Source organism: Antennarius striatus, chromosome 3 (genome assembly GCF_040054535.1).
Source record: "Antennarius striatus isolate MH-2024 chromosome 3, ASM4005453v1, whole genome shotgun sequence".
Taxonomy (NCBI): Eukaryota; Metazoa; Chordata; class Actinopteri; order Lophiiformes; family Antennariidae; genus Antennarius; species Antennarius striatus.
Window position 1 is genome coordinate 13,049,664 of NC_090778.1, and position 72,089 is coordinate 13,121,752.

The 72,089-nt window shown below is 39.4% G+C and overlaps 4 protein-coding genes across 5 annotated transcripts; 3 read left to right on the forward strand and 1 right to left on the reverse strand.

The window, feature by feature from the left end:
* Window positions 1-25,088: 25,088 nt before the first annotated feature.
* On the reverse strand, window positions 25,089-36,343 carry prodhb (proline dehydrogenase (oxidase) 1b). 2 transcript variants are annotated; one of them, XM_068310699.1, is made up of 15 exons: window positions 36,282-36,343; window positions 35,886-36,150; window positions 34,920-35,122; window positions 32,856-32,890; window positions 32,631-32,780; window positions 32,367-32,431; window positions 32,146-32,262; window positions 31,947-32,020; window positions 31,093-31,174; window positions 30,611-30,703; window positions 30,140-30,286; window positions 29,754-29,929; window positions 28,783-28,881; window positions 28,608-28,696; window positions 25,089-26,268 (listed from the first exon to the last, which is right to left on the reverse strand). In XM_068310699.1, exons 2-15 carry the CDS (start codon window positions 36,147-36,149, stop codon window positions 26,078-26,080), a joined length of 1,785 nt encoding a protein of 594 aa, XP_068166800.1. In that variant the 5' UTR covers window position 36,150; window positions 36,282-36,343; the 3' UTR covers window positions 25,089-26,077. The 2 variants fall into 2 exon arrangements, with proteins under 2 accessions (XP_068166800.1, XP_068166801.1); XM_068310700.1 differs by lacking the exon at window positions 36,282-36,343 and having other exon boundaries at window positions 25,089-25,719; window positions 26,043-26,268; window positions 35,886-36,211.
* Window positions 36,344-39,875: 3,532 nt separating this feature from the next.
* On the forward strand, window positions 39,876-55,231 carry scarf2 (scavenger receptor class F, member 2). Its single transcript, XM_068310245.1, has 11 exons — window positions 39,876-40,531; window positions 43,725-43,783; window positions 43,869-43,970; window positions 44,305-44,821; window positions 45,207-45,425; window positions 45,641-45,769; window positions 46,103-46,206; window positions 47,394-47,508; window positions 47,830-47,927; window positions 52,829-52,978; window positions 54,003-55,231. Exons 1-11 carry the CDS (start codon window positions 40,422-40,424, stop codon window positions 55,229-55,231), a joined length of 2,832 nt encoding a protein of 943 aa, XP_068166346.1. The 5' UTR covers window positions 39,876-40,421.
* A 9,217-nt stretch (window positions 55,232-64,448) lies between these two features.
* selenoe (selenoprotein e) lies at window positions 64,449-67,372 on the forward strand. Its single transcript, XM_068310248.1, has 4 exons — window positions 64,449-65,562; window positions 65,894-65,970; window positions 66,269-66,347; window positions 67,048-67,372. Exons 1-4 carry the CDS (start codon window positions 65,455-65,457, stop codon window positions 67,189-67,191), a joined length of 408 nt encoding a protein of 135 aa, XP_068166349.1. The 5' UTR covers window positions 64,449-65,454; the 3' UTR covers window positions 67,192-67,372.
* A 130-nt stretch (window positions 67,373-67,502) lies between these two features.
* Window positions 67,503-71,054, forward strand: zgc:112294 (transmembrane protein 17A). Its single transcript, XM_068310247.1, has 4 exons — window positions 67,503-67,987; window positions 68,575-68,681; window positions 69,083-69,196; window positions 69,517-71,054. Exons 1-4 carry the CDS (start codon window positions 67,861-67,863, stop codon window positions 69,829-69,831), a joined length of 663 nt encoding a protein of 220 aa, XP_068166348.1. The 5' UTR covers window positions 67,503-67,860; the 3' UTR covers window positions 69,832-71,054.
* Window positions 71,055-72,089: the final 1,035 nt, after the last annotated feature.

A 72,089-nucleotide genomic window follows, 5' to 3' on the forward strand; every position in this document is an offset into this window, starting at 1 on the left:
GACACTGGACCTAGCTTCAATCACAAATTCTCAATTAAATTTATGTTGCGAAAACCCCTTGCTTGAAATCTTGTTACACTGAGGCAAAAAATTAATGATCACAAACATCTATCCATCCATACATACATACATACATACATCCATACATCCATACATCCATCCATCCATCCATCCATCCATACATACATACATACATACATACATACATACATACATACATACATACATACATACATACATACATACATACATACATACATACATACATACATACATACATACATACATACATACATACATACAGTACCTACATCAATTATAACTACTCATCCAGATTATGATCTGATCTGATTACTTCCTAAACAGGGATGATAACTCCAGAATCAGTGGTCTGATGTTATTGGTCTGATTTGTCTTGAACATATGTGAGGCAGATTAAAATATAAAACCACAAGATTAAAAGGCTGCTACCCTGACAGTAGCCAAGGTCTAATGAAGAAGATGTGACCGCTTGATTTTTTTTAAAGGTAGGTAGGTTTTTTCTAGTCCTTTGACTTATTTAGGGGAAAAATTAACAGAAATCATGGCAATAGGAGGGTTTACAGTTATATAAATAATTTTGAGACATGCAACAATGGTCTACAGAACAAGGATTAGCAAATGTGGCTTCTTTGATGGGTGACATGGGGAAGGCTGCAGTGTGTTGCCTTTGCTAACCTCATAAAATGCTCACAAGAGTTGTCAAAGTTAAATACTTGGAGGATTTTTGAAAAAAAACAACTCAGTTGTACTTAAATGCAGTGACACATGTTGAATATGATTCACAAATTTAATTGAATTAAGGTTGTGAGTGTACTGATTTCTCAAGGGTGCAACTGTCATTTGTGCCTATGGATAAGCATTGAACATGTGCCAAGTAGTGAAAATCACCTCTGAAATGCGCCTAAAATATGACTGGACAAACCGAGATCACTTGGATCCAATTCATTCAATTCAGTCAATTAACTCTAAAAAAAAAGTGAGAAAATTCATCCAGGATGCTCACTGGCAGTATGTCCCACATTTGGGAAATAGCTGAAGAATGAAGAGTGAAAAACCAAAAGTCGTCCAAGTTGTGTGTGAGTGAAAGAACTGTTTTACAGTCAAAATGCTGTGGATCTGTATTTATGCTGTTACAAAATAATCTCTTAGGATACTTTGATGTCAGTGTTTGTGCACTGATTCTAATCGAAGCATCTCATTGTTCAAGGACAATATCTACGATCTATCTAAGCAGCTTTGAAGCCCACCACCTGCCTTGTTTCTTCATGAAGACTGTCAGACTGCTGCTGCTGCTTTCATACCAACTGTCATGTTCCCCTCAGCTTCATTCACTGTGAGTTCTGAATCATCATAGGGAGAGAATAAACATGATTTACACCAGGTCACTGGAAGTGCAACATAGGAAACACATCATGTCGACTGTGCAACCTGGCAGAAGGAATTTAAGATGGCCACACACGGTAGAATATTTTGTGTTTCACTATATTGTATATCTCCCATACGAGACTGAAAGAAAATACTTTTTTAAGTGGACATCTTCCTTCCATCTTTTCTTGGAGAACAAACGTAAAAGGTTGTATCTTGAGGACAAATCTGACAATAGCATAGGAACCGCAAAAGACTTACTGAGTAAACTGCTAGTGTTTTATGAAAGAAAAAAAAGTATTGCATTCTAACGTTTTAGGAAATTCAAAAATAATGACACTGGTTGCCTGGATTTCTTCTTCTGTGACAGTGAAGCATCAGATTATGACACTAAAAGAAGACTGTGAGTTGAAGCTGTGGCACCTAATTCTGACGTACAAAAATGATGTTAAAGGCAACAGAAGTTTACCAAAAGAGAAATGTTATAAATAAACACAGTTTTCTCATGTTATAATTTTATGACGAGGAAAAAGGTCCACTTCAATCATAAAAATAGACCTGGAAATTGAGGTTACATTGCCAAAGGCTGTGTATTTCACCAGTGTTAAAATGTTTTGCTGAAAATTCTGTCTATTTGAGCAACCTGAGGGTTGAGGCAGATGAAGTGTGTTTGTGTAAAATATCTTGGCTTGGCTGGCAGGAGTAGTTGCATAACATCCTCACAAGTGGATGGTGATGTCCAGCTGAAAGCACATAAGGTTTAGGAGAAATTCACCCTTCAAGGATCTAGGTTAATTAATATCTGCTTGATGACCCATCCTGATAGATATGGAGTCTAACCATCTGTTTCAGCAACGATAAAGTCTAGAGTCAATGATTCAGCTCAATTTATTGACATACAATAAATACAGCCTGGGATGTACTGCTTTAGTAAGACTTATAGCATGCAGCCCTTTCTTTGACCCTGTGTAGTTTCATCACCATGGCTTTGTGTGTTTTTGTCTTCTTGTGTTGGGGAAGTAAACAGGAACAAAACGTTTTCAGAATGTTGTGATTTGGGAACATATAAATAAAACTGACTTGACTTAAAGTTTAAGTATTGGTAGGATACACAGGTATCTTACATGTGGGATGTGGGTTGAATTAGGAATTACTTTCAAAGAATGGGCTTATTGAATTAATTGATGTGTGGAATAATTATATACTATAATAAACTAAAACTAATATAATATACTAATAATATACTTTTTTTTTTTTTTTAGTATAAGTTCGTAAACCAAACCAAAGTTGGTTGTTTGGTAGTTAATCCAACTACAAAAATTGTAAAGGGTGACTTGACTTTGTCCCTCCATGCACACTTAACTGTTACTGACTATAATGTTTAAATTATATCGAAAAAATGTCCATTATATGGAATGAGATGTGAAATATTAAAGGGATTTGTAAGGTGTCTTATGAAGTAATGTTGATTCAATCAGATCGAGTGATAGTTACTCTACTATTACTGTTAAAGGTTTAACACCATTGTGTGCTTGAAGAAGAGTGCATACTGGTTTATAGTCCAGCAGTGTGGCTAAGTATTTATGCATTTTTTTCTTATATCAGTGAAATATCAGGATTACAAAGGATGACGTGGCATAAAACAGCAATACTCACTAAGGTACCGAAGTAGAATGTTGCTGAATTTCAAGCAACACTGATAGAAAATTAGGTTTGTTTGTTTTTTATTTTGTATACTTGTCTGATCCTCGAATGGAAATTAAGAGAGCATACTTTAGTTAGTAGTTCTTCAATCAAACAGATGCATACATATTAGTGTGTACAGGCCCCTGTTGCACACGCACACAAACACACACGCACAAGGGGGCTTATAAGCATGCAATGGGAGGTAGAGAGGAGGAGGAGCTCCTTCCTGGTGCGCCCCATATGAGCAACTTGTAAAAGGGGATGGCGCCTTGCTCAAGGGCGCCTCAGCAGTACTCTGGAGATGAGCTGACACCTCTCACTGTCAGCTCACACTCTGGCGGGAATCGAACCACCGATCTTGGATCATAGGACGACCCGCTCTACCACTGAGCCACTGCCGACTCTCCTTAGTGCAGATATGTACTAGGGAGGAAAGTTCCAGTATGCAGAGATCATGAATATTGATTCAATCAAAAACAAAATGTAGTTGGACATTTTTATTGCAAAGATTATGTACATGTATCTAAATCTGTCAATATCCGCAACCATCTAACATAGATGGTTGCAGATTTTATTTTCAGCCTGAGATGATTTCAGTTTTAGAAAAAGGCACAGGCGTAGTCTGGATCTGTCTCTCACACATTCCCACCTTGCAGCATTTTCTCTATGTCCTTCAGGTTCTCTCGCTTCCCTTTGCTGCTTTGCTGCATCTTCTTATACAGCCTTTCCTGTCTGTCAGCTTCCCTCCTGCTCCCTTCCACAGCACTCAGTGTTCTCTCACACACATTCTCTCTGTCTGTTTCTGATTCTCACTCTGATCTCCATCCTCTTGAGCATGTCTTGGAGGCGGATTGGCTGCATCCAGCCAGGCAGCTGTGTGTTGTTGATCTTGTGCCACCACAGAGGTGCTTTTGTGAACCCGCTATCTATTTGAATAGAGGAATTAAAGGATGCAGTCTCTCCAGGGACCTCTGGCCTCTGAGTCGCCAGAAGGGGTCCATATTTGAAATTGCACAGAGTAAACATATAAACACACACACACACACACACAAAGTAGATGGACAGTGCTGAACTCAGACAGAGGAAAAACTGAACCTTGGAATGATCATCATATCTGATTCCCACTGCTGACCATTGATTTGTATCACATGGGCTTTTGAATTAGCTCTCACCGATGTCTTTATACTTGTTTCCTCACTGTCTTCATTTTCTCCTTCCTGCACTCATGGGGGACCACAGGAACTATTCATTATCCATTCTGCTACACGGTGTGCAGTGTACACTGATGCAATCCATTTTCCATCTTCTCCTGACACCTTTATATTAGGTGCAGTGTGGTAATTGGTTCCCTTTTTAGAATCATTGATGGTACATGCATATGTGCACAGCATGACATAAATATGATTTGCACAAATAGTGAAAAAAATATGCTGTAACTGGAGCTAAATGAAACCGGTATTCACCTGCTTAATATATGTTGACAGAGCTGTTGGCTTCACTGCCTTCCTGTGATTTAACTTTGATGCCTCTTTTTGTAGCTAAACATAGTTTGTCATATTCAGTGTATGGTTTTAAGGTTTGTGCATTCATAATGGCGGTTTATAATTAGCTCAATGGGAGGGGAGAACTCACTTTTCTACTGTCTATTCACCTTGAAAATCATAGTCCATGGCTCAGCATACGAGCATGTTATTTATTGCTCCCATGCTATGGTGTATTCCATGTATTCACTGCCTGCGTAGCTTCTGGTGGGCAATGACCTGAGAGCACACAGGCTGTCAGTGATTCTAAAGGGAATTGCTTCACTTGGAAACTAACATAGGTGAGACTTTAATTCTAGCAAAAGCTGAGCAGAAACAACCATTGCACTCGCTGAAGGTATGCATAAATTTAGCAAGCTAGCGTGACTAAAACCTCTGAGAAATGTAACAGCTGAGAATTAAAGGTGCATTTTACTTACAGGTCAGAGGGTAGTAGAAAACATAGCTACAGCTAATTAGCCCCTGTCCTGCTAACTCCAGAAATGACTTAATCCAGGGCACTCCTGTCTGTGGGATAACATTCGACTGACGGAGACTAATGCTTAATGTTCTTTCTCTTCACTAGGCATTTTCACTACAAATAATTACCTTATATATTGGTGGAAAAGAAACAACATCCATATCCATACACAAGGGAGAAAGGGTGAGGTAGAGGTATCTGCACTGACTAATCATTAAAGATGGGGATTCGTTGCCACTTTCCAGCTGGATGTCTTGCTGACTGCTGATTATTTGAAGAGGAAAACTGCCAGTGAACCTGCCATTGGCTGCTTTTCAAAGCCCATTGAGCCAATCAAAGTGACTGAGGTGCTCACTTTTAGGTGCCACAGATGTACCTTTCTGAAGTCTTGAAATTTTGTACAGTACCTCAGCACTCTCACCCCAATCCACTTCAATGCAATTGGACTGAGTAAAATGGTGAGATTTAACTCTGACACATTAGCATTATAACACTTCAGGCTGGACATGGATTATTTTGCCTAATTCTAAGGCATTGTTATTGCACAGGAAAGCGTTTACCTTTGAACTTCCCAGCATTTTTAGTTTTTATTTTTATTCCAAGCTGTAAATGTTAGCCTGTCATCTTTATTCCTCAAGGAAAAGACAATTTCCACTGAGGCAGTATGTGCATTCATCATGTGGATGTATTTACAGTGAATTTTTCTTGTGCCTGTGTTTTGTTCACGCTTCATGAGATTCCGGCATGCTCCATACTCATGAATATGTATGAATCATTCTATATTTGATCTTTACTAAACCTGTTACAGTGCTCTTATTTTCAACTTTTTGATACTCCTCATGCGGAACTGTGAATGAATAAATGTTTTCTAACTGTGTTTTGTTTTGTTTTTTTTGCCTCTGATTTGTATAAATTTATATATCAACACTGGGTGGTTTTCTTGACAGTTCGACCATTTGTGGTCCACACAAAAACACAAGTTGGTCCACACAACTTTTGTTTTGTGTGGACCAAGTTGCGTGCTTCGTCACCATCAGTAACTTGTGTATGTTCAGTGTTCACCAGAGCATAAAAGCGTGTACCAGCTCTTGTCATGCTTCATCCACAGGAACATCCCCGCTGTGAGATATCCATACGGGTGAGAGGTCCACTCTGACAGGTGCAGATGACTGTAAGCTTTATGGGCTCCGCACGCAAACAACAATGTGACAACCTGCATTTTGCATGCAATTGGAATCCACCAACATTAAGTTGACTCAACAAAACCCAGCATAGTAAATGTGTGTTGTAGCGCGAAAGACGCCTCCATTTTGGCATTTCATCAAAATTCTACAGGTGGATAATAAGAAAAGACGATGGCTATGTTAGGAATTAACTTTTTCTTTCCGTAGTTTATCAAGAGTTACAATGACAAAGGTCAGCACGACATGGCATTCTGTCTTAAAATTGAAATTGCAAAAATGAAGAAAAGAGAATTAATCAATATGAGAGGAACATCAAATTTCATACCACCACTCTGTGCCCCTTAAAATCTGGAAGTAACTTCCTCTTAATCTTAACATGGCAATTTTTTTGGCAATTTTTTTGGCCTTCAATTTGATATGTTGGGTTTTAATTAATTTAATGTTAATTCTTATTTAGTCAGTGTTGGCTCTTGTTTTCTTTAGTGATTCATGGTTTCCTATATTTTAACTGTATTTCTCTGCTCAGTATGTGTGTGTGTGTGTGTGTGTGTGTGTGTGTGTGTGTGTGTGTGTGTGTGTGTGTGTGTGTGTGTGTGTGTGTGTGTGTGTGTGTGTGTGTGTGTGTGTGTGTGTGTGAATAAGATGATATATTATTTTACTGAATATCTAAGTGTCACAGCTGCACTACCTATGGTGTAAATGCGTAAATTCATAATTTCATAAATGATGTATTGAGCACAGCCCACAAAGCTATGTTGGTTCATCCAAACAACCTAAGCACACTGCTGCAAATAAATATACTCACATGAAACCTCATTTCCATTCAGTGTCATCAACACTCTGTCCAATTGGCAGCTAATTTAAGGTACAACAATTTCCCATCCATCTGTCATTTACTACGTTCATTTTGCTGCGGTGCCATCAGCGCAACCACCGCCCCAGCAGCCACCTGTGGACGAGGTCAAAGCCGAGACGGCAATCTCCTAAACACATCCTGCTGCTTCAATGTTTAAAATTGTGAGCTGTCCAGCTAAAAGAGATTTACAAGATGTTTCATTTTGGAAAAACAATTATAAAGTTTTTTTTACTTGAAAAGAAAACTGTTGGGCCCTAAAAACCCATCAAACAGAGCTGAACAGAATGACGAGAGAAATATCTTGCATATGTGTGCGAACCTCCACAGTGGTCATTATGATATATGATCTATAATGTACGGTGGTATCCAACTTTGGAAAGGACTCAAACATACACAAAAACTTCGCCAATTACTTCTGCAATAATCCACTTCTCTGCCGACTCAGGCTGTGGCAAAAAGTGAAAAGGCAACTGGATGAGCAGCCTAGTAGAAAGTCAAGAAACAGTGCAAAACCTTTTCCCTTTGCTTCAAGCAGGGAACCATTTATGACACTGAATCACATTCTCTACTCTTTTTTTTTTTGAAGGGCACCCTAGGTGGCACTATAAAACATTTTCTTTCACACTAGGTCCCAATAGAGGATACTTTATCAGGTTTTATCTACCATAGCAACATTCAAGAGTATACTTATACCTGATTTTATCAAACATGGGAGCATATTTTTGTTTCCACATTTTACTCCAGTGAATCAGTAAATGGTGGTGATGTATTTCTATCATAGCCAAATAAAATAATAACTGGAACATACATGTGTGTTTGGCCATTGCAGTGGTTATCCACTATGTTTGTGCATTAAGGTCACATTACAGCGAGGAAAACTCCCATGTTTTTGTTTTTGTAGTGTCTTTAATTAGTAATGACCGGTCAATGAGCATATCCCAACTCTTCAACCCCCCACAACCATCATCATGCCTTGCTGCTGCTTTGAGTGAGTCACAGGTAATATTGCTATTATACTCATGGCGGGCGAACTGTTTTCAGTGCATTGCCTAATTAAAGACTAGGGAATTCCTCTACGGTGCAGAATGATGATGAGGTGTCCTCATCAAAACATGGATGTGTGTTTATAATGAGATCATAAGCATATGTTCATGCCAGCACAGCACTTACCCATCAGCTTAATTGGCTCGATATGGAATCTCAACTCTTGTTGGTTCCCGTCAGAGTGGGGAGAGGAGGGGTGAGCGGTGTGTTGTGACATTTACATCTGGAAATGCCGATTTACAAGCATGTAGATGTCCATACAAAAATAATCTTGTATGACTCACACATGTAATTGTGGTGTTTTGTGGGTACACATACCTTAACTCATCTAAGCATTAGGACACACGGAGATGGTAATTACCTACATGAAGTGCACCGAAGGGAAACCAACCCACTGTGTATTGCACTTTACTTTGTGAATCAATATAAATGCTTTTCCATGTGGGGTGCAAAACATAATGGTTTGGCTCAACAATTGACAAAGTGAGATTTATGCATGTTTCTTAATATAATCAGTCTCTCTAATGCTGTATTTCATCTACAGGGACAAGGAATGAGCAAAGGTTAAATTACACTAACCTCTGTCTGCTTAGAGCCAACCAGGAGGAATCTGGCAGACTGGAATATGTAATCACCATAAATCATCACTCTAGTGTGATGACACACAGGTACGCTCGTGCACACCACTCTGTCTCCCTGGAAAGATCCTTAAATACATACATATTATACCAGATAGCAAAGAAAAAAAATACATTTTCATATTAGCTAACTAAATTAATCTGGTCAAACTGGTTTTCAGCTGTCCAGTACCCAATGGTGCTATGTTGAGTCTGAGATGATGTGAATAGTATTGGCACATCAAGAATAAGATGCAGTGATCAAAATATGATACTTTCTGAGTCGTATGTCTGGTGAGCTTCTGTCTGTGTAGTTAATGAGGCTCATGGTGCCAAACACCAAGAGTAAAATTTGAATCTACTTTCAGTGTGACAAATTAAGTATTCCAACTTATGCTCTCAACAGATTGGGTCCTTTGCATCTTCATTGCCCTACTCTGGCAAGCTGTTCAGTCTCCTGGTGTGCTTGGTGCTCTCGCACTGTTCACACATTTCCTGTTCTTCACTGCACCCGTACTACCCGGACAATCACACCTGGTGTTACATGTTCAGCACAGATTATGCATGTTAGCGTGTCATAGCTCCCTTGTGGCACTAAAAAGAGACTTGCTCCGCTGCACAGGACTGATATGTAGCTTCCAGCCAACCGTACAATGAAAACTCATTACAAGCTGAGATACCAGTACATACTAATATTGGGGGAGATGTGATGAGCCTGTGAGCTCTATCTAAATTGCTAAATGCTTGCTAATGTGCCATGACAATTTATTGCACTTAAACATGGATTTTGTTAATCTGATATTACATTCTTTTAATGAATTAGGCTTGAAAACATAATCAATCGGGCAGCTGCATTCCATCAGTTGCAATTAGTACATAATAATACATCAGAACATTGCTACCCAAATTACTTTTTTGTTTATTGTTTGAGCTTCTCTAAATTAATATCAAAATGCAACAAACACAACAAAAATCCCTGAAATCATTTCAATATTTTAACATGAAATTGCTAAATCAACCCCAGTGTAGTTGATAGGTTTAGTACGTGAGCAGTAAATAAAATTAAAAAACAAATAAAAAAAGGAACATGGCATTTTGGTGTGTTGTCTGTAAAAACAAACAGGTTGTTCCACATTCTCAACTTTATGTTTGATCATCTTCACGGGTTTGTATGATTAATTTTTCTTTCAATCAAAAGTCCAATAAAAAATTATACATGATTGCATGTTATTCTATAACCTGTTTAAATACTAAATAAGACATTAAATGGCATTTGTTGTGACTACCAGGGAAATACCAAATACATTGAGATAGCAATGAGAGACACTCATGGTGTTTATGATCAACAATAAAAAGGTGATTGAATGGCTATGTAATGAAGGGGTTGATGAGTAAAGTCGCCACAGGGCACACTTGATGAAAGAGGGAGTGGAAAGAAGAAATTATTAGTGTTTTTTTGTTTTTTTTTAAGTTTCATCATTAAGCATATATCTCAATTTTAACATAAACACAGTCTGCTTGCTTTTTAAGCATTCCCAAACACAAATAACCCATAATCCCTTCATGAGTACCCATTCTAAAAGTAGCTGGTAGTAGTTAAAAACTTGAAAACGCAAAAGTTGATTTGATGCATCAGAAGGGAAATGTACAAGTCAAGAAAGATAAGTAACAAAGTGGATACTAAATTCAGATGCAAGAGAGAGAAATTTATATTTTTAGCAACATGACCAGCTGTTCACAGCTGCTGTTTCCCAGGAGCTATGCACCTTTTCAATGGCTCCTAAAAAGTGTCACTTTATCGGATTGTTTCTATTTGTCTCTCACAGATTTTTTGTTTGTTTGTTGTTGAAAACTGAGGAAGAGTCTTGTATGCTTCTAACAAAATAGAGAAACATTTTTGCTTGACAGCAAAGAACACAAAGTCCAACTCTGTGTTTTCAACCAGCTGTGGACAAACAAATAAGTAGAGCTCTCATAAGACACAGAAAATATAAAGACAAGCATCATTTATTTTGTTTTCAGAGACAGAAACACATTATCTTGATCATTAGATTAAAGCTGCAACTATCATGAGACTCTCATTCTGTTTTTTCAGTACTGCCTGTAGTGGTCGAGTGTCACAAAGAAATGAAGTGGATCAGAAAGCAGAAGAAATAGAGACAGGAGCATAAGACATGTATTTTGCACTATAATAAGACTGGTCAAATAAACAGATGGCATCAGATTTGATCTAATTTTAACCTGATTACACAAATCTTAATAGGACATGAAATGATTTGTCTTTTACTAATTATGTATCTAATATGCATCTGAAAGCAGGGAGAAACACTGACAAGCTTCTATTCTGTCTACAAAAGATAAAAAAAACTGTCCAACTTCATAGATAGTTAAGCCAATGTACTGTACAGTATCTATCATGTTAGCCCAGCTGCTCATTTATGCTATCCAGCATTAATAAAGAAAAACACACATTAATCTCGCTAATCATATTTTTAGGTATCTGATTAGTATGAGTCTGCTAGTCACACTCCTTTAGCTGCGGTTTGGTTTCCACCAACTCCCAAGGTGATCATCAGCTAGTGGTTAATATTATTTATTGTATGATGGGTTTTGAACAAGGGTTAGAGCTGGTATATCTTTCATTCATTTTCTTGAAGACGAGTTGATCAGAGTGAAAAATGATTGGAATTGTTATGTCATTTTGAAAACAGTGATATGTGGTAAGTTTTGGAAATGATGGATTTGTTTGAATACAGGGAAAATTTGATGCCCAGGTGAAACATGTCTATGCACCTGCATGCTCCTCCCAGTGACCCACCAGACAGGAGACCTCATTAATTTATTTGGCAAAGCAAATCTGAGGCAATATTATTACAGGATATACAGTATAAGGATATGGGGGTGTTTTCAGCATATACTAGTATTTAGGGAATTTTAAAGCAGATGTATCAAGGGTAAACATGTATAAAAAATAAGAAAAAAAAGAAGGTCAAAGAGGATTTGTGCTAAACCTTTTTGAAATGTCAAACATGTCTGCTAAACACCGTTGCCTCTGGCCTTTCCTGTAGCTCGATTGACATTGTATGTGCACTTTTTTTCGATTACCATTTAATTTGTCACTGGAGGTTGCCAGGAGGTGGGACTTTGTGTGAATCAATACACAATGAACAAATCTTTGCTCTTCAGCTCCTGCCACCGTCTCTTGGACCACAGGAGCCCCTCTGCCTGGATGGACCTACAGTATTCTAATTAGACAAAGAGAAAGGGATTGTGGGAGCTTGAGGAAGGGGTGGAGGGAATAGAAAGCACAGGAGAGGGGAGTTATGCAGAGGGTTTAAAGGGGTAGGAGGGTAGGAGGAGGATAATTATGAGACCAAAATGATGAAATGAAAGAGGAAAGACTGCAGGGTAAGGTTTCACAGAGCAGGAAAATACTGTAGCAGTGGTCACATGTAATCTGGCACACTCTAATTGGCAATGTGTTGTACAGCTGTAATAGAGATTTCTTTACTGTTTAATTACTAGTTAAAGACTTTTGCCTGACTCATCAAAAGGAAATGAACCATTTAGCTAAATGGCTGATCAGGGTAGCTAATTCATTTACTTAATGAAACATAAATTACAGTTATAGCATTCTAAAATTGGGACTTAAAATATTTTAGCCTCTACTTTAGTTTGAAAGAGAAACAGCAATCTGATAAATAACATAACTACATTTCTCCCAAGCAAAAACACTTAAAGAGCTTGGCACATGTCTCTTCATGTTAGTGTTGTAGCTTTGTCTTAATTCAGCGGAGTCTTACGCAGCTAAGGCAGAATTTTATTTCTCAGATGTTAAACTATGACTTACTTGTGCATGTCCATTACAGTAATTTCAATTCTCTTAGTTCCTGCAGTGCAGATAAAACAACAAAAAACTGGAGAGTATGAGTGGTGTCAAAATAATAATAATAATGTTCTTATTCAAAGTATGATTGTAAATGATATCCTCAAAATGCCACCAATGTGATGAGAACAGGTCATTGTAGAACCCTTTCAGGACATGAGGGTATCAGAAAAACTGGCCCCAAGCTTTCAATGAGAGGCAACTTCTACAGCCTATTTGTTCTGAGAAAGAAGAGCAGCAAGAGGGTAGCAGGGGAAAAGAGATGGAGACCTCTGAGTGATCGAAACTGATTGACTGAGGCATATATAGTTGTATGTATGAATGATTAATTCATAAGAAAACCAAAAATTTGATTTGTGATGTAATTGCTTCGAACATGCATTTATGATGTGATGTATTTTACTCCAAGCACAGAAAACCAGTGATATGAAACAAAACTAAACGAAGCATTAGTGATGTTCATGAAGATGCAGAGCGATGGTGTTAATATAATCTGACTGTATGTACTGTATGTGTGGCTAATAAGACGGTATAAAAGCGAGGTTTATGCTGTCAGCAGCATCACACCTCGGCACTTGACACTTCAGTTAGAAATAGCTACAATCTGACGGATCTTTTTTTTCCTTTCATCCTACACCTAACCCCTCTCCTCCACTATGTGATGAGCAATGCGAGATGATGATACATCACTCTGACAACTCAGAGAATTTCAAGCCTGTGATTTCTCAGAGCTAAAGTTTGCAACAATATGTGCGCAGGTTTTGTGCCAGTTGTGCTGTGTATGTTAAGAAAAAGGTTCGCAGGTTTTCCTGAGGCTGGTAATTAACTTGTACGTCATGGAATCCTCAATGGAGTGAGAGACGGAGATGAATCCCTGGACTGCTGCTGCTGGATAAACCTGGCCTTGCTGAGACGGAGAACACCCACTCACATCTGCACCATCTGCTTTTGTGGCTCAATGGAAATCCCTCCCTTCCATCCTCACTGCCAGCCCACACACAAACACACAACACAAACACACGCACGCAGACACACACACACACACACACACACACACACACACACCCTCATCCTCATGCCCACACTTGCAAGCCCACACACTGCTGACACTTGTTAGTGATAGTGTCAAACTCTTAAATGCCAGACCACCTTCCACCTATCTGCTGTATCTGACACACTGGGGAAGTGAATGGGATACAGATGTGCCATCCCTTAGCACACACACGCACGCACGCACACACACACACACACACACACACACACACACACACACACACACACACACACACACAGCCATATGCAGAGAGGAACATCTTGTTGTCCTGGAGGACAGGGTTAATCCTTTTCTCTCTGCCTCACACTGTCCTCCGGCTCCGCTGAGTCTAATTCGCTCAAGTCCAGGCAATAGATGACCTTTAATTTTGTAAGTTTTTGTCAGGTTATTCCTGCATGCCACAACTTGGTTTCAAATGCTAACATTTCATCACAGTGTGAATGGTTAACTTTATTCCTAATGTGCCAGAATTCTGGATTCTAATTAATGAGCTACAGCACATCAATGAAAAGTTCAAGTTTCTCTTTGGGGTTGTGAGAATCACAACATACTCAGAAGGGTATTCTTAATAATGGATATACATTTGTGGGGGGCTCTTACAGTACAATGAATGAAATCTACCTTGTTTCAGTACACTCTCAGCTGTGGTAGGTCTCTGAAAGGCAGATTTATAGAAGCATTTGAAAATATTAGCTAACTGACAACCAAGGGAGAAAACTGTAACTGTTTTCTGATAATTCAAGACCCTAATGTCTTGAGAAAGGCACTGAGAATAACAGAGCTGAAAATACAAAAGCTGCCAGGAGCTGGGTGGAACTGACAATAGCAAAAAAATAAAAGAAATGTTCCTTTAGATCTGTTACAGATTCTGATGCGTGCAGTATCTGGATGTGGCATGGAGGGACTCATCTGTCCTAGGTGCTGATGAGATTACTGTGTCTGTTTAAGTGTGTTTGTGTGTGTGTGTGTGTGTGTGTGTGTGTGTGTGTGTGTGTGTGTGTGTGTGTGTGTGTGTGTGTGTGTGTGTGTGTGTGTGTGTGTGTGTGTGTTTGTGTGTGTGTGTGTGTGTGTGTGTGTGTGTGTGTGTGTGTGTGTGTGTGTGTGCGCGCTTGACAGAGGGAGGAAGCGGAAAAGACAGCATTAGAGATAGATGAATTGCGGAACACGCGTTATAGTTTTATGTGACGCTGAGCTAAGAGATTGAAATTGAAAAACAAGAGACAGAAAGGGTTCCTCTTCTGAGCTAGACACACAGACAGCTTCTATATTTATAACATCACCACATGGTGAGGTTGGGCCCGCTGGGACTTGAATCCACTGGCCAGACAATATCTGCTCTTTTGTTGTTGTTGTTTTATTTATTTTTTTATTCTGTCAAGTTTGTGTCCCGCAATCCATATCAATGATTAAACAACTAAAAGGAAGCACAAATCGGGAAGATATAATAGAGAAGGCATTGAATCCATGTGTGAATGTGCATATCGGTGAATATTTTTGGATTCGGTGTGTGGAAAAAAGATGGTTCTTCCGACGGAAACAGATGTGACTCAGTGGTCTAAAATACCTTTGTTTACATTTAGAAATAGTCTTGCAGCGCTCAGTCACACCTTATTGCTGCTTCCCACTGGAGCTGCACATCCTTTGCAACACATTTTCAACACAGGCTCTTTGTCAAAAAAAAAAGGCAGGCAGGTGAGGGGAAACAACCCGAGAGGTTCTAAAACGTATTTATTTTATGTCTCCATATGTCATTGTCAGATGAACTGCTGCGGCGTCATTTGTGCCATTTGAGATCTTTCTTTTCCTTTCCTATGCCACCTAAGACAAGAAAACATTTTTCGCTTTGCTTTTCTGCATTTTAAAGTAGAGCAGGAGCTGGTCCAAAAAAGTATCCCCTGCAGCATGTGTCTCCATACTGATGCTATTGAATAAGTTATTGAAGTGCATCCATCAGATTTGGAGCACTACAGCGTAAGGGGGTCTGAAAGATCCATTGGCTATGTACTTGGCTGTAAAAACTGTATGTTTAACATCTGAAGATCTCATTTAACAATGTTCAAAGCACAAAAAAAACTTGTAGTATTCCTCTGTGTTGTATCTGGATCTTATTATTCTCTTGGCTTGCTGCAAGATAGTCAGAACTTCAACATTTTAAGCTGGTATTATTCACAACCCATCATTTTTCTTCAGTGCCGGAATATGTGTTGAAATGTGATTTGATGACATTCATGAATAATAATGACTGTGCTTTAAAAGATCATATTTCAACTGGCAATAAGAACTAGATGACAGCTTTTCACACTCTGAGAAATAATGAAAAAACAGGGGAAACGATTCACTTTGTAGGCGTGACAAAAGCATTGTTTTGCTTCTGTTTGGCATATGTCTTTATTTTCCTTGTATCTTTCTCTTCCATCTTTCAGATCTGTAAATTTGTGGAATCGAACTGGAATTTTATTTTATTTTCACAAAATTGAAGTGTTGGTATGTTCCATAAAAACAAACCAGATCATGAAAGTTGTATTAGTTATTGTTTAAAAAAAAAAAAGGATGATGGCTGGATTGGAAAGCATGGGGGCCAGGCCTCTGTGATGTTCAATTTAAATTAATTTGCAATTTAATTTTAATTTAATTGTCCAATTTGAAAATGTAAAGGGATCTCGTAGCCCACTATTTTCATAAAATATTGACCTAATTTACCCACATGCAACACAGGCTTAGCAACACTATGCTGACAGAACTTATTTTAGCTATAGTTAATGTTATGACATTTGGCTGATGCAGCATCTGCCTTGGGGATATTCACCAGCTAGTAAAACACTGTCACATAGCAGCATACTGCAGAAGGTTGGCATTAATTGAAATTAATAATCATCATCATTATGACATTGTGCATGTATGCACACACACACACACACACACACACACACACACACATACACACACACACACACACACACACACACACACACACACACACACTACTGCCCTACTCCTCACTGACCCCACCCTCCCCCTGCTCCTCCTCCCTTCTTCCCTCCATCGGTCCTGTCAAGGTCACTCTGTCCCTCCCTGGTATCTTCCCTGTCACACTCCTGTTTCGTTCTATGGCCACCTCCCCTCCAATGTGCCTGTTGCTGCACAATGTTGTTACTGCTGACGAAGCTTAAACAGCCTCTGCAGCAAGCTTTTGAGTTATTTTGGCACATTTGGCACCATGCTCCTGTAGGCTTTTCATATTTTTCACCGATAACCTCGATACATCCTGCCTTGCTCTGTGGCGTGTCCAGTAAGCACTGGATAACCTGCTCATTAACAGACTTGTGGCCCTGAGCGATCATAGTGCGGGGCATTTAGCCCCCGGTGCTGCATGCGATGGGACCAGCCCTGTGTCATAATAGAGAATGAATAAATGGGGTCCTGTCCCTGTTTTATGAATTCAGCTCAAAGTTAAACTGGGGCCCACTAGGAATATGCTTGATATGCCAGATTACCAACCCATCCTTAATGACACATGTATTGAAAACCAAATTCCTATTTCAATGCACATCTGCTGCGGCAGAATGACGTTCTATAACAAAAAAAAAAACTTATTCCAGCACTTTGCTTTTAAATCTTTGAATGTCTTGCAGAACTTGAATGATATCTTTACCAGAGGTATCGGAGAGAACAAACATTTAATGTAGACATGCAGTGCAGCATTTTTGACACATAGTGTTAAATATAGTGTCGCAGCTTCCATCTTGGAACAATGAATTTGATCCAGGTTATGAGGTGTGTTGGCTTGCAGCTTACATGGAACACAGAAGACTGACAACACACAATGGAGGTCTTGAAAATGAAATTATTTTCGATGGATAGTTTGTGGATTGCTGGAACAGCTTGTAAGCAGCTTTCACTTATGCATAACAATATGAAAAGAAGCATATATCTCCCTGCTTTTGAGATGTATTTTACGGACATTATTGCTCCACTTCTTGTTTGTGTGTTTTATTTCCTCTTACCCCGAAGCATTTCTGTGAGCTGGCATCATTTTATGTTATACAGTAGTTGCCTCTGCTGCTCCCTTTAGCCTTGAGTCTCAGAGCAGTGTGGTTATTAGCACTAACTTACTGTAGGGAGGTGGAAGAGCCATGCGGGGTAAGTAAAGCTGTAGTGATGATCTTTGCCACGAGTGATAATGAGTGCCAAGGTAATCCTTGCCTGTGACCACGCAAAAACAAACCAACAAACAAACAAGTGTTTTATCTGCACCCACAGTCTGTAACAAAATGCCACCAGATAATTCACAATCACATATCTAGAACCATCACCCAACCGTCACTCTCCACACTTTACTGAGTCTTATCAGTTTGTATACAGAGCACATGGGGAAATCAGAGATAAACAATCATACCTTGAGGACCTAAACTTGCTCCCTCCCCTAAAACCGCTGTAATAATGATACCCCCCCCCCTACCCTAACAGCTTTATTCGTTTATCTCACAAAGCAATCAGACAGATAACAGTGCTCTGAAACCCTTTCTTCGGCTCAGTGATGGGGACCGTGTACCGAGGACCTCACTAATGTAACCCTGGAGCCCTGGGCTTGTTAGCTGGAGCAACCTCTGAAAGAAAAGAAAGTGAGTTAGAGGAAGAGAACTGGAGAGAACGATGAGCACAGTAGGGGAGTTCTGTGAGTGTATAGAGCACTGAGAGTGGACAATGGCATAAGAGGATGTTTTTACAAATGTGTGTGTGTATGTGTGTGTGTGTGTGTGTGTGTGTGTGTGTGTGTGTGTGTGTGTGTGTGTGTGTGTGTGTGTGTGTGTGTGTGTGTGTGTAAGAAGCACTGTACTACTTCTCTAGATAAAAGGAAGGAAAAGCGAATCTCTTTCCCATGTGTCAGGAGTCTGTCCCTTTGAATGAGAGTTAAATCCATCAAGTCAAAGTGGAAGAGCTCTCTTTCCCTCTCCCTTCCTGTTGCTTATTCTCTTCTACTTCCTCTTCCCCCTTTGATCTGATTGTTTCTCGCTCGCCCGCTGGACCAAATCAATCTGCGATCCACAGATCATGTCATCACGGAAAGAAGACCGGGACACGTGTGCTTGAGCCGGCTTGCATGAATCCCACATGTGTGTACGCAGCCTGAGTGTCCCCTCACAAGCATGACAGCAGTCTTCCTGCTTTGCTTATGAATAAAGATGATATTAATCCCTAAAACATGGAGGAGGGGATTACAGTGTTTGATGTGGTGCATGTCTGTGGCAATGGAGTGCTTTCACCCAGTGGTGGTGGCATGTTTGGACTTCCAAGAAACACTATGAAAGGAGGGAAATATAAGAAAGAGGAAGAAAAAGCCACATTTCTCTGCTTATGCACATTGAAGATGTGTGTAGGTGTGAAAATGCTGTTTAGGTAATTTCTGAAAGATTTTCATTTTGAGCAATATAGCTGAATTTTTAGGTCTAGCTGTCTCTCATACTTCCATATGCCAATATTCCTTCAATTTTCTCCAAGTTCTCATCACACAAAAAAGAATGGTGGGAGGAAAAATTAAACAAACAAAAAAAAGCTAAGCAACCAATCTCCCAAAATAGGTCAGTTTGAAAGCTCCGTGAATTTTTATACAACCTCTTAAGGAGCTTTTTAGGAGTGACGATGGTGAGGGAGAAGACGAAAGGATGTCTTTCTCGCTCAGATATAAAACTGCTGGGTCGAGGTTCATGGAAGGGCCATGAAGACTGCTACTGCCCCCTGGTGTGTGCCCACTGAGATAACCTTTTTTTTTTTTATCTGAAGGATGTCTGTGGCTGAGCGTTTGGCAAGGCACAAGCATGTGGGTTCACCTCCACATATAGTTATTGTGCTCACAGCTTCAATGAAGATGTAGGTGGCCAAAACATCAAAGGAGGATGAATAAAATGCCACTTTTTTCACCTTCACAATTCCTCCATCAGTAGCTCTCAGAACCCACACAAGCACAGGGGAGAGAGAAAAATCAATGAAGATTTGCTAGACTTGGCCTGTTTATTCAGAAAATCAGTGATTTTGTGGGCCTCACGTTCAGGATTAGGTTGTATAAGAATAAGGAGGTACTATCTGACTCATCATCCTGAAATAACACAAGCTATTATTCATATCCTGGGTGGAGGATGAACAACATTATTAATACTGTTGATAAGGCTCTCACTTCAGCGCCAACCGCTCATACTTTTCTCTCTGAATCTGTTGTATATTATCTGTGCATGTTCATTTGTGTCCACTTCTGTTCAAAATGGGAAACCAGACCTCATAAAAGTGTTTCATTTATTTGTGATCAGCATTTGAGAATTAATGTAATACTCGATTTTTAGTCATTTATAAGATAAGTTCATTGAACAAAATTGTTCTGTTCAATGATAGTTTTTCATCACAGAGGGCGAAAATGAATAAAATATGAGGGGGGGGAAACAGATCACACCTGTTTTAAAGAGTTTCATAACATTTGGTGTAATTGCATGAGGCACAAAGGTGCACAACTGACCTGTTGTCATAAAATTTGTGTTTGAAAATGTAATGATTCCAGGTGGACTGGCTGCAAAATCACTCAAAAGACACTCTCCAGCACCAGTGTTTGTCCAGTCTAACCTCCCGTGGAAGAATTATGACTCATAATGACGTGCAACCTCTGTAGATGAAAAACTGTCATTTTATGATCAAAATAAGAAACAAGTCATAATTTTAAGACCTCTTATATTACATTAAATTAAATATTATTGTCGATATGAAGTTCTATAATTAAAAACTACCCTGCCAATTACTGTCGTTGTTACCAAGGAAATGGTTTCAGTTCTGACTTGGGGTCTTTCTGTGTGGTGCTTGGTTCCCTGCAGGGGTTCTGCTTTCTACAACAGACAAAAAAAAACATGCAATGTAGGTGTGAATATGAGTGTGAATGCTTGTTTTTTCAGACCTGTGATGAATCGGTGACCTGGGCAGTGTGAAGCCCGCCTCACAGGCAGTGTCTGCTGGGATGTGCTCCGGTCTCCCCATGACCCTGCAAAGGATAAGCAGCTATAAAATGGATAAATCCATTTCTGGTAAAGCACACTGGATCTTAAAGTGGTCACAGTAATGTCAGTGTGGTGTTCACAGCTTGTTTTCCAGTAGGAAAACTAAAACAAATGTCTTATCCAATGATAGAATGCAAAGTTTGAGTTTTGGATTTTCAGATAAAGAGACAGTTCAACTGTTCACATAGAATTTTATGACATTATCATATTACATGTGGAGGACAGTGGAAAAAAATCATATATTAATTTTAATCATGAATTGCATTAAAGGCTAAAATTGTCTTACTTTTCTTTCATCATGCCCAGACTTCCTTTTCACCTCAGTGATATCAAACAAATCCTAACATAAATGTGGTCGATCACTGTTGGTCTGTTCACTGCAGAGCAGCGAGAAAACCAGCTTGGCATCTCTCCTCTCTTTGCTTTCATCTCAGCATCACTGGTTGAGTAAATTTGCCTCTACTGTTCAAGCATGACAACTGGATGTCCAAACCAAAGAGAGCTCTGCCTCTTTTCTCTGGAACCAGGTGTCTTTCTAATGGCATGTATGCATATCTATCAAAGAAAGTCATTTAAACACTATGATACAAGCAAATCTTCACAAATTGATGGCAAATGTGATAAAATCAGCATTTTCTGATCAAGATTTGATTTCATTTAAAACAATTAGCAATAATACAGTATAATAATTAACAATACTAATATTAAACCAATTCCCCAAAACACTTCCTTGTGATGAGTGTAAGATCGTGTTTGTGATTTATTAAGGACAAATATTTGCAAGGCTGTAACAAGACACTGACTGAACATTAAGGCTCTGATTTGTCCAGAAGAAAACATTGTGTTTAATTCTGAAGTAGGAACTTCTTCGATCTTTGCGATGTTTCCAATCCTTGGTTGATGTCTTTGTTTGATATTTTCAAACATGTAAGCTTGATTTTTTGCACTATAATCCAGTTTATGTGTTGTGTTACTTTCATCTCAAATTGATCATGTTTATATTTGTGTTTATGTACTGTATTTGCAGGCGTATATGAACAAAATTGATTTATAGTTCTATACATGCAGACCTGCAAAACCATTCACACACACGCACACACACACACACACACACACACACACACACACACACACACACACACACACACACACAAAACAACATTGTTTTCTTCCCCCGCCATCAGGTAGCCAATTCATCCTGTCATGGAGATTTGTTCTTTTCCTTATTAAGAACAGGTGGCCATGAGATATGAGATAGGACTCTCATTTTTCATCACTGCTGCACTCCATGAGTCCAAACCAATGATCAAAACATTGAGCTGCTTCAAATCATCTCTTATCCAAGACTGATAGATAGGAGGAGTGATGGCAGAAACAACTAGTTTGTGCGTGATTGCGTGCATACTTGCGTTTGTGTGTCTGTATGTGTGCGCGTGCGTGTGTGTGTAAAATAATGTGTGTTTTTGTGAGACCACAGGTTCAGTGCATTAGTGTGACTTAGCACATGTGCATTCTTCCACATCTCCATGTTTTCTGTATGTTTTCTTGTGCACATTTGGTCTTGTAAGGCTGCTTTCAAAACGGTCTATGTGGGAGCAAATGTTGAGCTTTTAGGGTAAGTTTGAGAACAAGGTTTCCTGGCCCACAGCTGTGACGGATTGCTCGATATGCTCATTTTCCACACTGGTGGCATTTTGTAAGCAGTTTCTTTGTCAACACCCACCCCTCCGCCGACACACAAACTTCCCATCTCCTTTTCTTTATCCAATCGTAGCTCATCTGTGTTGCACAATGCTTATCGCTTTGAAAGGGAAAACAACGTGCATCTCAAAGAGAAGAGATGAAAGCGGTTTAATGATCTATAATACATGGCCGACATTCATTGGCACAGAATGAAAGCTTTAGGTGTTGGAGTAAGAACGTCAGACTGTGAGGAATCGAGACAACTTTTTCTTTGTGTCACCTACGTTTACTGATTACTTTTAGCGAGAAGCCCGCCGTCATGGCCATTGTGTCTCTAATTCTTCCTGGACAGCTTTACTCTCCTCTAAATGAGATTATAAAAAGACAAACCAGACAATGATGACAGACTGACTGAAAAAAACAAAAACATATTACAGGTAATTTTAGGAATGTGTGAGGCATGTGTTCATTGAATTTTGTCCATTCCATCTCATCACAAAATCTGTAATAAGTGACAAATGTTCTGCTACACATATCCTCACAGACTTGGCAGATGATTTCAGTGATTTTTTTTTTATCGCACAGCGATGACACCAATGGAGGCAGCACTGTGCGACAGATTTGGTTTTCCGTCCTGCACACAATAATTTATGTGTATTAAATTATGTGATGAAGACACCCAAACCTTCCACGTCTGTTTCTTTCATGAATTTCCCTCAGCTTTTTTTATTAGTTGTGCTACATGCCACTCAATTCAGGCTGATGAGATTAGTCATTGCCTGTCCCATCTGTTGTGTTCATGACTCATTTGTTTACCCGTTGGTCCACATCAGCGCTTACTGCAACCAGGGGGATCCCTTTGGTGCACGAGTGGCTGCAGGATTTTGAGGTCAACTTAGCTCAATGATTCACTACATTTTTCACGAACAAGCTATTAATAAAAGAGAATATCACCATTTCTAATCACAATGAAAAGGATTAAATTAGAAAATCCCAAATCATAGAGCCAAAGGGGAATTTGGTGATGAAATGTGCTGTTGCTCTGGGCAACCAATGTCTTCACAACCTGATGATCTACTGCGTGTTGTTCTCATTTATGAGGATGTCAAGCAGTTTGTCCTTTGGTTGTTGTCAACAACAGTTGCAGATATAAATATGATAATATGATGCATGGCAAGTTTAGGAAATAATACATTAAATAGATGTGTGTGGCAGCACAGATGCAGACAGATGACAGGTGAATTCCAAATTTGTCCTGCATCTATCTTTTATAACCCACAAATGTTTAGAATTACAGTTAAACTGATATGCATTTTTTTTACGTCAGATAATCTGTTTTTATGTTTGATATAATGAAAAATCATCAGCTCAATGATCAGATTTTTTTTAACCTGCAAAGAAGTTCTGCTTCAAGGGGACAACAGTGAGCATCCATTCTATAATTAAGAGTAAGCAAATTAAATTAAGTAAATAATGTTAATTATAAATACTAATGCTGTAAATAAATGTTCCAAAACCTATTGACAAAGTGACTGAATTTCTCTTACTTGATAGAGATGAATTAAATGCCATCTGCTGTATATCACACAATCATTTCTGGTGAATTTATTGTCTGTGGTCTCAATTATCAGTTTTGCAATCTGTGAGCTAGTAATCTGTGTTTGATGTCTAATGATAAAAATGCACAACATTCAGTCAGTTCAGCTATTGATATCCAAAATGCTGATAAGAGATGCTGGAATGCATCTATCCATTGTTCTACAAAAAAAAAAAAAAGCAATTAAGAGCTATGTTTCCAAATCAAGGTCTCTCACATGGTGCAGCGTGAGAAGGCCTTGACTGAGTGCTCTCACAAGTCAAGGGCACAGCCTGGCAAACAAACCAAGACATCAGACTGCATAGAACCAAAGCGTAGCTGAGGAGCCTGAAGCGATCAGTTACCTATGCGGTTCTTCACTCCTTTCACAATACAAAGCCAACACTCATTACATAAAGTAAATTAGACTTGGCTGACTCAATTACATGCCTGTGTGCTTTAATAGAGGGAGAAGTGATGATAAGTCGCTAAGAATATGCCGTGCCCTGCTGGTTCTGACTGACTGCGCAATTTTTCACACAATAATGTGTCCTCTAAATATCTTTGTAACTAAGCTTTCCAGGAAAACTCTGGCATTGTGTGAGAGGGGATTTGTTGGCAAATGTATACCCAAAGGCACATCTCACATCAGAAGCTGACTTGATTCTTAATTAAATGGACAGAATACAGCAGCAGTGACAGCTCTGCTGTGCTTCTGCCTCAGTAAAATTTAACAGTCACTAAAATTTCTTCAAAGTAATGATTAATGCATCTGATTTTTATGATCTGTATTCAGTGTAGCATCATGGGTAATTAAATAATGGTCCACATAGCACTGAATGCCCTCATAAAATGGCAAGGCCATAATTATGAAGCTTGGTTACCTTCTGACTCAAATTCTAATTGTGTATCAATAGAAAAAGTAGAATATGTTGCAGGATTAATACCAAAAACCACCCAAGCTGCTCAAAACCTCCCAGCTATAATATCTCAGTCAATAACATTCAGTCTTCCTGTTAATATAGTTTTGAAGTACAGTAGATTTTTAACAAAGCACATTTATTAATTGAGCAATTTCAAAAATCCATTAAGTGATACATGGAAAAAACAACATTGAAATAGTCATTCTAAACATACAGTATTCACATTCAAGTTTTATATTGTACATTATCAATACTTTAAATCAAAATAAGACCAAAATGCACATTTCTTTTATTCCCTTGCCTATTATCTTGAAAAAGCAACGTGCCAGACCTGCAGGCGTCGGTACAGTCACTCTATGAATACTGAGCATTTAATGTACTTTCTCAGTGACCAAGAATGCAGCTTCTTTTCCAAAATACAATAACCAAAGCAATGCTCTCTAGGAGTGTGCTGTGAGGAATCATTTATGCTTTCTCAGTGATTCATGAACTGGCATCATTTTCACCTTGGCAGTGCTACACACAAATATACAGTACAGAGAAGCCTCCTCTGGGGATTATGTGGCTGTCTAGAAGTCAAACATTATATAAGACGGGAACATTGCTGTTTTCTTTACTACCATTTAAATCAAGCACGTTATTTTTACTATTGTTGTCCCCCTCCAAGATAAATAGGGTTATAAAATGTGAAGCAAGCCCGGGTCCCATTGACATTTTAGGGAGTCCTTTTGGAGCACTAAAGATGCACACTTGATGGATACCAGAATTCTAAAAACAATGGGAAGACAAAATGAGACATGCTTACGGATGAAGAGTTGAATAAAGATAAGAAATATAGAGAACATGGAGAGAGCACAGGTGAAAGGAATGAGGTGGAGGTGGATAACATCGGTAACAGAATGAAAAAAACAACAGTAGGAAGAGAGGAAAAGTAAGTGACATGATGAAACAGTCCATCAGCAAGAAAACCCCAGGATATGGTAGAAAAAGAGATTTAGACAGAGGAAGAGCTGCACCGAAGGAGAGAAGAAAATGACAGAAGCAGCTTTCAACCAGAGAAAATAAATAGGAAAACAAATAAAATTCAATACATTGACAGTTCCTATTTGTGTTTTCTTCCGTGCTTTCAGTATGCCGGTCTGTAGAAGAGCTCCCCAGAGGCAAGTCTGCGTTTCAGTTCCTGCCACAGTAGCTCCCTCTCCTTTTGTGCACCCTTCATGAAACCACGGTTTTCCTGTGCTCTCCGAGACAAGTAGGGTATCACCTCATTCACCGGCCCATAGGGGACATACTTAAAGACAGGGAAGCCTGCCTGTCCTGGGGTTGACAGTGCATAAGTGGGACAGGGGGAAAAAAAAATTGTTATTGACTAATCAAGATGAAGATGACAAATGCAGATATGTTCAATCAAAATATAAACACAACTCTTAAGATTTGTTTTCCCGGAACAGTTATCTCTTGCCGAGATAATCCATCCACCTGTCATGTAAGGCATAATAAAATAAGGGATTAGATAATGATTACTGCAGGAGTGTGCCTCTGCCTCAATGAAAATCTTGAGGAAGCATGCAATTGGTATACAGGCTGCAGGAACATCCACCAGAGCAGCTGTGAGTACGCAAAATGTCAGTGAAAATCAAGCTTCTAATCTTGGAATGTAGCGTAATGACGACTGATCCAGTTATGGAACAGTGGATGGTGAATTAGCTGCGGCAGCTTATGATGCAACAAAGTTTACATATAAATGAGTCTAACCACGAGCAAACACGTTGCCGCTCTTAGCAAAACATCTTGCAATCGGTCAAGAATACAAAGAAAACACCGATAAATGTCCAGAGCGCCAGAGAAAGTCCGCCAAAGGAGATCAATTGCTACAAAGCACTGGCAGCCAATGAATAAACTTGAAAATGTTAACTTAATCTGAGGTAATCCTGCCAAGATCAGATTCACAATTGCTTTTAAAGGTATCTGCGTCCACAATATTTACATCTGTATCCCTATCCGGTTAAGTCTCCAGTTAAGTATAATACATGTTTTGTTTTAGTTTTTTTTTTTAAGGAAAAAAAGCACATTTAGAGTTTTAATTTTATTACAAATTGTTCAAAACACACCTTTGCCATTAACAGTCATGTTAATATTGACATGAATGGATTACTTTTACAAAGTGCTCTTTAACTCCCAGCTTCTCCAAAATTACAATTACCGTTATTTATGGACTACTGAACGTGCCTGTCTATAAGCCACATGTGATGAAGAGATATTTACACAGAAATTTTTAATTCACCACTATTTTCCGAGCAGTGCCTGTTAGGAACGTCAATGTCCAACATCTCACCATCACTTCACTATGCAGCAGCTCCGTTTCCTACTTCAACAGCCAGATCGATTGCCTTCAACTTAAAAGCTGCACCAAATGGGTTTCTTCACGTATTTTCCAAAGAAAGTGGTGTGCATGATGTGCAAAATATCTGTTCTATGGTAGCGCTTTCCTTGGCACATTGTCTCCTCCACCTGTCTGTCTCACTCTTGCACTTGCATTTCCTGCTAGAGTGCTCCGTGTAGGCTATTAGGAGCTAAAATCTATAGATAACGCGCATCATTGTTTTAGCCGCAGGGTTCAATGCATGTGAAGTAGTTTGTAGTCAGGAAAATACGGTAACGCAGACATAAGTGTAATTTTCTATGTTTGAAAAACTGGAAGCAAAAACAAGTTTCACTGATTTAAAATTTTCTACTACTATTTACAAATATCGATTGCAATTTCATTTGCACATTTTCATTGACTTGTTCAATTATCAGCTGTTATAGTGTGGAGGGATTTACTTTTTAACATGTTTTCCTGCCAGCGTGCAATGAACAGTGAATAAACCCCATCTGAAAGTCATCAACACAGGTTTTCCTCAGAACAACTCTCCTTATCAGATTAGCTTGTTGCAGTCACACAAGACTATTTACATTTGAATTAATGGAGCTGCCATTGTTTGAATATTTGGCTTGTATACCGAGTCGGTTTTACTAGGGCTGCCATTGCAAAACTGTAGAAATAAATACCTGTATCTGAATCTTTTTAATGTCTTCATAATCACTGGTAAATTGTCGAAAAATTATAAAAACAAAGACATGAACTGAACTGAGCCACAGAAAATCTAATAAAAATACTGGTCTCTTTGAGGAAACAATTCTAACTAATTTTCTTTAACATACACTATTTTTCAAATGCATGACACTAACTGCTCTCTCTCTCTCCCCTGAGAAAAAAAGCCAGGCCATGTCAGTTCACGTCAGTCATAGTAAAGGCTGCTTAACTGCTGGCTCTCTGTGATAGACAGCTGCTGGCCATTGCGGTATCTATCTCTGACTGACAAGCAAACTGGTGAGAGCTTGCAGCAGTGCTTTGTTAAGACATTTTGTCGATACCGAGGTGTCTAAGTTCATACATCATGTTATGGGTTGCAGACTGATGTGTGAACTCCATACAGAAAAAATGTTTTGTAAGTGCGTAGCTAAAAACTCAAAGACACAGGTGAGAGTTAAAGGGGGAGGGCACAGTTCACTTATCCTGAAACATCACTCAGCTATCAATCATCCTGGTGGAGGGCAGGAAAGTTCAGTGCATCAACGTTGACCTACGCCGTGTTTGTGTGTTCTTTTCTTACCCAGTGGGAAGCTGATCTGATCACACATTCCCAGCAGTTGACCAAAGTACACCTTGTTCTCCGTGGGCAGGAGACCCAACTCATTCATTCTGATTGAAAGAGAATAACGTGGTTTAAATGGAGTCAAAGCAGTGTGTGTGTGTGTGTCTGTGTGTGTTAAGAATTGAAGCCATACCTCCTGATGGTGTGTTTCACTGTGTCCTCATTATGTGAAGCCACCATCACGTTGGCATTCCTGTTAAGTGCAATCTCTTCCAACACATAGTCCAGACACCTTCAAAAAATGGAGACAAACATGAAGACAGACACAATGGTGGATATTTAAATGTGTGATTGTGTTTTACATAACCGTGGACTTTTTCATTGCAAAAAACAAAAACAAAAAATGAGTTACATCAGAGCATAAACCACCCAGAAGAAATTATTTTAATGGATTTAATTTCTTCTGCACGACAAGATTATTTTTACATGTCCAAGCAGTACAAATATTGTTCATGTGAGTATAAATTCAACACAAATCTAAACCAATTTAGGGAGGACCCCTGCATTCTGCTCTCCTGGTAGTATAGCTGTGTTAATACGTTACTGTCATCTGTATATTTTCTAATCCTACCTCATGCTGCGCTGTAGCCCATCAACCAGACTTTGTGTCAGCTCTGAACTGATGTTTACCTCAAACTCTGACTGATGGCCTGGGGGTGGTCTTTCCCTTTTGTGTTCAAAACTAGATTGATCTCCACGGGGTGATTACATTGAACTTGCCTTAATCAAAGAATGTTGGAAAATTATTACAACATGGTGCCCTTGGAGCTTCCATAACTTTAACCCAACAGGGTGGAAGCTCACTGTAACATGATGCTGAACCCAGAAACACCAGGACAATCACAAAACCTTTTTATCCAAATGTGGGTCTGTTTAAATCTGACCCACACAGCAAAAAAGAAAGTGTTTTCCTGGGACGTGTTTGTAACACTTAATTCTCAACTGTTCAATAACCACTGGCAAAATGTTGAAGTGAACGACAGTCTTGGAAGACAGTCATAATCCATTCAAAGCTGGTCTATCTCAGAAAGCTAAAATTTTCATTAAGTAAATTTGGACTATGTTCAACTGTTTTAATAAAAAAAAAAGACACAAGCCTCTTACATGTGATACATTCTGTTAGTTGACTGATAATCAGGGTTAATCGGATCCTCGTAACTGAGCTCCTCGGCCCTCTCTCGCTCCTGATACATGTAGGCACCACGCACCAGCTTGGCAGCAAAACACCAACTTTCACGTCGAGACAATTCTACGTCCATGGTCACACAGTCATAAGCTTCCTTCAGGGCAAAAATTGAACAAAGATTAACTCATAGTCAAATAGTCATTTTATAACTTTGATGAGTAAAAAGAGAACATAAATATTTACTGAGAAACAACACATTTTGAAAACATAGTCAAAAGTTCTGGATATATTAACCTGAGTAGGTAAGATTACATTTTGATCTCACATCGCTGGTCTTGTTGCCAAGTTGTAGAACCTTCCCTACCTTGAGGTAGCATTGGTATGTGTTATAGATGACTGGCTTCTCTCTGTTATAGATCCTCTGCATTTCTAATGTCAGCCTGCTAATAGCAGGCTGGAGGTAGGTTTGCTCTGCGTCCACCATCAAGCGCACACCATTCTCGATGGCATGCTAGATTTAAAAAAAAAAAAAGGGGGGGGGGTTAATGTTATGTTTTTGCCAGTTTGCTTTTTGTTTGTAAATCTATGATTTTGGTGATATTTCTTGAGAGGAGCGGTAGAAAGCAAAGACAATCAATTAGATATTGACGTTGATCTGGATCATGATCTGAATCCAGTACTCTATTTTCATTTTATTAGGTAAAATTAAAAGATTTTGAATTTTGGTTTAACTTCAAGTGTTTGTTCCTTACAAATCAATGACAAATTCACTTTGCTGCAGGGTTAGTGTGTATTTGTATACAGTGATCAGTCCCTGTTGTTTTCTCGCTTTTACCTTGACTAGGACGTCCATGCGTTGCAACATCCTCTTCATCTGCTTCTCTTCCTCTTCAGTGAATGTCTTCAGCAGTGGTTCCAGTTCACCTCGCTAGACAAACGACCCAAGAGTGTGTGTAACATAATGTGCTGATTATCATCAAATATGAAATATCACACAGTACGACAGTAAGGAATGTTTATCTACCCTTCAGCTGACTTATGCCAAAGGTCAAGAGCATGTTGGTAATTTGTTTAAACTGTATCAGCCAGTTTATATAAACAGTATAAAATGATAAGAAATCTTGTTCATGAGGCTGCAGTCAGCTGCATGCCATTATCCAAATCAGCTGCTGCTGCAAATTGTTGCCTCAGATTTGGAAAATCAAACAGCAAAGCAATCATTATCTTCATTTTGGGTTATGAATTAAATTTCTAAAGTCTGAGATATTGTTTTGAGTACTTTTTTTTTTCTCAATGGTATTATGTTGTGATACTGACCTCTACATTTGGCACAACCAGCAGTTCCGACATCTTTGTTCTGTCACCTATGAGGCTGTTCCAGTCGAGCAGGTCAATGGTACTGTCAAGGTGAAGGATGGAAGGATTCACAATAGTACACTAAATATTCCGGTTTTGAGAGTTGGGGGAGCTGATATGATTTTGTTTGTGTGTTTTAAGCAGGACAACTTAACAGGATTACATTTTGTGAGCCCTAGGGGAAGGAATAAGTGATTAGCTGTTGAGGCTGTACTGTATCAAGAAAGTAGCAGATATCCAGGTTTTTTTTTGTTTGTTTGTTTTACAAATGCAACTATAGCGATGCCACGATTAGACATACACTGCTTCTGACTGATTCTGTATAACATCATTATCATGCAGAGCCTATGAGAGCCAGAACAGGGCAGATTATGATGTTCCTATAGTAGGATTTAAATTTGCTTGGTGATGGTATACACCATACAGTAAGAGGTATAAGTTGCCTTTAGTTTAAAATGTATTGATATTTGTCAGGGTGAAACTGGAGATGTCCCAAAAAATTTTGAAAGTAGAAAGAAAATGTGGTTTCCCATTTTTCAAATGAAAATAGTGAAATTAAAATTTTTATTTCTAGCCATTACATTTGAGGAAATTTTTTTTATTTGTCTCAAGATATTTCAGGAGTAGATTAAAATTAATATAATATATTAATAAATCTTTTAATATACAACAAAAGATAATTGAAAACTGAAGCTCCTCAGGACTTTTTAGCAGACATCTTTCAATAAAATGGGTATACTTAAAAAGTGAGAAAAAAACTTAAAATGTTTCTGTATGCAATTTGAATATTTCTATTTCAGAGCTACTGTTCTTACTCTGAAGGGTCCCGTTTCCTTCCACTAAACCAGCTGTAGAAGTCACCCTTTGCACCCAGTTTGGTCAAGAATTCCTAGATAGATAAAGATCTCAGCATAGCCACGGAATGCATAGACAGGAATGCAAAGATGATATTTACATGGTACACACATATAACTATGTCTAAAGTTCACCATGAAGACACAGGAGAGACACTACCTGCATCTGATTTAGCTCCAACCTCTGCTCTAAGGTTTCTTGCTCATCTTGTCCCTGTTGTGAAGCCAGGAAGGTGAAAAATCTTCGCCATTTGACCAGGACCTCTGAGAACTGTAGCTTTAAAAACAAAACAAAAAATAATGTCAGTCCATTGCACCCCTTCAGCAAGATATTCTGCAAAATATTGGCCTTCACATTCATATCACAAGGTTAGTGCCTACCAGAAACTGAGGTCTCCCTAGAGCAGTCAGTTTAATGGCAGAAAACCCATCCACTGAACTCCCACCTGCGGGTCACACAGAAAAATATTAACATGTATGTTATATTCAAGATAGTAATGCATGTAATGAAGATAATTCACTGCACCACAGAACCTTTGTTTTGAAGGATGACAATATTAAAAATTTTTGAAAGAAAATTACATTAGAACATTGAAACTATTGTCATGTTTAATTACCAATGCAATTTAAATTCTGCTTATTTACCAGATGCTTTAATGCACTTGATGAAGGTTTCCATATGCTGGTCACATTTGGCCTCATCCGCATAGAAATAAGTGCGGGCTCCAGTCACTCCCCCACGGCGGTCTCCAAATGTTTTGTGAACATTGTGCTTTTTGTCTTTATTGTTCTCAGCTGGGGGTGAAAATGAATATAAATGCCTGCTAACTTTACTATAAATGACAAATAAGAACATGGGACAGAACTTACCTGTGCTGTCCTCCTTTGTAGCAGACACACATGAGCTAAAACAGATATAGAACACCAAAGGACAGAGTGAGTTTTCTTTCCCCTGTATTTGTTTAAAAATCTACCTTCCATTGGTAACTTTTGGAAAGCGAGATCTTTCTGTGTCCACTTTGGTCTTGTCGACATGGCATGTCAGGTCAGCCCACTTACCCCCAGACAGAGCAGTTGTAGCAGTACATGACACTTCATCTATTTTACCTTCAACTCGGGAGCTTGCGTAACCAAACACATGACTAAACACAGAGAAAGCTGGACAACGAGGACTTCAATTCCATTCAAATCCAGCTTCTTCACACTTACTGTATATGGTAGTTTTATTGTGAAGTTACATTTTTAAAAAATCCTTTTGACGGTAACTGAAACTGTATTGTTATTCACATATTTAATCGAGTATTTAAACTACTTCTAACCAAAATTGGTCGGGCAGAAATTATTAGTTGTTTCACCCAATAGAGACACAATTTTGACAATCATCTAATCATTTTGAAGGAGACTTGCCTTTCACACTGATAATTTTGTGTTTTTCTTGGTTTGGTCTACATATATTTTTGTTAACTCAGGAACTCCAGGAACTTGTGATTACCTTCAAAAACTTTATATTTAATCCCCGTTGAGGGTCATGGGTCTGCTGGAGCCTTTCTCAGCTGGCTATGGGTGAGAGATGGGGTACACGCCGGATGAAATGCCAGCTAATCACAGGCCAATACAAAAGACAACTGAACACACAAGCTCACACTCACATCTGTGGACAATGTGGCGTGACCAATTCATCTAAACAGCATGTGTTTGGAGGTGGGAGAAAGCTGGAGAGATCTGAGACAACTCAACCCAGAAGCTTCCATGAAAGAAGGTGGGTTTAACAAGAACCCAAAGGAGGCCATCACTCATTTGAATTCCACAGAGTCTAATCGGTGCAGTAGGTATTAATGTACAGTGATGGGGGATATGAACATCTAGTCCTAATCATCTGGTTAACCAGTGACTGCGGTGAAAGCACAGCTGGCAGCAAGACATATAGTGTGTGTGTGTGTGTGTGTGTGTGTGTGTGTGTGTGTGTGTGTGTGTGTGTGTGTGTGTGTGTGTGTGTGTAGCATGAAAGTCTTATTGTTGCCATCTTGACAGATCAGACAGATCACTGGTGCTGCTGTCACACCATGCTGTCTGAGATCAAGCTGGCATAATGGGCCTTGTCCTTCTGCTTTTGTGTTTGAAGCCAAGAGCTGGGTTAAGGTTTGACATCTATTTTGATGTTTGTGATCAGGAATCTCCAAGACAAAATACATCAAAGCTGTGCAGTTATATCTTGTTACGATTGGTGGAATGGTGCAAATAGAATCCAGTATGTGCAACAGAGATGGAGAAGGTCACGGAAAAGACCTCACATGAGAGCGTAATAACATGACAAAGCAGTAGTAGAGGACAAAGTGTTTTGCTGCCACAATATATGTACATACATATATTGAATATAGGTTTATTTACTCATGACATTACATTAAAATGTTGAACAAGATCAAAAATAGATCTTCACTTTTCTTTATACCTTAATACATATCATATGTCATGTTTTCTTTTTGAATACAGTATGGTCTACAGGATGTCCTAATTACTCAAGATCCACTTGTGGGCAGCTCCACAACCCAAGTAATTATGCAACTAGTAATTAGATATTAGGAGAGACTAATAATGTATAATTCATGTGAGCACAGGCATCTATTTAACTTCAACTCAAATTGCAAGTGTGCTGAATTACTCTGACAGGATTCCTAACAACAACGAAATTCTCTAAAACCAGAATGAGGGCTGTGACTCAGCTAACGTGATTATGCTATAGAGAGCATTTATTGTACTTCTGAGTTTGAATTCAAATGTATTTTACCACATCAGAAGAAAACAACATTTATGTTGTCTAGGGATCAGTTTCTATAAAATAATTAAAAAAGGGCTTTATATTCTTATTATGTGGACACAAAATCACTCTTTATCTAATATCTACTTAAACAAATGGGAATAGCACAACTTTCTTACTCTCTCTGTTCGGCCTCTTCCTGGCTGATGTCTTCCTCTACACTGTAGTCCAGGACAGAGCCAACGCCAAAGGCCTGATTCTTCTGGATTAGGGGCCTGATGGCTATGTGGTCCTCCCCAGCAACAAACTGTCCGTAGAAGGTCATCTTCATGAACGAGTTGAAAGCTCTCTGCCCTAAGATCTTCTTACTTAAATCCATTATCTGAGTAGAAAGAGAAGAGACACGGTAACCAAAAGAAAAACAATTTCTGACAGTGTGTTAAATTAGCTGATTTGTAGTTTATCATTTCCCAGGTCGTAAATTGCAATATCCGCATCAAGACAGGTTTTGGAGGCAACGGGATTATTTGACAGATCATGGGGAAAAAGAAAGAGAATCTCCCCTAAAAAAAAATTCGGATTATGTTCTGACAAGCTTCAAACTTCTTAAGGCATGCAGGCCTAAAACAGGGCCAAAGCATGACAGCTGCATGCACACTAAAAATAGGAGCAACAGGGAATTTTATTGCCACTTCACATTTTGGCAGATATTGGCTTTACAAACACAGCCAAGCATCATCGATTCAACTCATTACAATAATGTTAAGTGAGGAAAGAAGACTTTTCTCCCACACATTTATTGTATAATGTGTACCAACATTAACCAGATAATCATTGATATTATAATATGACCTGTGTATGAGGATGGTGATACACTTTGAAGAGCTGAATCTGGCAAAACCAGTTTCAGTTTGGGCCTGGTGTGTAGACAGGAACCGTCTTTGTTTGAATGCCATTAACATTGTGAATCTATCATAATGCGTTTCTTGACATGAGAAATTCACGGCTTTTTTTTTTTGACACGCAGTAATAATGATTAAAATTGCTTTCACATTGAGGTTGGGAGACTAGGTTTGAGGCGTCAACATGAACTCTAACTTAATTGTCAGCAGCAGTTTTATAATACATCTCGTCATCAAACCTACCTCTTTGTTTTTATCGACTAAGATGTCATAGGAACAGAGTTTAAAAACAACCAAACTTCGGAGCAGCTCCAATGAGTCTTTGCTCCTATACGCTTCTTGTGTTTGGTTGAAGTCGACGGAGATCGCTCCTTTCCTTGACAGCCGTTCCTGCGTCTCCTTCTGGCTCAAGGTGGATTGAAGTCTTTGACAGGAGCAGAAACGTTTCAAGGGAAAATCCGCTCCCAGCCGCGCCAGGTATGGCCCGGCTTTGGCACACAGCGCCATCCTGGAGGAACACAAAACACCCCAGATGCGTTAAAACCCAGAGTAAACACTACAGATCAAGCTGACAGGAATCAACCAGTGACATAAGACTTTTGGTAACGCCCTTTGGTACATGTGCACGCCCAGTCTCACGTTTTCAGGTAATCCAATCCCACGACATTCCAGTTTGGTTATTTACCCCACCCCACCCTACACTACACGAGTTACACCTAGGAAAAAAGAGGGGAAGACAGGGGCGTCACTAAATGTAATCCCACCTTTGGGCACCTTGGTGCACACCGACCCAATTAATGCCAGTTGTGCATGGTAGCTGGTTAACTGTTCATCTTTGCATCATGAACATTCTCAACATGTTTTATTTCCACATGTAAAGTATACACTGTATATGTGAAAAAGAACAAAACCTTACGTATGTTATGAAACTAGTCCACATTTCTAATCTCAGAAATTCTTACGGCATTGATCATTTAAGCAGAAAATCTTCATGATTTTAGTTGATGATTTAAATAAGTATATAAACATAGGTGCACATATTATATACACATACTCAAGTTGTTAAAATGACAGTAAACTCATTTTTAAGTGACATATATGTTGTTCATTATTATGAAAAATAGAAGAATTTTTTTTTTTTTACATGTCTAGCATCATCCTTTTGGTCAGAAAACCTTAAAATCTGCGTTGCAGCAGCTTCCGTATCCAGTGGCCATGTGGGCGTCATACGTCATTGGCGACATATTTCACTTCCTCAGTCAGGGCAGCCATTAGAACACAATGCGATCACTGAAGCCATAAACCCGGTAAAGAACATGGTTACCTGTGTGGTGAACGGTTGTGCCAACACAACAGGACATCAATACAAAGGCAAGGACCTTTGGTCAAAATGACCAAAGATCCGAGGATCTGTCATGAGCCCTTTACCTCGGAGGATTTCCAAAGAGATTTGAAGTTAAGATCATTTTTAGACAACACATAGTATTTAGTCTGAATTCCCAAGGTTTAGTGGATAATTAATTCATGTTTGAAGCTACTCGAAGTATTGCATAAATGTTTCTATGACCAGATTACCACGTGATTATGGCACTCGCGAAAAGTAAACAATATCAAAAGTGATAGACAGGTCATTTTACTGAGAAGATCTGTGAAACTAAAAAAAATAAAACAGCATGTCAGGCCCTGATTCTTATACATTCTTAAATACAAGACATATTAATATTAACTAGAGTTGTTATTAATTCCACACAGTCCAACAGTGACGAATGGCAGTTAGCTCAATATTAACATAATATAGACAATCCCATTGACGGGCTAGCGCATTAGCATCGGTAGCGTGATTAACTTTTCCACACACACTGTAAACCAAAACGGGACATTATAGCTAGTTGGATATAATAATAATAATAATATTAATAATGATGATTCACACTTTATTAATCCCTCATGGAGAAATTCTCTTTACACTCACACATGTACATATATGTGTTAATCACAGCACGTGGTTACAGGTTACAGGCCCCTGAAACAGGCACAGCACACTCGGGGCATGTAGGCATGGAATTAGTAGTACAGTATAGAGGTACAGGGGAGGCAGAGTGATGGGTCGCGTGAGGAAATCGCGCCCCAATGAGCATCTTGTGGGGGGGGGGGGCTTGCTCAAGGGCGCCTCGGCAGTGGCTGGGAGCTGAGCCAACACCACCCAACGTCAGCTCTCACTCCGATGGATGTCCTGGCGGGAGCGGGACTCGAAGAGATGGCTGAGTGAACCTGTCTTCAAGATATGTGAGCCACCGCTGAGCCACTGCCGCCCCCATATCTCTATCAGAATGTGATTCAGATGAAGACACCTGGGATGAGTCGCTAGATGTCCAAATTCTCATTTTCTGCATACGGCGGGTGATAATTATCTGCGATAATTACCCCCCAGGTGGGTTCACAGGGAACTCGTCCTAAGTATTTGATGATGATGACATGATTTTAGACGATATCTTGATAAATAATAGTGAAAATTTTGGCTCGCTTTCTTTATCGGCATTGATATGGATTAACCCCGATGCCTACGATTGCGTCACTTCCGCCGTCATGGAGTGCTCCATAACTAACGATATATTTTGTTTTTCGAAGTCCCCATTGTTCATTAAAACATAAAAATGACACCAAGCCTTTTTTTAACTATGTACTTCAAATACAGACCTGGTTCATTTGGCCTTTACTGTCCCTTTAAAGCAGTAGCCTACCATAAGACAAATCCGTTGCACTGAGGATGCAGACATACTTCAGATTTCAGTCATTACTTGCAGCCACTGGCCCATCCTCAGAAACCTCACCTGCTTCATGATTGTGTGACTTTTGTTGGCACAGCGAGCTCAGTTTATTTGAAGAAAGTCACATGAAAAGACCTGCAAACATAGTGCCAGCTCCACAAATGAGCAACTTGTAATGGGATGGTGTCTTGCTCAACGGCACCTCAGCAGAGGACAGGAGGTGAAAATACATCTCCCACTGCCAGTTCACACTCCAAACTTTTTGGTCCACAAAAGGGTTGAACTTGCCACCCTCTGGTCCCCTGCTCAAGACCTAGTAGGCTGAATTACTGCCCCCCCCCCCATGGTGAAATTATTGTGCATGTATGATTGTTATTGTACATCTGGCAACACACGTTTATTTCTATTTGCTATTGTCCCCAAATTACTTGCTGATGGATCCTCATTGGGATTCTGTAGAATAAGTAGTTATAGGATGGATGGATGGATGGATGGATGGATGGATGGATGGATGGATAGAATGATGGATAGATATATACATAGAGAAAGAGAGAGAGAGAGAGAGAGAGAGAGAGAGAGAGAGAGAGAGAGAGAGAGAGAGAGAGAGAGAGAGAGAGAGAGAGAGAGAGAGAGAGAGAGAGAGAGAGAGAGAGAGAGAGAGAGAAGGCTCAAGTAAATATTAAATAAACTTGGGGATCAACTTTGTAGAATTAATTGCTTTAACACTGTGCACCATGCCCATATTGCTGCTGAAGTACACCGTAAGATTATGTGATCATAAGTTTCTCTCTGAAAGCTAAATTTTGCACAATGAGTTGTCCTGTGAAGACACATCATTACTGGATGCAGTTTTAAACCTGCCTCCCCCCCACAGCAGCAGGCGGTGAGAGGGACTTGATGAGGCGCTAAATGGCAAAAGTGCAACCCTTAAACAGATGGGGGAGCTATTGGCTAAGATGTAATTATACTGCCCCCCCCCCACACCGTGCGCGCGCGCACACACACACACACACACACACACAGAGATACAAAGATACAATCGCGCACACACATAGTCAAAGAAAAAATTAAAAAAAAACTCCCTTCAGTTTCTGTATGTAAGTGGTCTCTGTATTTCATTATCGTGAAATCATTATTAAATACGTAAGTAAATTTTGTATACGTCTCCTGTTTCAAATATGCAACTCCCAATGAGAATAATGAGAGTAGTTACCCTTGATGCAAAGAACGTGGTTCTTAGTACCACCTAATCTTTTTTTTTTCTTCTTTTTTAAAAAAAAAATAAATTTACTTGTTTATTTTGTGAAATTTTATCCACACGACATTTTCTAGCCAAGGCCAGTAAAACGGACCTCACTGCGCTCAGGCCAAGGCTATGTACATTTGGTGGCGCACGCATGGCGCACAGAGCCAAAGATAGAGTAACAAATCAGGAATTTCCCTCCTGCCACTCCTGAGAGCACAAGAGAGGACAAAAGTTACGGATTAAGCTCTTCTTCTCAGAGAAGCAAAAACGTAAAGCGGTTCATCTTTTGTCAAGATCATAAATATACAAATATCCAGATTCGTTGAGGACGTTACTTTGGAAAGTTGTTTTTTTTTTGTTTTTTTTTGCGTTATTATTATTTTTAATTTTCGTTATGCGTCTGGACCCATCAGGTTTGAACGATGGCCTGTTTTAGAAACACTGAAGGATTAAATCGTGCATTGCAGCAGAGCAGCATTTTCCTAGAATACTGCGATTTGAAAGTTTTGCTTTTCTGACTTTTTGTCAAGTCTCTCCATTGGAATTGCTGTGACTGGACACTTTTCTGCTGCGTTGGGTTTCTCAATGGCGTAGGTGTTGGCAAGAGTTTTAAAATCACCTTTGGGGCAACGATTTGAAATCTGTGATGCACAAAGACGTGCTTAAACCCCTTTAAAGAAAAAAAAAAAAAAAAGCCATCAACACTTTCGAAGAAGGGACATGCGGAGTGAAAACGGCGTCTAGAAGGATGCTGCTACTTGTACAATGGAAGTGAAGAACTCTTTTGCTGTTGTTGCGGTGGTTTGTCTCTTCTTTTGTCCCAGTTTCAGCCAAGAACTCAACTCCAAAGGAAAGAATGTATGCAAAGCGCCCGGGTAAGCATCAGTGCAGAGAAAAATAAGCCACTGATTGCTCATCTAAAGCAGTTTGTTCGACAGCTTTCCTCGGGACATTTTTTTTTTCTTCTTACTTTTCTTGCGACATGATTCTGAAAACAGCAGTTTCAGTAAAACCAATGTTATTGTCTCAGCCACCAACTATTTTATATTTGCTTAAAAGAATGGTAGCCGTATGTGGATTTTTTAAAAAACGGATCGCAAATTAATAATAATTTCACAAAGTTGACTTTTTTCAGTAGTGTTATGAAGAAGTAGTGGTTCTCACTAAAGTGAAAAAAAGTGACCGAAGATCGTAGGAAAACAACGGACAGACTTGTTTCTTTAACTCTTTCTTTGACATCTACATCAGTCATTCTTACTAAGACTGTTAAATAAGTTATTTTTTTTATGATGTTGATTTCTTTTCTACTTGAAACGTGTTCCAAATCCGCTGCGTTGCGGAGTCCTTTTAAGACAGCAGCAGTACAGATGTGTGTATCTGGGACAGGAGGATTAATTGCTCTGTATGAAGCGTTCCCTTTGCTCATCGATCTACAGCATTCTTGGTACCCTTTGACAAAGCATTGTGCCTGATGGTGCTCTTGCAGACAAATTGGAGGACCCAAAAATGTTTAAAGGAGTTTAGTTTTTGGCATTGCAATATAAAGATCAGTAGAAGAAATGAAGAGGTCCAAACATCAAGTTGTCCCTCTTAAATGTTGAGGTATCCATAAGAAAGAAAAACATTTTATGACCTCTAGGATTTAGGCTGAGTCTGTGGATGTCTGCTTCCTAAAGGAAAACACATCCTAGTCCACAATTGCTGACTACAGCATCCAAATCTATTGGACTTTGGAACTGTGGTAGGAAAGAAATAACAAATTTAGTCCAAGACTGGTCGGTACAATGAAAGATGTGTGATAAGAAAACATCCGCTTATAATTGTTGAGTAATGTTTTGTTTCTTTTAAAAAAAAACTTGTTTACAGACTTTGGTATACACGGGCACAAAAATAAAGAGGTGTAAAATGAGGCTTCTCAAAGCAAACTGACAAATGTTATATGAAATGCAAAGTAGATTTCTCTCTGGTTCACACAGTCACATATTAAAACTAGAACCAAGGCAGTCAGAAACTGTTACATCCCGCGACATCCCTGAATTCCAAGTTTTACCCTGACCTACTTTCAGGGTAAGTTAGGGTAAGTCGCAAGATGTTGCAGTCTCTCAATTAAAATGTTAACCCTGACCTACTTTCATAGGTCAGGGTAAATCAAAGCATAGGTAGATCAAACACTAGCTTTGATCTACGGTCTTACTCACATTGGCCTTTTCCCTTGTCTTTCTAGGTTACGGTAAGTCGCAGGATGTTGCAGTCTCTGAATTCAAAATTTTACCCTGACCTATTTAGAAGAATCCTACTTTTGTAGGTCAGGGAAAATCAAGACATGGGTAGATCAAAGCACTAGCTTTGATCAAAGCACTAGCTTTGATCAAAGCACTAACTTTGATCAAAGCACTAACTTTGATCTACGGTCTTACTCACACCAGTCTTCTCCCTTTCTAGCTTATCCAGTTCCTGAGTATAAAAAAGTTTAAATTTGACCTTGACCTAGTTTTCTTAAGGTCAAGGTCATCATCCCCTTTTCATCACCTTTACTGCCTGAGTAATGTGCTTTTTGTTTCATAACAGTTCCAAAGATATTTGGTGGACTAACCCCCCTTCACGGGATGTAATTTTTAAAAAAATTACAGCCTATTTATGAAAATGTCGGTGTGACTCACCATAAAATGGACTAAATTTAACATGAAACCTTCATTTCGGCAGTCAACATTCATTGCTCACTTTTTCTTCCAATCCTGCCCATTATGGGTTTTTTATGTTTTCATTTCCTCAGACCTGAATGCAATGCTTGCAACACTGAAGCAGAAAAAAAAGTTTTTAAATCCACAAATCAGCAGCAATTGAAGTCCTTGGCAATGCTGATTGGTACATTCTTTATGAAATATAGAAAGGCAACGCAATCTCTCTTCACATCAGTGCAATATTTCTTCCTGCCTGACGTAGATTAGCTGTGCATATTAAGGATAAACTCTGTCTGGAGTTCGTCAAGAACCTGGAGCAACACTGTTGTTAAACACTGAATATGATAGCACAACACATAAACAACACGGTTTGTTCTTTCATAACAAGTGAAAGCATTAATTTGGTTGGACCTGTGAACATGTTCATTGTGACAGGATCAAAAACAACAACCTTCTTACTCGTTTTCTTAACACTACCCAGCATCCCCCGACAATGTTGGGAAATCTAAGGTGTTGCAGGAGCACCACAGGGGTCACAGGGGCCACATTGGTCCTTTGTAGCAGTGCCTAAAAAGGAGCTGCAAAATAGGCCCCGTCCACACGATGACGGATGTTTTGAAAACACAACTTCTCTGTTGCGTTTACGCCTTCCGTCCACACGACAACGCAGATATCCGGAACGAAAACCCAACTTTTTAAAAACGCTGGCCGAGGTGGGTTTTTAAAAAAAATGCTGGGTCTGCGTTGTCATGTGGACGGTGTATCAGCAACTTTTAAAAACGCTGACGTCTTGCCTGCGACAAAAACCACTGTGATGTCATATTTATGACAACAAAACACGTAGGATTCCTATTGGATAAAATTTGACTCAATACTGCCACCACATGGTTTGGCATGCTTATAGCCGTCTTCAAAAACGCACTGCTGCATTTACGTATGGAAGGAGATGTTTTTGAAAGTGCTGTCGTGTGGACGCGAATTGTTTTCGATGCGTTTTTAAAAAGTTACGTTTTAAAAAAAACCCATCATCCTTTGGATGGGGCCTATTTCTGTCAGTGTTCATGATCTGTTTTCAGTTTCCAAGGTTTGGGAGACCTAAAACATGATATATTGCATGGACCCAGGTGTTTAAGGCTTTCAATTGTATGCACTGTATACAGATTGAAATAACCCCCTTTCAGACAAATATGCAAAGATGTGCCACCATGTGCTAAACACATGTATCAGGAACTGCCCTACATATGTTAGTATAATCGGCCACATCAGTAAGAACTGTGAAATCAAAGAGCCATGAGTTGGGTGTGGGTGCTACTGCTTTGGTTTGTGTGTGTTTCACAGGTTCTTCAACATTATCCTCTCATGCTGATTATCGTAACTTCTTTTTCAGACAATCAGGATTTGTGTGCTGCAGCGGATGGAAGCAGCTAGGAGATGAATGCCTGACACGTATGTACTACACATAGAGGCTGCATTTATCTTTAGCTCAGTGTGAAAACAGATTAATAACATAGGCTGTTCTTGTTCACCTAAGCTCTCTGTGAAGGCAACTTCACCTGCAAGGAAAATGAGGTGTGTGTCAGACCAAATGAATGTCGCTGCCGTCATGGATACTTTGGTGCAAGCTGTGACACTAGTAAGAGATTATTTTACATTTACTACAAATAGTTGTGATTTTTGCCTGTTGTCACATGAGGATATAATATTTTACATATAGTACAGTATAGCACTTTTCTTATCTTACATTACAAAACAAATAGAGTGAAAGTAGAAATACTTACACTTGAGCTACGTCAGTTAATTAATCATTCTGTAAAGTATCTCAAAGACTGTTGGGTAGATTAATATGAAATGTTGTAGTTAATGGAGCCCAGAGGATAAAATAATTTGTTAAAAAGAGTCTGTTAATCAAATTTGTGAAGTCAGAGGAATTGTTCACATTTCCTGATTACAACACCGTCTTTTTGCAGAGTGTCCTGCCCAGTTCTGGGGGCCTGACTGTAAAGGGAAATGTAATTGTTACCCAAACGGTCAGTGTGATGACTTGACCGGGGCGTGTACCTGCAACCACAATCGTTGGGGACCTAACTGTGAGAATGCTTGTTTATGCCAAAAGGGCAAATGTGACCAAGAGACAGGAAAATGCACATGTCACCCTGGTGCCTGGGGTCCTCAGTGCAACAACAACTGCTACTGCAGCATCAACTCCATCTGTGATGCAATGACAGGCCGATGCCTGTGCACTCCTGGATGGACCGGGAGGAACTGTGCAATCCAGTGTAACTGCAACAACTCACCCTGTGACCAGTTCACAGGACGCTGCCAGTGCCGGGAGAGGCTATGGGGTCCGCGGTGTGAGCGATACTGTCAGTGTGTCCATGGCAAGTGTCAGTCGGATGGCTCATGCACCTGTACACCAGGGTACCGTGGGAAGTTTTGCAGGGAACCTTGTCCTGCCGGGTTCTATGGTCAAAATTGCAGGAACAGGTGAAAGCAAATACTCGGCATGCATCAGAAACACAGAAAGCATACAGTTTTGTGGATGTATCACATTCATTTCCCTTCACAGAACCATCTTATGGGGCAGTTGTGTGTTTTTGATCAGAAATAAGATTCCCATTATTCCATGATCGTTAGTCAACATGTTGAAAGCAATTTGTGTTAAGTGCTTCCCTTACAACACAAGGCCAGAATGAGCAAAGCTAGAGTACATCATTGTTTATCTCCCTCTTTCAAAGCCCATTAGAGGAATGTTTTGAAGCACATGAATACAGGTTATTTCCTTGATGTTTTAGGTATTTTCCAAATCAGTTTTAATACCTCTAGTAAGGGGATTTTTCTTGTAATATATTTTTGTTGTTTTCCTTGATAGGTGTGGGCATTGCAAGGGCCAGCAGCCCTGCAAGGTGACCGAGGGACGTTGCATCACTTGTGACAGGGGCTGGAATGGGACAAGGTGTGACCAGTTGTGTTCCAAAGGCTTCTTTGGCGAAAACTGCCAGGAAGTGTGTCCCACCTGCAAAGACGGTCACCACTGTGACCCAATTCACGGAAAATGCACACACTGCAACCCTGGCTGGATTGGGGACAGGTACACTAGAATTCCAACTCCACATTTAAAAAATGTTAAAATGTTGCAGTCTGTTCATCTTTCTTGTGGAGATTTGTCATTTCAAAGTCACAGTGTCATAATGACAGCACCTTTAACTAGTAGCAACTGTAATACTAATGTATGTACTGTGATGTTGTCTGACTCATACTGCTAAGCTTGAAAACAACTATTGTTACGACATGCCTTTGCAATAGGTGTGAGGTGCGCTGCCCCAATGGCACATACGGCGAGAACTGTGAGAACAACTGCAGTCACTGTTTTAATGGCATCTGTCACATTGTCACCGGAGAATGTCTCTGCGACCCAGGGTTTTATGGCACCTAGTAAGTCAAAAGACATCTAATAAGACAATAAAACTCAAAGATATGTATGCTGTCAGCACTTTCACATTAGACATGCTCTTATTTTATTCTTGTCACACACTTTTATTTCTCAGAAACTGAATGATTATGCTCTTGTGTTGAGGCATACTTTTACAGACAGTGTAAAGTTAAGAAGAGAAAAGTTAAATTCCCATCATCTTCTGCTGTAAGATAAAATGCCCAGAAGACAGAACTGATCCATTTATTTTTTTCTCTTTGCTTTTATATTTCATTTATCTGTCACCTGGAATAAGTATTAAACTGTTTTGTTTTTGTTTCTCCTGTGTACTCAAGCTGCAATATGACCTGTCTGCCTGGCCAGTATGGAGTGAACTGCAACCAAACCTGTTCTTGCCATGATAAGAGCTGTAATCCTGTGTCTGGTGCTTGTTATCTCCGTAAGAAAACCATCCCTTTTTGAAATTACTGTATAGGAAAACAGTTGGGTTTTTTTTTCAATATACAGAGAATTCTTAACACAGAAAGCCATGAACCACTGTTATCATATGGACAATTAATGGATTTGTTCATAAGTATCAACCAACACATCTATTCAGGTCAGTGCAAGAGGTGGGAGAGTCAATTCATCAGAGCTTGATAGTGTTTCCAGACCCAGACTGGTGTCCTTTTTATGGCTGTGTTTATTGGCTCAGTTCCTGTTCAACCAGAGAGAGAGGGGAAGAAAAAGAGGTAGTTGGAGAGGAAGAGGGAAGAGAGAACAGGAGGATGATGAAATCATGTGATGAATGCAATGGAGGAAATAGAAGGGAAAATAAGAAGTTGGATGTCAGGCAGAGGTAGGAAGTGAACAGTAAGGAAAGGAAAGACAAGATCATTGGAGAGAGAACACAAAGATAACAGGACTTTTGGGTGGTCTACATGATGGGCAGTGGCAGGTTGAGTGGTGATATCATCCTTTTTGCATTACTCAAAACTCCCAGGCCATTTCCCTTTCTTTATCAATCCATGAGTACCGAGCAATGACAGCTTGTCACATCCAGACTGCCCAACAATTTGTCTCAGTCTCAAGCGACAGTGTTTAGAGCAGAGGGACACACCCACTCACCCCTTAACTGAAGGTTCACTCCTCTTCTGCTTTCATCAGCTTTTGCAAGCATCAAACATCATCTGATGAATGCTGTTAACTCTGGAGAGTGTCACATTCGGGAGGCACAGTGTTTATAAGTCATCACTGAGTCTTGATGAAGGATGTGTCACTAATGGGAGGTTGCAGATCGGAAGTTATTAGCAGGAAATCAGCTGCAAAAAAGGAGCGAGGTCTCATGTCTTGAGGCAGATTACCTAAAAAGGGTTTTATAGAAGCAAGCAGGGATTTGAAATCAGTTGTTGATGCAACATGCTCTCATTTCATGATTATCATTACTGTTAATCACATTAATTAAGATTAAATCCCATTCACTAAATATTCTGCTCATTTGGATGTAATTGAAGAGTAATTCATACCAAAAAACAATACGCTAATGTGTTTAATGTCAGTGATGACAGGGAGAGAGATTTGTTGAAACTGGCTTTTGCCACTGTGACAATATGGCACACCCAGAATTATCTGCATCTTGTCATTCAGAGCCCAACCAGCGGATGGGTGTGATTGCATCTGGAACCCTGGTCTCCTTCTTGGTGATTGTCCTGCTTTCGCTGTTGTGCTGTTGCTGCCTGTGTCGACACAAAGACGACCACAAGTAAGTGATAGATTGGGTCAGCTTCACCTCTGTGGTCATCGATAAGGGCTTGAGTTCCAGTGCGAGGCTCACCCTGGTTAGGAAAATATTTTCTTTTTACTCTCACTCACAGCTACCAGGTTGTTAAATGAATAACTGCATATAAATTGCACTTTAAGTGCTTTTATATATTGACATTACACTGTGAGAAGCAATGTGAGCTGCCTTAGAGCCCTCAAAAGAGGCATGGGTCCAGGCTTAATATGCCTCTTTTGAATGATTCATTTGGATTTCCATGGCGTCATCCCTTTTCAATCCTAACCAAGACAACTCTACCAACAGCAAAAAAGCCAAGCGGATCCTGTGTGGACGATTCAGCAGAATCAGCACTAAACTTCCTCGTATTCCACTGAGGCGACAGAAACTGCCCAAAGTAGTTGGTAAGCCCCAAAACTCTTTCTCAAATCTCACTGCGGCACTGCCAGAGGCTGCTGTGTTTTACGTAATCGTCCTGTCTGGTGCTTGTACAACAGTCTGCTTACTCGTAGCTTCATTAAGAGCCAATGAACGCTTAGCACAGGTCATGAATTTAATGATATTCAGATGTTGGCATATGAAGAAGGTGTCAGAGAATATGAAAACCACTTTTGTATGGAGACAATGACAGCAGTGAATGTCAGGTAGTGGCCATTTTCTGGTCGTGCTACATTAGTCTGCCTCCTAGACGATGAATAGGGTAGAAAAGTATATGGTAGCTGCCAGGTGAGTATAAGGTTTCATTTGAAAGGAATGCTCTGGTTTTAGAGTCTCTTATTATTTTTGGCATCTGCAAATGCCATGTGTTCATATTATTACAACCCGAACCCTAGCTGTTTTCTTTTCCTTCTCATTTTCTTTACTCCTTTCTACCATCTTCTTTCCCAAGAAAATTTTTCTTTGGCTGAGGAGGAGGTTGTGTTGTTAGAAGGCCAGTCAGTCAGGGGGCCTCGGTAGTGCTGAGTGACGCGACTATCAATGACTGCACTGTTTGGGTGGACGGCACTGCTCCATGTGCAAGTCTCGTGGTTTGTGACAGATCTGTCTGTGACTGTTTTTTCAATTGTACACAGAGGAAATATGTTGACGTGTTGAAAGCTGCCATACAAAGTTTAAAATGGTTATTCTTATTCGGGATGAATGAAAATTTTAATGTTTTGAAAGTATACAATTGTCTCTATGATAAGCAGATAGCCATTGTGCCAATGTTAGCTATGTGATCTCAGTATTCAAAGGATTATTTTCATTGGAACATTACATTCTGTTGAAGGTTAAATTTTGCATGACAAAAAAGTGATAACTTCTTTAGTTTACTATGAAAAAAAAAAAGTTTTCTTGCATGGAATTTCTAATATTTTCAAGTTTGCTCACTGTACAATTCTGCGCAAAAATAGTTTTACATAGCAGTTTTGTGCTTTGCTTTAGTGTTCACGCAGCATGAAGAAACCCTATAGTCTGATTGTTAATGGGAATGAAGTTGGTGTGATGTGGAAGGACTTAAAACAAGATGACCTGGTTTCTTCTCAGTGGCTTAGCAGCATGTACCTCCTCTCTTATTCAAGTGATTATCTGTCTCCTTCATGCCAGAATATAACCAGGACAGTGTGTGAGATATTTATGTGCTTGTTTGTGAAGAGATTGGCCATATGCAGCACTGTGCCAGACTTATCTGCACACAAAGATGGAATACAATGCCTTTCCAAATATCCATTATTTAGCTTTTACGGTTGGAACTTTTGCATTTTCAGACAACAGTATGATCGTAAATGTTTTGTGTGTCCCTCTTGTCCTTTCTGGTTCATCCTGTCTAGTTGACTGCTTCTCCTCCTCTTCTGTTGGGCTACCTATAGAAGCATGGTCTGCCGACATTTATAAATTCAAACTTTGACTGGGGCTACACAGTGCTGCACACATACACACATTCCAGAGGGGGGCCCAATGGGACTGGAGACAGGAAGCGGTCAAATTTACCCCAGCCCATGTCAGACCTGTGATTTATCCACACCAGGGTCAGTGGCAACAGATGTGGCAAGACAAAACCTGAAAGGACTGAGAATGAAGAAGTGAAGACAATATTTGCTCATCTGTTAGCATAGCTAACCACAGAGAAATAATCACACGGACCTGCTGTGTCTCGTTCACCTTTTGGCAGAACTAAAACTGTTAGCTTGTTATTTTGGCCTTCCACACTCACATATGTACTCCACGCCCTAAAGATACATATCTACCCAGCATTCCTGGCATCCTGTCTGTCAGAATGCTTCCCCAGTGGTGTGGACTCAGAGTAGTACCATTGAAGGTGGCAAAATTGGAGTTTTAACACTCAACCTCACATTCGTGCAGTTTTTAGCTGCCTCAAGAAAACAATGTTCCACCTTTTAAGTCGTTATTCAAAATGAAGCAAAAGACAAAAGGGCTGCTTGTGTTTGTTTCTGTATGGTATAATTTTATAAATATTTAGAAATTAATGACATCAGTTATTGGACATAATTCAGTGCTTGTTTTGAATGTACACATTAACCCAAGGGCTATTTCAGGGTGTCTGTAAAATATTGTTTCCACATTTAAAAACATTCTGTTGCACAAATTCTATGTCACATTCTATGCCCAAATTTCAATTTCTAGTTTTCCTTTCCCATCACAAATCTCTTAGCTCTTTCAGTACCTCTACCACTACCTTTGTTTAAGAGTCCTACCATGAAGCAACTGCTGTGGCAGTGGAGGTTTGCAGCCAAGATGTGTCAATAATGCCCCGCTGTGCTTCGACCTCCACGTATGGAGGGATCACAGTGGCATCCAGTCTGGAGAACAATCCTCCCCACTAGACCCTCAGTCTGGAGGGAGCAGCTTTCAAGGGCGGCAGTTGTTCCTCGCTGCATACAAGTGATGTCATGAAATGCCCATGTGTTAGCTTGTGGACTATCTTAACCAAAGTCCTTGCATAGGTTAGCTGCTCCACATTCTTCATTCAGCCTCTCTGCCTGTCTGCTAGACAGTTAAGGTCCTGCATAAGGATACCTTTCATTTTTTTCATAGTCATCATTTCGTTGAATTTGCACAAAATTTTGTTTGTCCCCCACACTACTGGATAAATGTGCAAAGTACAATATGATGATTGCTATCAGTGTCCCACATCTACAAAAAGTTAACATCATTTTACATTTTTACTGTGACCTCAGAGACAGTCAGCTTTCATTATTCTGGTAAACAGGATACTCTTAAATAATCACATAAATTGGTGCCCGTCTATAAACACACTGAAGTGTTTGTTATTCTTATGAGTAACACTGAATCATGTGGGTTAGCTTCGTAGTTAATTTTGAATCTGATTAATGTGATAGACTTGTTTTATTTGTTTTTAATCATCATGTCATGAAGTTGGATACCTAAGGCGGTAACTTCCTGAAAATGTTATATAATCTGGAAAGCTTGATAAAAGTAGCTGCCAAAAAAGACACCAAAATGTTGGAGTCCTTGATCATGGCATCATAAGATACATGAAAGACACACACACACACACACACACACACACACACACACACACACACACACACACACACACACACACACACACACACACACACACACACACACACACACACACACACGGATCAGGGATGACTTCTGATTTAACAATAACTAAAATAAAGTCACGAGACAGAAAGTCAAATGGCGTGAGGCACACATAGACACAGAAAGCATGCATAAACATCAGGTCAGTTCATTAAGTAAAATAAGTCAGACATGTTTAGTTTTCTCTCTGCGGTTTGCTGAGCATATAAACATACCAGCTGAAGTCATTTTATCTGATTTCTCATTATATTAGAACCTTCTACGATTGAGGAAGTCTGGAAAAGTCCTTCTGTAGGTCTGTTAAAGTACCTCCATCTTTGATATCAGCCCTGGAGCAGTCAGAGCATATTTTGTCTCGCTTGCAGAATTTATGTGAAATTTAAACAGTAGCATGCTGTCCTCATCAAGCATAAGGACAGCACCCTCTGATAGATGGATGGACGGACGGACAGACAGGACAGACAGACAGACAGACAGACAGACAGACAGACAGATAGATTGATAGATACTTAAGGTCATGCCCAATAAGAAGATTGTCAACATTTTGTCCTTCACAAATTGTTGTCGTCGTTAAAGTGAACAGTCAGCAGAAAGCTGCACTGACTGGAAAAGAAGAAGTAAAGGAAGACATTGATGAATAGCCACAATTCAACATACATACTGCTGAAAGAGAAGATTCTGTCTAAGATGATCGCATTCTCTTTTCTGTCTCTCATAAATAGTGATGACAGGGCAAAAAAAACCCCAAAGGATGAAGTCATTACATCTTGTCTGTTAAAGGTCAGGCTACCATTAACGTTACAGTACCTTTTATGTTGCCATTGGCCTAAAATTCAAAAGAATTGTTAATAATTTTGACTCAGTTTACTCAGGATAAATAAAAGTGACGCCATTAAATTTTAATTCACAATGTCATCATAATGTTCTGGTCACTATTCGCTCAGGAACAGAGGTAGAGATTGTGACAATGCTTACTTTTAATCAGATGCTGAATTGATGAACTAATCTGGAGTTTATATCACTGTTCTTCATACATGTTTAAATAACTAATGGTAATTAGTTATTTGGTGTAGCATCTAGCATGGGATCCCCTTGTTTTAATTTCACTTTGAACCACTCCTTCAAAGTCACCACACATACTACACTGTATGTCTGGCCATGCATTGATCTGAACTGCAACGTGACTGCTATGGAGGGTCTCACAGATTGCTAAAATAACAAGAGAAAACCATAATAGCTCATAGACTCTTGAATCATTTATTTTTCATACTGTACATTTGGTTGTATTTTCACACAAAAAATCATTTTAGTAGCTGTCTGTGCAATCTTTCAATGGACAAGTTTTTCTCTTTTTTCCTTTTGGGTAAACAAGGAGCCACCAATGTACCAAAAATCAAAATCAAACTTTATTGTTAATGTCGGCCACATATGATGATAATAATATGACTCTCTGCAAAACAAATTTTAAAGAATGAATTCAAGATTTTCATATTTTGAGGCACAAAGCTAAAAGATAATTTTCACTTTCCTAGCGCTGGTTCATTCACTAATGAACTAGCCTGCTTGTAAAAACAATCAAATACAGTATTTTCTGCAGATTCTCTCAAAGCATTGCTTTCTACATCTCTACCGCAGTTGTGCAACTGAGTGAGAACAGACTGTTGTTTTTGTAAGACAGTATAATACCCTCAGGCTGACCTTTTTGGGTTCTGTGTTTGTTGTCTGTTCTCAGTAGCCCACCATGACCCAGAGCACACCTTCAACTGCAGTTTCATCGAGCCTCCTTCAGTGGCAGAGCAAACCTCCTCCTGGTCATCCCAGGAGTCTTTTTCCTCATTTGAGAGTGGAGACGAGGGGCCAGTTTACTGTGTGCCTCATGAAGGTAAGTCATCATAACAATAAATAAACAGCTCAGCTGCCTGGGCTGATGCACATATAGAAAATGCATAGTTTGTCTTGGACAAGTTTGAACCTTTTCATGTATACACACTAGCTAATGATACATATTTCTGTAGAGGTTTGTTTGTTACTGTACATTGATGTACCCACTTCTGCAAAGCTCATTTCTTTATTATTTAGCATCTTGAGAACATGTACAGGAAACGGAACAGTCCAGTTGGTATGTGACACAGGACAAAAGTGTGCAGATGGAAATTGATGAACTTTGGTGCATACTTTGTAGTTTGGTCTAGTTTGTATTCTCTCTTTGACTCATTCAAGGGCTTTTACCATACATATCTTATTATTTACGGTAATTCAAACGTTTATGAACCCTCCCTATACTGATATGAAACCACTTTCTATCTGTATTACCTTTTCCGACACTTTTATCTACTGTTTAATGAACTTTTGTGTCTCATGGAAGTCTGAGACTCACGGAATGTACCGCACTTCTGGATGCCGTCAGCCAATAGAATGTGCGTATGGTATCATGTGCCTGCCAACCAAAAATCCGCAATGAGGTGAAGTCGCGGGTGTTGATGCATGAATGCGTGAGGGATTACTTAGTGTAGCAAATTGAGTCCTACTTCAAAAACACCGCAATAAAAATAAAGCTAATTAAAATTAAACTAATTTTATGGATATAAAGTACTCTTATACTGGGTCATTATTTGATGATTCTAAATGCTAGTCAAAAAATATTAACTACAGTATATTTATCTAAGTTAGCTAATATTAGCAATATCTGGCTACTTTTACATTAAAGCAGTACTGCTGGTGGCTAGTAGCTTCTTTGTGCTAAATATTGATTTAATCTTTTGCAATAGATAAATGTGACTCAGAAACATGTTATAGACTTTCGTCATTTGATACCATCTTACTTTAATTAATTGATAGAATATATTGTTAAAATGTTTGCTGTGTTTGATAGCATTTGACTAATTCCATTTTCCGATGATCCATAGAATCTGTGAATGAAAGCAAAGACAAGTGCAGCCCCAGCCCAACAGCAGAGAAGCCAGATCCTGTTCTTAGTGAGGAGGATGCAGGGGAGTACACCTCCCTGAAAGACACCAGCATTACAAAAGGAGAAGGCAGCGAGCAACCACTGCTCAAATCGTCTGACAGCGAAGGCTCCACCAGCGGCTCAGATTCCACCAATGCAGCACTCTACGCCCGCATCGCACGCCTCTCCAAGCAGTCCAGGGAAGATGATTGCAGCGTTAAGGATGGGGATGGCGCCCCCACACCAGAATCGAAGCGCAATGGAAAGCCACCACCTTCACCTGGTAAGCCCAAACCACGTCCACCAGACCCAGCTACTAAGCCCAAGGTATCATGGATACATGGGAATGCTACGGGTTCTCCCCAGCTGGAGCAGCATGGGGGGATGAAGGCACTTACAGTGGCAAAAGAGAAAAAGAGAAGCTCCAGTGATGGCTCGTCCAAAACAGAGGATCAGCAGAAAATGAGGAAGATCCATGAGCAACAGAAAAAACAGGAGGAAAAAGGAGCAGAAGTCAATGGTTCACCCAGCAAACACAAATCTACTCGATGTAAGAAGTCTGGGGACGAGCACAGCAGTCCCAGTCACATGGAACACATAAATGGGGTTGTACAGAATGCTCTCAAGAAGATAAGTAACTTCCATAGCTCATCATCTGAGAAAAAGAGTGCAGAGAATCCTAAGGATATCACCAAGGAGCCACCCAAGAGTCCAAAGGTGATCCACCCTCATATAAACTCTGAGGCTGCCACACTCCTGGCTGCTCAGCTCAAGGAGAAAACCCAAAGCATCAACAGAAATGAGGGGACAGGTCTGACAAAAACCAATGGTCTCTCCACTCCCAAAGGAAACATGGAGAAGCCAACACCTCCACAGAAAGCCAAGAGGACCCCGTCTAGTGGACTGAGTCAGCAGTGCTCCAATAAGCCCCTGCTGCCTACCTCAAGCAGTCTCCAGAAAATGGTGGCACCCATCACCACCGACCTTGGGAGTCCTGAGGCCAGGGGCCCGGAGAAGCAGGATGTGAATGGGTCAAGGTCAGGGGATCCAATGCTAGATTCTACACCAAAAAAGACTCCCATAAAAAAGCCTCCAAGAAAGAAAGGCAAAGAGGGTACTTTGGATACAACTGAAAGTAAAATACCCCAGCAAAAGACAGCCATAATGCCACCGCAGGTAGTGAAATGAGTGTTTTAATATAGACATATGTGATGCTCAAAGTAGATGTTGTATTCTTTTCCTAAGACACTTCAATGGATTTTGTTAAAAGGTAAACCAGTTTTCAATCAAGGAACTTTTGTCTCTCTCTGTGTGTGTGTGTGTGTGTGTGTGTGTGTGTGTGTGTGTGTGTGTGTGTGTGTGTGTGTGTGTGTGTGTGTGTGTGTGTGTGTGTGTGTGTGTGCTGATACTCCACGAATACGAGTCAAGAGTAAGAATACATTTTTAATGAAGTTTGAATCGTATCAATGAGGTATAGTGTAATGACTTCTATTATATACTATTGTACATCACTTCAAGAAAATGGTTTATGCAATGTTTCAGTCTCACATCACAAAATGTGGCTCAGCCAGAAAAAAGAACTATGAGAAAAGTGATGCACAGACCTAATCAATAGTTCAATCATCTCTATAATCTGCAATATTTCCACCACTATATTTATATATGAATTATTTTTGAGGTTGCGTAACTTCAATTTGCTATGCAGGAGCTGGAAAAGTAGCTGATTTTTATGCATGCACTCCAAAGGTACTAAAGGTACTAAGAATAAGAAGAACTACCAATCCTCTGAGGGTTGCAAGCTATTTTATGTTTGTATTATCTTTCCTCTTTTGTACGACCAAACTGTACAAAACAGTTCTGTACCTGAAGTCACATTATATCTTATATAACCCTCAATCCTTAAGTTGGCAAGGTTTTCTTTGTAGATGATCACCTACTTAATGGTCAGTTACAAGAAAAGGTTTGTCAGACATTGCCTGATCTGTTGGAGCACCTTGTCTTCAGCAAATAAAAGAAGTTTTATTTTTCCCTCCTTCTTAGCTTTTTGTGCTGGAGAAAGTTTGGAGTTTATACAGTACCACAGTGTTAGAAAATTATTCTTCATTAATTTAAATTTGACACCAAAAAAATATAGAAGTCACGCTATGAAGGACTTTGTCTTTTGTGTACTTGTGAGCCATCTTTAATTTCTTTTGGATTTAAAGTCTTAGTTGTCTTTTTTTCTAATTCTGTCAGACATGGTTTGTTAACACCCAAACAAAATTGTTGATGGTTTTTCAAAAAGTGCAGTTTTAAACCTCTGAAGCCAAATCACTAGAATGTGCTTTTACTGTATGTTTTATTTAGTCAGCTAAACCACTAAAAGATAATTCTGGACTATCATTTGTCCCTACTTTATATAATGATTATAAATCACTTTAAGCTCACTTTTTTTTCCATAGTGCAGCCACAGTTGTTGTTGCTGTATATAACAAAACTTATTTCAGGGCAAAATTATTCCTCTAAATGAAGTTTTTTTTGAAGTAATGACTGTTAGAAGCTTTCTGTACATAGAAGGAGATTGTCTCATGTAGTGTTTCCTCTTTCAGTTTAGAGCTGTTTAAGGAAAAAAATAACTAAGTCACATTAAATTGTTTATTCCATCGGGTATTGTGTGAAAAACAAATCTTGTCAAACATTGTTAGTCAAAGAGTTTTGTCCCTTAAGGATCTTATCATCTGAAGCTGCTGAAGTTGTTGCTTTAATTTCTCTGTTTTAAGATAAAGCTAAAAGACTAAATGGTACCTTGCCTCAAGAGTTAACATTTTGCCTCAACTGTGGATCAGTTCAGGCAGCAGACATATATTCACCCAACTATTGTTGCCGACCTTCATTTCAACTAAAAATGTAAGAATGTGTGAAATGCATAAACTGGAAAATTCAGTTTTTTTATTTTTGTAATTGGTGTATATCTGTTTTTAAACATAATGCTCAAAAATAATGGGCTATGACCAATCCATGGTGGTATTTATACAGCAAGTAAATGTACAATTAGCCAAACATTTTGCATTTACAACTAATTTGAAAAATTGTCTTGGATTTTTTGTGTTTTTTTCAAGGTACAACGCATTCATTTGTTTTTTAGTCAGTATTTTCTACCTACAGTATGTACATTTTGTACTTTTTATTATGCTTGTAAGCTGTGCTTATACAGTATGACCCTTTTAGTTCCTCTGTTTTCCTTGGTGGCAATCATGCTGTATTTTCTTTTTTGAGGGGCATGTTTGTTATTTTTGGCTCAGAACAAACAAGTACAAGTATTTGTACAAGTACTCACCTCCTGTAAAATGTACAATGCTTTGAAATTGTATTCTGTTGATGTTATCAGTTTGGTGAGACTTAACTGCATGATGCAGAGTGTAATTATACAACATTAATAGCCATACATAATATCTGTAATCTTTTTTTTTGTTCCGGTCTGATTGTTTTATTGCCTCCATGAAAAAAAGCTTTTACAGAGAAGATTGTATAATACAACTATGATACCACTGTTGATCAACTTGCAGATACTTAAAAACGTAACATTGTGTAATATTGAAATATCATTTTTCATTTGACTGGCCCGTGCCTGGCTCACAGTGCTTTTTTTGTAAAGAAGGGCCTTAAAAGCTGCAAAATCATTACAAACTGTATTTTGTCTGGAATGGTTTGTTTTAATAACTTTGATTTGAATTTTGTATGGTCATTAAATCAGTGTTTCGTTAGCTTCTATGGAATAAAAAAGCAGTACATGCAGTTCTAGTTATAGTTCAACTTTAAAAATAAGTATGGCCTTGATTAATTGACAGGCAGCGATTACATGACAATTGCACATCCTTTGCATGTTCCCCTTCTTCCTGTGTACAAAAAAATGGAAATGGACATATTTAGCATTAGACAGTGATCTATTATTCTTTCTTCTGACTCATTTGAATACTCATTTGATATTTGAGCTTTTCCTGTGATTCTTCCAGGGTCATTTGGTCACAGTGACTCTTCAAAGAGCATGGCGGAATCAGGGAACTGCTCATTTGGCTCTGTCAGGGTGGGTGTACAAGAGCTCCTTTCATTGGGGAAAAACAGTGGAAACTCTGTGCTAAGGATTAATCATGTGCTGCATATGTGTTGTCTTTTGGCATGGAAAAGAAGGACATGGAAATAGTTGGCCACAGTGTGATGGATATGAGATTAGGTGTATGCTCGGCTCATGTGATGGGTCACTGGAATCAGAAGGTAAAGCAGCATTGTTTTTGATTCAACACACTTTTTGATATGGTATTACTATGCATAAATCTTGAGTCTGATTTGTGATTCACAAAGGACTCAGCAGGACCTGTTTGTCTAACTTGGGCCTTGTATTGACATTGATAGCAAAAGAAGGTTGATCTGATCCTTTATAAACAATCCCATAAAAAAAGTTGTTCCTTAATGGAGATATCAGATGTAACAATTAGACTGACATATCTTCTTTGTTTTGAAGAAGCATTTTGGATTAGAGAGGAAACCTTTCTAAACCCTCAACAGAAGCTTAATGTTCAAACTTCAAATAGTATTCATGCAAGACATTTCCTCTAAAGCATCACTAAAATTGATTTATTTTTTTTTATGTGGTTTTAGTAAAATGTCTCAAAATGTAAATGAAATGAAATGTCATGAAACCTTTTCGTCTGGTGCCATCTTCAGGTCAAACGTTCACCTGTCCACTCTTAAATTTCGGATGAAATATCACTGAAATTTACCACCAGCTGTGTCCCCTATTATCAGGAATTAGCAGACATTATTGTCAGTGCCTCATTTTTTTCCCTTAAAGTGGTCCTGACCCCACAAATATGTCAAAAAATAATATTATGGCAATATTAATAAAATACTTTTAAAATAAAAATAATATTTACAGAAAGCTATAGAAATTCATGAAATGTTTCCTATATTCAATGGTGAATTTTCTATATTAGAAAAAAAATCTTAACCACTTCATTCTATTTAGACATGAATTAAGCACGTTTGCCTCATTCATATTAGAGTTTACAGTACTTGCGGGGTCATTGTATTCTATTATTTTCAAATGTTACGAAGATAAGGTTTACTAGTTTATTTAGTATATTTTAAATGGAAGTGCTAAATTTAGTTTCCATTGAGTCTTATGTGGGTTCACCATCTCTGATGGACAGAACCACTTTCATGGATGTGCTGCGCAGATCAGACAGCCAGTCAAAACTGGACACTGACTCTTTATGATGTATTTAGATCCAGTTGCTACTCTGTACATCCACACGGAGTGGTTTGACTCACTGCAGAATTAGTTTTGTTTGGTTCTGACTACATAACAAGTTGATCTGGTCTGGATCTGTCCTTTCCATGGGTGTGTTTTTGGGGTTTTTTTAATTTGCTTTTAATCTAACTCGACTAACACAAACTTCATGTCTCTGAATTTGTTTTTCTTATAACCTCCCTTACAACATCCCCATGTTGGAATCGAAGCACTTTCTCTGCCGATTCATCTCATGTTTCACATGACAGCAGTTGGATATCTGATTAATTTCAGAATGAGAGAAATGTTGACACAACTGCCTCCACATGCTTTTCCTCTGCTTGCAGAAATAGCTGAGCATACCAACACATGTTTTCTCACTTTTCATGTGTGACATGTTACAGTAAAGTCATTGAAAATTGCAGGTCATCGCTGCACAGCATTCCGGGATGAACTGTGTTGACTGAACATGTGTTCAACCTAAAATGATTTCTGTGCTTGCTGAATGACTTAAATGAGAGAAAACTGTGCATGGTTATAGAAGTTATCCTCTGTTGTCAAAGAGTAATTTGCTCAATTTATTGACTTGTTGGTGTTCAGGGTTTATTGTACAATTGTAGAAAAAGTTGCAACTGTATAGGATAAAGCAAATCCAGGTTACACATTCAGGGTTGTGAGTGTGGGAAGGGGCTTCAATGACATGTCGTCTGCCAGTCTAAACACCACTTAAAGCTGGGGTGCTCTCATTGTGCCAAGTCTCTACTGTAGAAACAGCATGGCTTTAAAAACGCAGACTCTATGAGTCAGCCAAATGCCCTGGACTCAGAAAGCCTATTCCAGTCCCTGTGTTTCCACGGCAACAGGAACAGATTGGAACCACATCTGGTAGCCATTTCAGTCCCTGCAACGAAAGGAAGAAAGAAATTTATGAGTGAGGGGTAAAAAGACAAATATTTTCTGCAATGCAGAAAGAAAGCGGAGTCGTGTTACACTTGAAAAGGGTTGAAAATATTAATTCATCCACGGAGTCGGTGAAGAGTTTCTCTGTGCTTGTGTGAATCGATGAATTTAAATCTTTATGAATATAAATCTGTTCTTCCAGTGGAAGGTGACTTTTCATGAGTATATATGCATAAGCATATATAGAAAACCTAGAGCTCAAGAGACTTCTTGACAAACCTCAATGTAACAGAGAGTGTGAAGTTTCTGACATCCAAAGACGCTTTTCGTTTTAGCTCTGTTTCATAGTCTGCATTCATTTCCCTGGCTAATTCATCAGAGGCAGTCAGAGGAGAAAATTCTGTTTTCATCCACTGTTTCATCTCACTGTCTGCATGAAACGTTGTTTAATTGAAGTCCTCCTTATGCATTAAATGTTGTGTCTCAGCCCTATGGACATGCAGTAACTATGAAATGACATTTACTGGAAATGGAGCCGGTTCCTTCTCTGGAGCCAAAACCGCTGAGAACTGAGGTCAGCAATGAGAATGGGGAGGAGAAACAGCCTCAGTGCTGAACGTGTGTTTATAGATTTCCAGTGATATCTACTCACTCTGAGATTTAAGGCCGTCCTTATATCAGACTCGAAACTTCCTTGTGGTGTTACTTGAGGAGAAAAGGCCACTAGATGCATAAATAAAGGGGACCTCCCAAATGGATGCTTAGACATGTTGACAACGTGCTGAAACAACACCAGAAATGCCTGCATGAATAGCGAGTTTGAAGTGAATGAATGGGATTGAATACTTGTACTACTTCAAGTCAGTCAATTGGAAGCAGTGTGATACTACAAACTACTCCGAGGCAGACTAAGGTGTCGTTTATCCCTCAGCGTTGAAACACGAGATTTCTGAGTACAAAAATACAGTTTTCATTGTGTAGATGAGGAGACACATTTACAGTAAATTTGAATAGTCAGAAAAATAATGAAGGCACAGTTGCTCCCTCCATCCAGATGGAAAGTTTTCCCTCTGTTTTCATTCACATAGAGGAGTGTGCAAATAGTTGTCTGGTATTTTAAATTGCCCTGGATTTTTCCCTCTTTGTCAGCATAATTCTAAGACAAGGGTGTATCAGGAGAGAAGCTTTGGATGGCTAATAGAAAGCAGATCAGTCAGACGTTCTTTCTATTCCTTTCCATGTCTCTTCCTTCTCTCATGCTTCTCTCTTTAGCCTGTTATCCTTCTCTTCGTTTACTCCTTCCTCCCCCTCCTCCAATCTCTTATTCCGGCACACACTCGACCATCCGAGATCTGTGCAGTAAAATGGGACTTCAGGCTTCATAATGTGGCTGAAAGGTTTCAGCTTTCACATAATTCCACAGGCTGAGCGAGAGAGAAACAGAAAGAGAGTAAGAGACAGGGAGAGAGAGAGGGAGAGAGAGAGAGAAAGAGAGAGAGACGGAAAGAAAGAAATGGGAGAAAGACAGACCTGCTGCCTTATTCCAAATACCAGGATGGAAATTGATCACAAGACAGAGCGTGTCTGTCCAAAGCGAGGGAAAAATGTGCAGATGGTTTATATTTTTATGCACTGATCCCCAACTGTCCCGACAGTCCTGCTTGCAACCAATCAACTGTAGCTTGGAGCAGAGCATTGTTGTTGGAGGATTTCTCTTCAGGGTTTGTGTTTGGTTTTTTTTGACGATACCAGTAACAGAAAAACTGGTCGACAAAGTAACTCACATTTAACCTACAAGAACATTTCTTTCCTTTTTTCAAATTATCGGCATCAGATTTGCTTCTTAACTCAAGAGGCCGGGTCAGGATTATTCACATATTTTTTCTCCACAGCCCACTTGAATTGGCACACTTTGATAACAGCATTAAAAAAAAGGTAGAGAAATTGCTTTAACTTGTGTAGGGATGCCAGAATATATTTACTCTATGTGGTTGCAGTGCATCAGCATGTGAAGGGAAGTGTTGGCTGTGTATTTGTCAAGACTGTGGCTGTGGACTGGTGTGTATGCAACTCTCACAGCCCTGTTTTACTTCACAGGACAACACTGGAGCCATTATGGGGAGCCATGTGTTTCTGATTACCCAGGCTCGGATTAGAGGGAGGGGAGCAGCAGTTGCTGTCTGCCTGCCCTCCTGGCTCCTCTGATGTGGCCAAAATCTGGACATCCATCAATGCAAATCCCTTCACCTTCCTTGCCCTCTTCCCATCTCTATGCCAAACTTTAACATTTGCTTCAATGCCACTAGCAGGCTAATCTATTGCCCTGTTATACTGTGAAAATGATGGACAATCACCGGAAGTACAACTTGTAACACAATGTGAAAAGCAGCATTCAAGATCTCACTTCCAAATACACACATTAAATTCAAAATGTATTGGTAATATATGAAGTCAATTGGTCAAGCCAGTCATGATATAGCTAATTTCAACTGTAGTTACAACTTAATCCGTCATTTCTATCTAATTTAAACGCCTCGGTTGATGTCATACACTTTGTCACACAACAACATATTAATACCCATGCAACCATCACTGGCAGCATCTCCATCAGCCTCGCTTGAGTCACTCAGGTCCTCTGCCAGGGCGAGCACTATCCCACAATCATCTGTGGCCTCCCTGTGTGGGAATAATTGATGCCACTTGTTTTAGATGGTAGTTTCAAGTTAACCACAACGGCTAAATCAAACCCTGTGACGTTCACGGTTAGCCTGTTAGCAATAATGTTTGGCTAAAAATTGCTGTCATGAGCTACACATGTCTCGCTTTGCAGGGCTTCATACTAAACTCAGAGCCAAAAGATCATCATCATGATAAACAGACGGTGAAGATTAATTGAAATAGGATGAAAAAAAAGAATAATATAATGAAACATTGAAGTTCTTGTGTCCTACGAGACAAAATATTTTTCCTACTAGAGAATATGATGTTATATGCCATGTGCCAGAGCCGTCAGAAGGTTATGTCCACTTACAGTACAGTGCACAATGAACCACACTCATTAGCTTGTATTCTCATCGACTGGAGCCCTCCATACGGCCTTTCACTTCTTTCAACACTGCCTCTTTTCTTTACGAGCAAACCAGAGTGCAGTGGGCAGACAGGGAGCAGTCTTCCACCTCAAATGCCCCAAAGCTCCAGAGAAATAAACATACATGTACACACACAAACATTCACACCCCGACTCATTCTTTTTTCATCTCTATTCATCTTTATTAAATGTGGATACAAAAGTCTACACTAAAGCAAACAAACAGAGATACTAGATTTGACTGATTCTCCAAAATACCTTTTGCACATCACAGGAGAGCAGACATACCAACTAATGTCCTGCTGGCTAGTCAGCAACATCCGGTGCTTTGGAAAAACAGGAAGTGTGTGTCTTTATAACAAACTCTCCGAGGGAGGCAGGATTATAGCGAGGTGTTACAGCGTTTGATCTTTCACCAGCTGCAAGTGGTGCAGTTTGCAAAGCCCAAACTGGAGGAAAGTTACAGTAACAGCTTTTATCCTCTCTTTTCTGCTTATGAATGACTGGGTTTTCCCCTTTGTCAGCAGGTAAATAATGACAATTTCCTCTTTTTGACATTATGGACCACACATATTCACAATCACAGTAAGCTCAGTCTTGTTAAGCACCTTCCTCACTTTTTTTCACCTTACTTTTCCACATCAGCTTTTTTAGTTATTTCAGGGTGAGGATCCAGTGTGAGAGACAAACACAAGCACACAAGATTAGAAGCTGTAGCAAGAAAATAATACAGGTTAATAAATTTACAATGGCAGGCAGGGCAAGGGATTGTTTCACTACCGTTTGTCAAACAATACATTCAGAATACACGCCTCTGAGTACCAGAGCTTTGCATCTGGAAAAGATGGAGAGAGAGATGATTTAGCATCAGCATTCCAGGCAGAATTTTTTTTATTTTTTTATCGTAATTGTCTGTGGCTAGATTTTGGAAATACATTTCTCGCCCCAAGTGCTGCATAGCCCACATGTGGTTGTGATCGCCGTCTTGTGGTGACCTTTCATACCTGCTCTTTCTCAACAGAGAAACAAACGCTGCTGTTTTCTTCTTCTATTATTAACACAGAGCTGATGTGCTGTTATGTCATGAGATATGGCTTCATGCATGACATCCAGTGAAAAGAAATAGAAGAAGAAGAATAATAGAATAATAATAATAATAATAATAATAATAATAATAATAATAATAGAAGAAAGAAATCTACTGTTGGTTTGACATGTTTGGTTGCAAATGTTGGATGATTTGTGACCAATGCTACTTTAGGTTAAAATGACACATTGATGTGAATAACAAACATTTACGACCCAAGCCTCAGCAATGCATTATTAAAGAGTTTGAGATTGTAAAAGAAAAAAAAAGATTTCTTGCTGAGGGTTATGAAGAAATTGGACCTTAGCTTAAGAAAATAGATTTGAAGCAGGAAGAAATACCCCTAACCATCAGGGATTTAAAAACACACCAACCAAGACTGTGAAACTCAAATTCAAATGGCTCTAATCAATACTTTTCTATTTATTTTGATCGTGTGCCTACTGTACTCCTGAAAGTCGCTGTTAATGGCAGAAAAAAGACAATTATCACAAATGAGCCTTGAATAGCTTTGCAGTCATTCAAGTGTTTTGCATTACTGCCCGCAACTTTTGAACTTTTATTTTCAATGAGGTAGAAAATGTCTCCTAGAAATTGTTTTTGTTTGTTTTATTTCTATATAGGACACCCTGGCTTTGCAGCAGCCATAGGAGTGTATCTGGTCTCAGGGGTCATCAACCACCTGCATGTTAACTGAATGGGAAAAAGTGATAAGAGCACAGATGTTTCTTTGGTCACCCAGTGGCATCTGAGATGGAAGAAACTATGAAAGTTCTATACCAGGGGCCTTTGAAAATGTTTAAATAGTGAAATATCCAAAGCTACTCCAGATGAATAAAATGCGTGTTGATTAGTTAGTTACATGGGTGCCTATTTTTTACATTTTAAATACCTTTAAATGAAATCTCAGCACATAAATGAAATACGAATCTAATTCAGGAGAACTTTGCTCCCCTGTAGAAATGTGACATGGTCTTGTCCACCCTGAGAAATCATCCAAATGGATATGTGGGTTTCAAATATTTGGTAGTACCTCAAGAGAAGTATCCAAGATCCCAATGCCTTAAAAAATGTGGGCCTGCCTTGTGTTCACTCTTGCCCTGACTGTTGGGGCATCAGTCACTAGCAATGATACAGCTGTCGAAGAAGAGCATGTTATAGCCAGAGGTAAACTGCTGGTGAGTACAGATAGAAGTATGTATAACATTGATCATCATAAATCTGGATATGTTGTCATGGCCATGAATGGTTCAGAATTTTTACTATTGGTTCAGAGTCCTAAATTAAATGTAGTGCACTTGAAACGGGGACAGGGGACAAAGCGACAGGTTTCAGGAAGCAAAAAGAAATGAGCATGAGGCGAGATAAGCCAAGTGCTGTCATGTCAGTAAGTAGTCATAGTCTGCTGAGATGCAGAACCTATTCCTGGCACCTTTAATCGCATAAAGAATGACATGTGCACAGTGATTTTTGTCATGCTGTTTTAACAACTGCTTGTCATCCCTGCAGGCTCCAAGTGTGGTTGGATGAGGAATAAAGAAAATGCCCGAGCTCCAACATTTTCTCTTGGAGCAATGGGCTTTATAGTATCCTTGTGTTCTTGTATTCCTGATGCTTTTTTAGATGTCCTGTCTTATTTGAAAAACTAAGAAAAAAAACCCCAACAACAAAAAAACTCACCAGATTTTCTCATGACCTCTTTTGTAAACAAACTAGTGTTCTTAGCAAGTTGCCAAGAACAGTGCCAACTCTCTGAGCTTTCCAAAAACTCTCACTCTTCCAAGTTGAAATCATGTTAAGTCTAAAAATAGCAAAACAGATGGACAGGTTTTTATTCTGCACTGCCTACCTGTTATTATCCTTGATCCACTGTTTCCTGTACAGCCACAATCTGGAGTACGATTCATCGGAGCAGAAGAATCCACGTCTGATATTTTATAATGATAAGGATGAGGTTGTAAAGGTGAGATGTAGTTCAGAGATCTTTCACTATTCAGCCTTATGAGGAGCTTATTCTGGAATTTCAGGACAAATTCACATAAAAAAGTATGAAGACCGTTGTATTTGATATCAGATCCTCTGTCAGAGTAAAATGAACGCGACAAAAGAAAAAAAAAATCAACATATGGTAGGAGAAGTAGGTCAAAAGTATATGAATCCGTGCGTATGGCAGTACAGACACACCGCTGTGTTGGTATGAATGTTGATGAATTTAATTTAAAACATTTTTATGGCCTGAAATTGTAAATGTTTCTCACAAACTTTTATTTTTAGTCATGTGGAAAAGCCCCTAAGCTTGCACTTGGAATAGCATGTGGCAATAAAGCCCTCCAGTGAAACCAGTGACTTGCTTTGACTTCAACGTATCCAAAGAGCCACTGACTTGCAAGGCAACTGATTACATAGTGATCACATATGTTCAGAGTGTAATGGATTCTTTCTTAGATAGTAATTTCATTAGATACAGATTCTTTTCAGACACCAAACATTGAAACAACAGCGCATAAGTAACATCAGTATGTCCGCCATAAGAAACGTGTATGAATTTAAACTGCAACTTGCCTTTAAGCTTTTTAGCATGTGTCCAAATCTGTGTCTGTGTGCGCGTGCATGTGTGTGTGTGTGTGTGTGTGTGTGTGTGCGTGTCCCTCCTGACACGTCAGACTGTTCCTGTGAGGAAAATGAAGGCAGACGAGATCAGCAGCCTGTTAGACTCACTCGGTTTCTACAAGAGGTCCCAGAAAGGGGAAGAGGTGCCAGAGGAGTTCCAGCATTTCCCCCTGCGCGCCCCCAGGGACGAGCTGTGACGACACCCTGTGGCCAAATCCTGCCGCTGCACCCTGGCCGCATAAATGAAGAATGGGGCCTCAAGGCCAAAACGATAAACCAGGCTCCATTCTGAGGATCCGCTGGCCAGGCACGGCATGTCGGCTGTGACCTATTCTGAAATATCTGTGTGTGAAACAACACAATAAATGATCAGGTGGATCGTTGTGTTTAACGTGTGATATTTACATTTAATAACTGTGCACATACGCAAAATGTTAATCTTTGTCTTCATGGTTTCATTTATTTATCTATTTATTCAAAAGACTATTTATATTCATACACATATTCATTTGTACAGCAATTTTTTTTTTCCCTTCATTGTTCCTTTTGATCTTCATTTTTATTTCTGTTGGATAAATAAACACATCTTCTTAGCATAACAACACAGTAACTCACTAACAAACTGCCACGCTGCTATCTCAGGCTAATCCTCAGACCTCCCCCTTCAGCATAATCTGATTAGCAGTGGTGTCTGCCAGAACCAGACTGCATATGCCCATTTGTGTCTGAGCCTTTATGCATTTGTGTACTTGTGCAATTGAGGCACAACAAGGATTAACAGTAAACCCAAGGGACATAAACACAGTTTTGAAAAAGTAACACTGTCAGACTCTTTGGATTTGTCATGGTCACCAGCTCTACCCATAATGCCTGTGTATTACTCACCTGTTCCCGAGAACCTGCAGACGGGTCTGGCCTATTTGGGAGGTTCCGTGTTCACCAACAACAGGACCGCAGATAGCGACTTCACCAGAGAGCAGGAGGACGCCACCGGTTAGTTACTGTCCTCACACTACATTGCATCATGTGGTCTAAAAAAATTATTACAATTTAATCCAGAGTCATTTGAATATAACAATTGTGTAATATCGTGGTGCAAATGGATATCATTTGTTATATTACTATAAATTCTGATGAATATGTGAATTACTGTGACGGCTGGGAAAATATTAGAACAGAAAAAAAATGCTTCTTAAGGTATTAATCATATTGCTGTTGAATGATGCCCATCTGGGTGATTAATGCATCTTTTGACCTTTGTAAAGATTTGGTACTTTTCCTAGTTTGCTTTCAAAGGTCGATCTGTGATTTTTGTTTTTTTAAGTTTTGTGATAAACTGCTGATTTACTACTGATTTACTATAAACTGATTTACTACTGCCTGTAGTGTTGACAAGTGTGCTTACATAAATAAATACAAAAATGGAAAGTTTACAGTATATTAGTATCCATCCATCCATTTTTAAATAATTTTTTTGGGTATATTTTCATGCTTTCTGCACAGACCAAACATCAATTTAAATTGAATTTCAATTTTTAGATGTGATGAATATGATGGATGCATGTTTATTTGTGTTGCAGTGGCCAATGAACTGGTTTCACACCTTCCCCTGCAGATGATGTTGTATTTCAACATTTTTTATTTTCCATGTTGGTGGTTTTCTGCTGTTTTCATGCTGGAAGTAAAGGTGAGTCAGTTAGCTACTTTTCCCCAAATTTTTCATGTTTTTAGTTGCTCTTAGTTTGATTAGTCTTGATTGATGACCAGAAATTTTTAAAGGTGCTTTTTATTCCTAGTCTGTTCTTGGGAAATTTATAAAAGTTAAGTTAAATTCTGGAACACTCTGCAAGTCCAATTAGGAAAATAGTAACTTTGTCTCCATCTAGTGTCAAATATAAGAAAGACACTTTTATAAACTCAATTGCAGTAAAGCATTAATAGCTGCACAAACTCCAACACTATTGATCAAAGTTGTCTGTGTTTCTGATCATTCAATACTTCATGTTTTGAAGTCCAAAAAACTGCAAGTAAAAAGACGTTTTTATGCCTTTATGACACACTGACATTTCAATTCTGCTATGTGTCTAGTTCCATTATCTTCCTGCGTACTACCAGGCTCTGCTTGTCACTGGCATGGTTCTCCTCACAGTCATTGAAGTGGCCCGACTTTATCTTGGCTACATTGGCAACCTTAAAGAAAAGGTAATTCAAACCAACATCCTCTCCGAAGTGCAACACAAAGCTCCTTTATGGATCTGTCTCCTCACAGCACAGGAAGTGGTTACTTAAGAATTCCGTCTGCAAACAATCAGCTATTGGCTGCAACTGTCCATTCAGAATGTTTGTGTGCGTGTGTGTGTGTGTGTGTGTGTGCGCGTGCGTGCGTGCGTGCGTGCGTGCGTGCGTGCGTGTGTGTGTGGTTTCATATGGATACATCCAAAATACTTGATCACTCTCCGCTCTCTTCCTTCGCCGCCATCCACCAACTCAGATCTCAACTCCCCTTCCCTTTCTGTCATCAGGTGCCAGAGCTGGCAGCCTTCTGGATTCTGTCTTTCATGTTCCAGCTGCCAGTGCTGCTGTTCTTCCTGACTGATGAAGAAATTATCATTCTTCCTCTAGAGAGAGCTGTCCACTTCCTCTACCTTCTCTTCCTGCTTACCCAAATCCTGGCCTCTTTCCAGGCTCTCAGGACGATGACCCGAAAGCTCACCCTGCTCTTCTATCTGCGCCAGTTTGGCAACATGGAGCACTTCCGCCATGCAAGGATGAGTCCTGTGTATGGGCTATCCTGCCATCGCAGCGTGCTGCCCATGTCACCCACCCGAGATACGTAACTTTCTAGTAAAAATACATTTTGAATTTGACAGATTTTTCAATTCTGAAGTTTTAAAGTACTTCATTTACAGAACTCTATCATTGTTGCGTCAACATGTGTTTTAAGTTTTTAGTGTACCGGATGTGTCATTCTATACATATTGTGACCCCATTACTTTCTGATCTCACAAATGTGCCATAGCTTCCTGAATGACTTCCGATTACTTGTGTAAAATGTGGAAACCATTTTAAATCCAAAAAAAGTCCAATTCTGTGTTGCAGTTACCATTTAAAAAGTTGAAAAAAATCTTTCATCCACACTCTAGATGTCAGATCCTGATGTCAAGTGCTTCATATTAGAGTGGAATGATGTGTCTTTGCATGGTAAAAAAAAAAAGAAAAAAGGAACATCCATCAAACCTTGATACAGATTCTAAAATACAGCACACCCAGTGTGTGAACATTGTGTTTAAATGGATTTTATCTTACTCCTGTTTGTTGTGATGATGGATGATTCAGGTATTGTATGAGTAGAGGTAGAACCAACTTATTTTTTTACGGGTAGATTAATTTTCTACCCAGGAGAAAAGATTAGGGCTTCTCAGGTTACCCATTCTTCTTATTTCTGGGAAGAAGAATGTGAGACTTAACCTTCAATATTTCCAGACTTTGTGAAGTGAAAATGGCAAGCCTAACTGCAGCAGAAATATGTTAAAAATGCATGACCACACAGTGGCAGTCAGCAACCAAAAGAGGGATGGGGAGCATCTGACAGTGCTGCAAATGAGAACAGATGATTATGCAGCACATTTCTTGATCTGAAAACCCTCTGGCAGCAGGATAAAGGTTAGGCATGTCCACTTGAATATGATGTATTATTCGATCATTTATAATGTCTTTTTCATGTCTACATGTAAGAATTGATTTCATGTTTTGTTGCTTTATACTTCTTTATTATGTTTGAGTGTAAAATGCTACAATTGTATGTGCAAGAAGAAGACACAAACTGTTTGTTGCTGTCCTTTTTTGATGTTGAGAAATTATTTAGAGAATGGTGCACTTTTTGCGAGTTTTTGTTTCACAACATGCGTACTCTGCTCTACTTCATATTGAGCAAACAACAAGCTGCACTGGCTGATGCTGATAGAAGATGGAAAAGAGTGGGTCCTCTAAATATCTACATGTTACAAAATGTATCTCTTTATTTCCCCATGTATGTCTCAGCCAGTTATAACCTAGAGCAGTGGTTCTTAACCTTGTTGGAGGTTGCTCACACACCAAACCCTTCTTTAGTAATTTTCTTTTTTAAATTTAAGACATAAGTATATGTTTTACTGGTGTATTTAATGAATTGTGCATTAATGTAACATTTTTCAAAGAACAAAACCAAGATAGTGCAAGTGAAATGACCTACCTGCAAATCAGTGTTACTTCTTCTGTTGTTATTGAGAGACCAGTTCAGACATGCGTGGCTTCACCTTGGCAAGTGTTACTCTGATGTCATTTTCACAGCAAAGTCTGTTTCTTTTGTTTTCCATGCAGCTTAAGGAAGTGCTCCTTTATTTTTGCCAGTACCAGACTAGAGTTGTTCAACTTGACATTGTAAATCATGCAGAACGCTGACTCCCATCACGTTCCATTACACAGTTCATGTAAATTCACGTTGCACATATTCATCCGACCACTTTCTTTTTTTGCTCAACATAGCTACTATGAATTAAAATATTAAGAAAGCAATCAGATGACGTACCATCATCCATCCATTTTCTGCCGCTATATCCGCTGCAGCGTGTCACAGGGAGTTGGAGCCTATCCCAGCTGGCATAGGGTGTGAGGCAGGGGACACTTCGGGCACGATACCAGTGGACCGCGGAGCCACACACAAAGACAGACAGCCATGCACTCACACACACACACACACACACATGGGCAATTTGGGACTGGCCAATCAACCTGAAACGCATGCTTTTGGAGGTGGGAGGAAGCCGGAGAACCCAGAGAGAACCTACGCAGACATGGGGACAGCATGCAAACTCCACACAGGTGACAGAGCTACCCACTGCGCCACCGTGCCGCCCGACGTACCATCATTCATTCATTCATCTTCTAACCCGCTTAATCCACTAACGCAGGTCGCGGGGTAGCCTGTGCCTATCCCGGCAGTCTCAGGGCGTGAGGCGGGGGACACTCCGGGCACGACGCCAGTGTACTGCAGAGCCACATAGAAACAAACAACCATGCACACACACACTCGCTCCTACGGTCAATTTGGGACCGG

Bases quoted from the DNA above. Each gene is read 5' to 3' on its own strand.
- scarf2 (XM_068310245.1), top strand. From the start codon at position 40,422: ATGGAAGTGAAGAACTCTTTTGCTGTTGTTGCGGTGGTTTGTCTCTTC. The intron at 43,971-44,304 runs GTAAGAGATTAT...GTCTTTTTGCAG, and splicing joins TGGTGCAAGCTGTGACACTA to AGTGTCCTGCCCAGTTCTGG. The intron at 52,979-54,002 runs GTAAGTCATCAT...GATGATCCATAG, and splicing joins TTACTGTGTGCCTCATGAAG to AATCTGTGAATGAAAGCAAA.
- zgc:112294 (XM_068310247.1), top strand. From the start codon at position 67,861: ATGCCTGTGTATTACTCACCTGTTCCCGAGAACCTGCAGACGGGTCTG. The intron at 67,988-68,574 runs GTTAGTTACTGT...TTTGTGTTGCAG, and splicing joins AGAGCAGGAGGACGCCACCG to TGGCCAATGAACTGGTTTCA. The intron at 69,197-69,516 runs GTAATTCAAACC...TTCTGTCATCAG, and splicing joins TTGGCAACCTTAAAGAAAAG to GTGCCAGAGCTGGCAGCCTT.
- prodhb (XM_068310699.1), bottom strand. From the start codon at position 36,149: ATGGCGCTGTGTGCCAAAGCCGGGCCATACCTGGCGCGGCTGGGAGCG. The intron at 32,432-32,630 runs GTAAATAAGCAG...TGTGACCCGCAG, and splicing joins CAAGTGCATTAAAGCATCTG to GTGGGAGTTCAGTGGATGGG. The intron at 28,882-29,753 runs GTAAGAGGCTTG...CATTTTTTGAAG, and splicing joins ACTAACAGAATGTATCACAT to GTGTCTGGACTATGTGTTGG.